At 43.7% G+C, this 72,089-nt stretch overlaps 2 protein-coding genes across 3 annotated transcripts in view; one reads left to right on the forward strand and one right to left on the reverse strand.

Annotated features, from left to right (window-relative positions):
- Window positions 1-14,725: 14,725 nt before the first annotated feature.
- LOC307125193 (neoverrucotoxin subunit alpha-like) lies at window positions 14,726-47,187 on the reverse strand. 2 transcript variants are annotated; one of them, XM_079814876.1, is made up of 8 exons: window positions 47,030-47,054; window positions 45,825-45,981; window positions 33,815-33,927; window positions 33,665-33,707; window positions 19,638-19,730; window positions 17,772-19,472; window positions 17,431-17,472; window positions 14,728-16,627 (listed from the first exon to the last, which is right to left on the reverse strand). In XM_079814876.1, the coding sequence occupies exons 3-8, from the start codon at window positions 33,902-33,904 to the stop codon at window positions 16,101-16,103; spliced, it is 2,496 nt and encodes an 831-aa protein (XP_079671002.1). In that variant the 5' UTR covers window positions 33,905-33,927; window positions 45,825-45,981; window positions 47,030-47,054; the 3' UTR covers window positions 14,728-16,100. The 2 variants fall into 2 exon arrangements, with proteins under 2 accessions (XP_079671001.1, XP_079671002.1); XM_079814875.1 differs by lacking the exon at window positions 45,825-45,981 and having other exon boundaries at window positions 14,726-16,627; window positions 47,030-47,187.
- Window positions 47,188-56,325: 9,138 nt separating this feature from the next.
- Window positions 56,326-72,089, forward strand: part of abl1 (c-abl oncogene 1, non-receptor tyrosine kinase) — a gene marked incomplete at its 5' end in the record, with an annotated part of 90,587 nt that continues 74,823 nt past the window's right edge. The window contains 12 exons of the mRNA XM_079815308.1: window positions 56,326-56,337; window positions 57,933-57,981; window positions 58,705-58,779; window positions 60,766-60,931; window positions 61,052-61,304; window positions 62,179-62,311; window positions 62,420-62,541; window positions 62,753-62,879; window positions 63,351-64,017; window positions 65,283-65,524; window positions 65,712-65,731; window positions 65,829-65,894. Of these exons, the coding sequence (XP_079671434.1) occupies window positions 56,326-56,337; window positions 57,933-57,981; window positions 58,705-58,779; window positions 60,766-60,931; window positions 61,052-61,304; window positions 62,179-62,311; window positions 62,420-62,541; window positions 62,753-62,879; window positions 63,351-64,017; window positions 65,283-65,524; window positions 65,712-65,731; window positions 65,829-65,894 (1,932 nt within the window). The remainder of the gene's footprint in view (window positions 56,338-57,932; window positions 57,982-58,704; window positions 58,780-60,765; window positions 60,932-61,051; window positions 61,305-62,178; window positions 62,312-62,419; window positions 62,542-62,752; window positions 62,880-63,350; window positions 64,018-65,282; window positions 65,525-65,711; window positions 65,732-65,828; window positions 65,895-72,089) is intronic.

Below are 72,089 nucleotides of genomic sequence, written 5' to 3' on the forward strand. Positions count from 1 at the left end.
GTCGAAGAGGCCGGCCTCCGAAGGTGGTTTATACAGTGGACAGGTGGTGATTATGTGCTCAGCGGTCTGTTCTGGCTCCCCACACTCACACACTGCTCTGTCCTCCAGGCCCCACTTCCTCATTGATGCTTTGTAACGTCCCACCCCAGTTCGCAGGCGGTTTAGCAGAGTCCATTGCCGACGTGGCAGATCCTCTCCTTCAAGACCGCCTCCAGGATCAAAGATGTAACGGTGGATTCGTGAGGGTCCTGCTGACTCCCACTCCTGCTTCCAAGCTGCCGTGAGCCATGCCTCTGTAGACAGGTCCTCAGGGATGGACCTGAGCAGGTCTTGTGCCGCCTTGTTGTACGGGTGGCGGGACTTCAGTCTATGAGGAGGTAGTGCTGTTGTGGTGGTATTGTGCAGGATATGCCAGTTGCATCTTTGGGCTTTCCTTGCAAGAGCAAGGATCCTGGGGTAAAAAAAATAAATCTAATCAGGAGTATGATTTGTGTCTAGCCGAATAGAAAGTGTAGTCTTTCCTTGTGGGATTAAGTTCTCTCCAAACATTGACCAGGCCTACATCAGCCGAGGCTAATCTCAGAGTCTTAGAAGCGTTGGGGTTAGACAGTGTGGTTGAAGATTTGTCTAAATTACTATCCATATGACAATTAAAATCTCCAGCAGCTATTCCGAAGTCTGTATTATATTGATTAAATAAGCTGATTATATCCATCATGAATTTAGGGTTATCTTCGTTTGGTGCATATAAGTTCAACAATGTCAATTCTTGTCCATATAGCATCCCCTTGATTAATATTTGCCTGCCATCAAAATCGCTATATTGCTCCTTAAATATAAAAGGTATTTTTTCATGAATAAGTTTTGCGGTTCCCCTTTTATTACTAGTAAAGCTAGAGAAATAAACTTGCCCGACCCAATCTCTCTTGAGTTTTTTTTGCTCTTCATTGGATAAATGGGTTTCCTGAAGGAAAGCTATGTCTACTTTTTCTTTTTTTAAGAATGTAAGAATTCTCTTCCACTTAATTGGGTGGCCAAGGCCTCTGACATTAAACGTTATTACATTAAGTGTTCTAAACATACAGAGTTTTGCCTGCTACATTGGTTTCGTGTGACCATGATAGAGTAAAATTAAAAGAAAAAACAATATAAGACTAACGAACTAATAAAAGCAAAAAATATAACATGGGTAGAGCATGAGGGGCCCCCTCTACCCACTCCCTCCCCGCCTCCCCAAAACCCTAGCCTAGTCCCCAAACGACAAGGCAATCCCATTGAAACACGTAACACCCTCAAGTTGACCGTTAAATAAATAAAAAAGATAAAGCAAGAGTCTGTTTGATGCCTGCTGTGGATTGTTCATATTTCCCACCGATGTAGAGCCTAACGTTACCTGGCCACCATCAGGCCCAGTTGTGAGCCTGACTTCTGCACAAAAATGTATGCACTCAACCCTCTTCAGGTATGGAAAACGATTCAATTCAGTTCAAACCTGGTCATGTTTAGGCTATTTTGCAGAGATTTTGCGGTGGAATTCCTCAGCCTCTTGTGGGGAGGAAAACATCTGGATCTTCCCGTTGTGTAGCACTCTCAGTTTACATGGTTGGAGGTGAAATCCTCGGAAGGTCCCCATGTCCACAAACAGCTTTTTTACAGTGTTGAATTCCCGTCTTCGTCGGATCGTCTCCGCGGAAAAATCCTGGACGAACGCGAGTTTGGATCCGTCGTGTATAATGTTCCGTTGTCTCGTGGAGCGTAAGACGAATTCTTTATCTTGATAGTTGAGAAAGCGAAGGAGGACGGCTCGATTCTGGTTGGGGATAACTGAGGCCAGAGTACGGTGGGCTCTTTCTAGTAAGAACACTCTGTCGGATTCGATGCCCAGCCACTGGGGTAGCATATCGGTTATAAAGTCCAAAAGAGGACGCTTACCCTAAGCTCCCTCCTTAAGACCAAACAGACGGATATTTTTCCTCCTACCTACGGTTTTCTAGGTCCTCTGTCTTTTCTTCCAGGTATGCGAGCCGCCTATTCAGCCGTCCTCTGTAGCAGCTACGCTGGCTTCAGCCTCCTCGATTCGTTTTTCATTAGCTGTCACATCTCGTTTAATTTCACCTAAATTATTTTCCATCACAGAGAAAGAGTTCGTCAGCTCCCCCAATTGGTTGTTTATTCCGTCCAACTTCGAGCTGAACTCAGAGCGGAGTGATTTAAGCTCAGTTAGCACGTCGGTTACACTAGCCATGCTGATGGCTTCGACACTCTCGACCGGATATGATATCTTCGAGCTTCGTGAGCTTGTTTTGCGAGCATTCGAGAAGATTTCGCACTCCTTTGGTACAGGGGGTTTAGGCATTATTTGTATTGTGTAGTTGACCAGGTTTGCAAAGGTCTGGAGTTGTTTAATGTGCGATGTTGTACGGAGCTGTCAAACTATGCTGCCATCTTGTTCGGGCTCTCTAGCGCCCCCCTCTTTTTGTATTTTTTGTATTTTTATTATTATTTTTTTGTTAAGGCTGTCTGGGTGGAATAGGTTGAGAGACGGGGGAGCGATAAATCGAAATCCCTCCAGCGCGAGGACGATCCATTTAAATCTGCTCTGACGGATAGATCTGTATAGCCTTGGTGGTAAGAGGACTAGAGATAGGTCGAACAAAGTAGGGATAGCCCCAGTGTTCCTGTCCAGGAAGATTTGTCTGTAAGGGTAATGTTTAAATGTTAATTACCAAGAGATTGATCACTTCGCATCTGGGGATGGGGACTTTACTGAGCAACTGGAAAACACAAAAACTTTCACCATCACAACATCATAATTGTGTTGTTAACAGACTGAACAGTCCTGTCAGTTATCTCATCACAGATTAGCCCCCAAATATATACTGTACATTCCACATTTCAATTCATTTTATGAGATGTAAGTAGATATGTCAGTGTGTGTCTCTCTGAGATGGACTGGACACGACCCTACTTAGGACAGGTGCTGGATGAATGGTTTTCAATGAGAGTGTTCTGATGTTTAGGAGCCTAAACTTTTTTTCGTGTTTGGAAGTTCATGGAGCAGACATATAACATGTAACATACTGTATGTCATGACGGTACAGCCTCTTTCATTTCAACAGATCAGGTTTACCCCAAAAACTAATGAACCCACACTATTCTGTGGACACCACTGAGACAAGCATCCATGCAGTGTCAGATGTCCAGTTTTATAATTGACCCCAGTTCAACTGGTCCAAGACCACGCCGAGACCTTGGTAGGGTCTAGACAGAGCCCTGACTGATTCAGACAGTGTTCAGATGCTTTCCTTTGGGATGAATGAAGACTGGTTTCACATCAGTGTCAGTGTCACACACACCGTGTGCTCCAGTACAGAGCGGATCATAGAGACTAAAAACGGCATGACCACAACAAGACCATCACCATGTTTTCATGGTCATTTGGCATTTACACTGTGATAGTCTGCTTTGCATCTCATCTTCATGATAAGCAGGCGCTGGGCCAAAGCAGATCACAGGGTCTGATATACATCCATCCGTTCTCAAAATCGTTCTGTGTAGGGCCGCTGGGATGCTGGAGTGGGGAAGACCCTGGAGAGATGGTCAGTCCATCACAGAGTGTTTGATATCATTTTTGTCATTTCACACACCTCTTTAGAATTAAATTTAGGGATCTCCAGCAGGGTTCACAGCAGGTGTGTTTGTGAGTGGGGGAACCTGCTATAGGTCCTAGCAGATAAATGTGAAGAACAGTATATTAGATTGTTTTTATTATTGCAGTGTGTAAGTGTCACGGCAGATTACTTTGGACCTGTAAGAATGGATTTCACCTGAGAATGAACTCAAGAGATCTAAGGTGCAATAAGACAATAAAACTAAACTCATTACGGATTTAGTCAATTATAGACCAATCTCAAATCTACCCTTTCTGTCAAAAATACTTGAAAAGGCAGTGTCTTCACAATTATGTTCCTTTTTAGAAAGAAATGGTATCTGTGAGGATTTCCAGTCAGGATTTAGAGCGTATCATAGCACTGAGACTGCTCTCATCAGAGTTACAAATGATTTGCTCTTATCATCCGATCGTGGCTGTATCTCTCTATTAGTGTTACTCGATCTTAGCGCTGCATTTGATTCATAATACCTATTATGTAGGTATTAGTGGAATTGCTTTATCATGGTTTAAATCATACCTATACGACCGTTATCAGTTTGTAGCAGTAAATGAAGAGATGTCACACCGATCACAAGTTCAGTATGGAGTACCACAAGGCTCAGTGCTAGGACCGCTGCTCTTCACCCTGTACATGCTACCACTGGGAGATATCATTAGGAAGCATGGCGTTAGTTTCCATTGTTATGTTGACGATACTCAGCTCTATATTTCTTCACGCCCTGAAGAAACTTACCAATTCACAAGATTAACGGAATGCATAGCTGATATAAAACATTGGATGACCGGTAATTTCCGGCAACTCAATTCAGAAAAAAATGAATTTTTAATTATTGGACAAAAAAGCTCCACAAGTAGTAACCTAGAATACTGTCTAACACTTGATGGCTGTTCTGTCAAGTCCTCGTCGTCAGTGAGGAACCTGGGTGTGCTCTTTGATACCAATCTTTCGTTTGAAAGCCACGTTTCTAGCATCTGTAAAACTGCATTCTACCATCTTAAAAATATATCTAAATTACGGCACATGCTCTCAATGCAAAATGCTGAACAGTTAGTTCATGCGTTCATGAGCTCAAGGTTAGATTATTGTAATGCTCTACTGGGTGGTTGCCCTGCTCGCTTAATAAATAAACTCCAGCTGGTCCAAAACGCAGCAGCTCGAGTTCTTACTAGAACCAGGAAGTATGACCATATTAGCCCAGTTCTGTCAACACTGCACTGGCTGCCTATTAAACATCGCATACATTTTAAAATCTTGCTTATTACTTACAAAGCACTAAATGGTTTAGCTCCCCAATACTTGAGCGAGCTCTTAACATATTATACTCCATCACGTCTACTGCGCTCTCTAAACTCTGGCCAGTTGATAATACAGAGAATATCCAAATCAACTGCAGGCGCTCGATCCTTTTCCTATTTAGCTCCAAAACTCTGGAACAGTCTTCCTAACATTGTTCGGGAAGCAGACACTCTCTGTCAGTTTAAATCTAGACTAAAAACACATCTCTTTACTGTGGCATACACATAAAACACTTTTTCAATGAAATGATTGTTAGGCTGCATTAACTAGGTCAGCCGGAACCAGGAACACTTCCCATAACACCTGATGTACTCGTGACATCATCAGAAGAATGGCATCTACGGTAATGATAGTCTCTCTGTTTTATCCCGAGGTTCACTGCAGTCAGCCGGATCCGGGCCGTATCCAGATCAGATGGTGGACCTGCGCTCAGAGAAGACCAACACAAGACCAACACATGACCAACACAGGACCCCGAAGTGTCTGCAGAGACCGTGATTAGACGCCCCTGCAACTGCCTCATCGACACGGCATCTCAATAAACCCGTCTCCGGCGTGTTGCCTCCGATAGTTTGAATATTACAATTAAATTATACTTAAATCGATATGTCATCCTCAATAAACCTGTCTCCAGCGTGTTGCCTCCGGTCCCTCGAATATTCCGATCTATTATGACCTCTGAGCTGTAAAACTGCCAGAATAATAATAATCATACGCTGTTTGTTAATTGGCCAGAGGAGAACTGGCACCCCGACTGAGCCTGGTTTCTCCCAAGGTTTATTTTTCTCCATTAGGTCACCTGATGGGGTTTTGGTTTCCTTGCATAGGCGTCGATTTCGGGGGGGGCGGGGGGGACGCGTACCCACCAGATTTCGTCATGAGTCCTTTTGTACCCACCACTTTTTTTTCTTTTTTTTTAAACCTCGAGTTCAATTTTGCGGTGAAGCATTGCTGACACACACATATTATTTTTTCCACTCAATTGTGTCGTAATAACGATATCTTATGTCGTTTTAACTACATCTTTTCTCATAATAACGAGATCTTATGTCGTTTTAACGACATCTTTTGTTGTAAAAACGTTTGAAAAGCAGAAGCAAGCTCCGTAAAATAGGCTCTTCCGCTGCCTGTATCAGTGGCAGTGCCCATAACACGAAATTGTTGTAATGGATTGATGTAACCTATACAGTTCTTAACAGCCATGGGTAGCAGGTGCCATGGACCGCTCATGATTTAGCGTAATGACGGACCCCGGTGCAGCCACAAATATCATAATTATCTATATTAATTAATTTGTTACATTTATATAGCGCTTTTCTAGGCACTCAAAGCGCTTTACATATAGAAGGGGGATTCTCCTCAACCACCACCAATGTGCAGCATCCACCTGGATGATGCGACGGCAGCCATATTGCGCCAGAACGCCCACCACACACACCAGCTGATTGGTGGAGAGGAGACAGAGTGATGAAGCCAATCTGTATATATGGGGATGATTAGGAGGCCATGATGGAGAGGGGCCAATGGGCAAATTTGGCCAGGATGCCGGGGTTACACCCCTACTCTTTATCGAAGGACATCCTGGGATATTTAATGACCACAGAGAGTCAGGGCCTCGGTTTAACGTCTCATCCGAAGGACGGTGCTTGTTACAGTATAGTGTCCCAATCACTATACTGGGGTGTTAGGACCCACACAGACCACAGGGTGAGCACCCCCTGCTGGCCTCACTAACACCTCTACCAGCAGCTACCTGGTTTTCCCAGTTGGTCTCCCATCCAGGTACTAACCAGGCTCAGCCCTGCTTAGCTTCAGTGGGAAACCAGTCTTGGGCGTCAGGGTGATATGGCTGTAAGCTATAGGCTAGGCCTACTGTAATTGAGACATTCAAGAAATGTATTAAAAAGAAAGACACTTTCAGCCTTACTCAAAGTAGAGCTCTACATTTCCGCCGGGCTTCGGGCCAATTTTCCAGTCATAGCCTACCTCAGACGCGGGCCGGGCTTCGGGCTTTTTTAGGCTATAGGACGCCGCTATGCAACACGCATCGCCGCAAATGAGTAAAGCAAGCCAACAGGCAAACTGCCACAAGTGAAACTGAAAATAAGCTAAGTTTTAGATGCTCAAAACAAAAGCACAATCATCTTCATTAAAATTAATGAGACTAAATGCTCTTACCAGTGTTTAGGTCGCTCGTTCTCATAATGCGGTCTTTGATGTTGAAAAGAGCTGATGAATAAAATACTCATATCGGTTGATTTCGTTGACATGAACTCCGTTAAATGTGCATATAGCACGGGAATTGAAGATCGGATATATATTCATTTCGCGGAGAGGTGTAGCCTAAGGTAAGACAAGCAGCATGTTTTTTATTTTTAATTATTTGTTTAGATTGTGTAGCCCGTTTTGTTTGCGCACGCCGTTGCGATCTGCCTGCCTCATCTTGTCAAAAATGCCTTTTTACTGTGATGGTGGTGATAATAGGCTAAACGTTTAAACGATGCTTTAAGTGTTTTTTATGGATTTAATAAGCAAGACAAGTCAAGTGTTGATTTCAGAGGCTAAAGTGTTGGGTTAACTCACTGTCGGCCGCTGGCCGCTTGGTCGTCACTTTAAAAAGCAAAAACTTTAGTTTAACAAACATTAAATGCTTTAAACATTTTTCTAAATTAACTTAATAAAGAAACAAAACGAAATATATCTACTTTGACATTAAAAACAAAACTGAACTATTTTAATGGCTGTAACTAATGTGTAATAGGGAGGATAAAAAAAACACGGGCTCCAGTGGGACTCTGATAATGAAGTGGTAAAAAAATTTGCAAAAATGAAAAATATTAAAGAATTCGCGGGGCGCTTTCGTCGGCATGAGTAAGATAGGCTATAAGACCCGCAATATGTCTCTCATCTGACATTTTTATTTATTTACATTAGTAAGCTACAGGACATAGTCTTTCAAAACATGACCTGCGCGAAAGAGAAAAAAAAATGTACCCAGCACTTCTGAAAATGCACTTCTGAATGCGTCTCTGTCCCCAGCACATTTCAAACCAAACTGACGCCCATGTTTCCTTGCCACTGTTGCCTCTGGCTTGGCGTGCTCAGTTGGGGACACTCAATTTTTCCACTAAACATCGAAATAAATCTAATTAATAAACTAAATTAACCATATAAACTAAATTACTGATCTAATTATTGATCTAAAGCCCACACTGTCACTGTATGATAATTGAAATGAGCTGATGACATCACAGTTTTTTCCAGAATGGCTATACAGCTGAATACAATTATGCTGCATTATTTTCCTGTTTAACACTGTAAAGCTGCTTTGAAACAATCTACATTGTCAAAAGCTCTATATAAAAAAAGTTGACTTGACTTGACTTCTTCTTCAGATGTAAACAGTAAAAGCTTGAGGCTCCATTAATGCTGCTAGTCTTGCTGACTGCCATATCTGTCACCACAGTATGAACAAACAATTTGGACTGAGTTCACCGTTAACTGCTTCATAGATTAAAGGTGTAAAAGGTGTAAAAGAGAGAACCTGTAAAATATAATTTCACACTGTGTATTTAGATATGTTTAACTCTTTTTCGGCATTTGTGCCGAAAGCCACAGAAACGAGGGGACTATGTTCAGGCTCGACAGAACAGCAGCATTTGAAGATGGCCACCACCTCAACTATTTTGTCATGTTTATTTATCTTGGTCTTCTGTGGTGAATTGGTCTCATGCTTTTACTTAGTTTTATCTTGAGAGTCATTGCTCTTAGTGTACATACACCCTCCCGTGTCTTTAGTACGTCTTTGGTCTTGTCCTGTATGCACATTTGTAAGACTTGGTTCCTTGTTCCCCTTCGAGGGAACTCGAACTGCGTCATCGTGACGACACTTTGGGGAACGCCCCTCGCGTTAAGCGTCTGAAGAAACAGTAGAATCAGCCCAATCCGATTGGTGTTGCGTGATGACGTCGTATGTGACGGCATACCCGGAAGATACAAAGAGACGTCTGAACGAAACAGAGATAGCTTTTTTGCTCTTCAGCGTGAGCGCTCTGTTTGTTCAGTCTGAAGGTGTTGTTACAACGTGAAAGCAAGCATTATTATATATTATGGCGAGCGAGCGTTTCAGGCTGTGTGTGCACCCGTGTCCGCGCTACATTACGGGCACGGACACACATCAGCTTTGTGTGCAGTGTCTCGGCGTGCAGCACGCCCAAGCCGCTCTTGAGGGGGCGGCTTGCGGTGATTGTGAACTGCTGCCGCTGAGGGTGCTGCGCTCGCGGCTGGCCGTCTTTGAGGAGACCGGTCAGCCTCGTGAGCCCCGCGGTTCTGGGCCTGCGTCTGTTGAGGCAGCGCGGCGCCGTAGATCGTGGGGCTCACAGCGGGATCTTTCAAGAGGATATGGGACTGCTGAGGCATCCTCCCTATCCTCCTCTGAAGATTCTGATATCCTCCCGCCCCGTGTGGAAGCCCGCGATGCGGCTTCTTCCCGCGGGGCGGAGGATCCGGTTCTCAGGCTGTCTGATTCTGAGGAATCAGACAATTTGAGGATCGAGGTGGATGATGTGGGGCTTTCGCCACCCCACGCATCCGCTGTTGAGGAGCTTGTGGAGGTTTTAACCCGCGCTGTGGCCAAACTGAGTTTGGATTGGCCACAAGAAATAGTGGACATCCAGCCACCATCTAAGCTGGATGAACGCTTTTTCAGGCGTCGGGTTCAACCTCCACGGCGGGGTCTTCCTTTTTCCCCCGATCTGCATAACGAGTTGTGTAGATCGTGGGAAAAACCCTTCTCAGCCCGTGTAGCTAATCCCCCAGTACTCGATTTTGCTAATGTGCTGGGGACGGCTGAGTTGGGTTATGCAGCGTTGCCACAGGTGGAAGAGGCGCTTGCGAGCCACCTCTCACCCGGGGCCGCTGCATCATTGAAGGCTCCGTCGCTGCCCACTAAACCTTGCCGCGACACATCCAAGTTAGTCGGCAGGGCTTTTGGTGCGGCAGGTCGAGCTGCTGGTTGTCTGCACACCATGGCGGTCCTGCAGGCATACCAAGCCGACCTCCTCAAAGAGCTGGATGAGGGCGAGGGACCATCTCCGGATGATTTCACTGAGCTCAGGAAGGCAACGGATTTGTCTCTCCGCATTACCAAGGAGACGGCTCGCGCTGTGGGCCGCTCTATGGCTGGAATGGTATGCGTTGAGAGGCATCTCTGGCTGACGCTGTCGGGAATCAAGGAGAGCGAGAAACATTTTCTCCTTGATGCTCCGATCTCGCCTTCTGGCCTCTTCGGCGGGGCAGTGGATACTGTCGTCGAGAGGTTTCAGGAGGCGAGGAAGCAGTCAGCCGCCTTCCAGAAGTTCTTCCCTCGCCGCTCGGGCTCTGCAGTTAGAGCAGGCCCGGGTGGGCAGCCCGGACCCTCACCCAGCTCATCGCACCGCGATGTGCAGAGGCAGAGTGTCGCCTCCCGCGCCCCTCCCGAGGGAGCTTGGCAAAGGAGGCGGCGCTCTCGCAGGAAGTCTTCTCAGCCTAAGAGCGACCTGAGGGACGTCATCCAGGCTAAGAAGGCTCCCAAGCGGTCCTAGCTTCGGCAGGATCGCTGAGAGTCGTCCCCCACAGGGTGGAGCGATCGAGGTCGTTTCCACTCTGGGACTCTCGGGGAATCGTTGCTGCGCTCCCGCCGTCCAAGACGTTTCGGGCCGCATCGGTTCCCTGCGCGCGCGCACTGAACCAGTCGCCTCCATTAGGACTTGCGACAGTTCAGCAGCCGCGTGCGCCTCACGGACCTCTTCTCCGACGACACCCTGCCGGTCAGCCGCTTCAGGGCGTTGGGGTAGAGGCTCGAATAACACCCGAGGCTGGCCTCGAGAGGCTAGTTCCCTTAGTAGATTATCTCGGCGCATGGACATGCCTTCCGGGTATATCTGCGTGGGCCCTGCGTACTGTGGAACGGGGTTACAGACTGCAGTTCGGTTTCCCTCCCCCGAAATTCAACGGGGTGGTTCGAACTGTGGTCGGTCCCGAGCAGGTGCGGGTGATGGAGCAAGAAGTACGCTCTCTGCTGGTCAAGGAGGCTATAGAGAATATTCCTCCACCAGACAGGGAGTCCGGGTTCTACAGCCGGTACTTCATAGTTCCCAAGAAGGATGGGGGGTTGCGTCCAATTCTAGATCTCAGGCACCTGAACCGGTCTCTGAGGAGATACAGGTTCAGGATGCTCACAATTCCAGCCATCGTGACTCAGATCCAGTTCGAGGACTGGTTCGTCACGATAGATCTGAAGGACGCATACTTCCATATCTCCATCCTTCCAGCTCACAGGAAGTTCCTGCGGTTCGCTTTCGGGGGCGAAGCGTACCAGTATCGGGTTCTTCCGTTCGGCCTAGCTCTCTCCCCTCGCACCTTCACGAAGTGTATGGATGCAGCACTGGCTCCGTTGAGACTCCAGGGCATCCGCATACTCAATTATATCGACGACTGGCTGATTTTGGCTCAGTCGTACGATATGGCGGTTCGACATCGAGATGTCGTTCTAGCCCACATAAGGTGCTTGGGTCTCAGACTCAACACGAAGAAGAGCGTGTTGACGCCCTCCCAGAGGACTACGTTCCTGGGGGTTGTATGGGATTCAACGCTGATGCGGGCACGACTGTCCCCCGCACGCGTGGAGTCCATACTGGCGATGGTCTCGAGAGTGAAGCTGGGCCGCAGCCTCACTGTGAAGCAGTTTCAGAGACTGCTGGGTCTCATGGCAGCAGCAGCCAACGTGATTCCGTTCGGTCTGCTCTACATGAGACCCCTCCAGTGGTGGCTGAGAACCAAGGGGTTTTCCCCCAGGGGGAATCCTTTTCGCATGATCAGGGTAACGCGCAGATGCCTTCGTTCCCTCGTCATGTGGAAGAAACCTTGGTTCCTGTCCCAGGGGCCGGTGTTGGGAGCGTCGTGTTGCCGGAAGTCCGTTTCAACAGACGCTTCCCTCACTGGTTGGGGCGCGGTCATGGAAGGCCGCTTTTCCAGGGGTCTGTGGGGGACCCGGCATTCTTCCTGGCATATCAATTGCCTGGAAATGCTGGCGGTCTACAAGGCTCTGAGGAGCTTTCTCCCGGACCTCCGCGGCCACCATGTCCTGATACGATCCGACAGCATGTCGGCAGTATCGTATCTGAACCACCAGGGGGGCCTGAGGTCGCGCCCTCTTTGCAGACTGGCGCATCAGGTCCTTCTGTGGTCCCAGGGGAAGTTGTCATCCCTCAGGGCGATGTACATTCCCGGGGACCAAAATCAGGGAGCAGACATCCTGTCGAGACAGGGGCTGAGGCCCGGGGAATGGCGACTCCACCCCGAGGTGGTGGAGGCTATGTGCGAGCGGCTGGGCCCGGTGGAAGTGGATCTATTTGCGTCTCGAGAGACGTCCCACTGCCCGCTGTGGTTCTCCCTCACTCATCCGGCCCCTCTGGGGCTGGATGCCATGGCTCAGACGTGGCCGAGGCTGCGTCTGTACGCTTTTCCCCCGATCGCTCTGCTCCCGGGAGTTCTGGAACGTGTCCGCCGGGAAGGCGTCAGCCTTCTCTTAGTAGCACCCCGGTGGCCCACTCGGGTATGGTTCTCCGACATCATCGACCTGCTGGACGGTCCCCCATGGCAGGTCCCTCTGAGGAGGGATCTGCTGTCTCAGGCCAGGGGTACGATTTTCTACCCACGGCCAGAGGTATGGGATCTCTGGGTCTGGCCCCTGAGGGGGCTCAGTTCCTAGCAGAGGGCCTGTCGGCAGGTGTCGTGGAGACCCTACTCAGTTCCAGAGCTCCATCCACCAGGTTGTACAGCCTAAAGTGGAATGTATTTTCCACTTGGTGTAGAGAGCGGCAGGTGAACCCAGTTAACTGCCCAGTGGCTTCAGTGCTGGAGTTCCTTCAAGACCGCTTCTCCGCCGGTCTTTCCCCGTCCACACTTAAGGTGTATGTGGCTGCCATTGGGGCTTTCCACGCACCTTTAGGTGATGCGACGTTGGGAAGGCACCATCTGGTTGTACGTTTCCTCCGTGGGGCTCGGAGGATGAGGCCTGCGGCTCATTCCAGGGTCCCAACCTGGGACCTGGCAGTGGTGCTCGAAGGGCTGGCTGAGGCCCCCTTTGAGCCGCTGGAGTCGGCTGAGGCGAGAATACTGACCTTCAAGGTGGCTTTTCTCCTTGCCATCACTTCTCTGAGGAGAGTGGGGGACCTCCAGGCCTTGGCGGTCACGCCGACTTGCCTGGAGTTTGCCCCTGGCATGGTTAAAGCCATCTTGCATCCCAGCCAGGGCTACGTGCCCAAAGTGCCATCTAACAGGGCAAGGTCAGTGGTTCTCCAGGCATTCCATCCTCCACCTCACGTGACGGCGGAAGAGAGCAGACTTCACCTCCTCTGCCCAGTGCGGGCATTGAGGATTTATCTGGAGAAGTCTGCTCAGTGGAGAAAGTCGGACCAGTTGTTGGTGTGTTTTGGTTCACCCAAGAAAGGGCTGCCTGCGTCAAAACAGACGATTAGTAACTGGATTGTCCAGGCTATAGCCATGGCTTATCGGGTACGCAACCTGCCTTCACCCTTAGCCGTGAGGGCCCATTCTACCAGGAGCATGGCCTCCTCGGTAGCCCTCCTTTCTGGGGCCTCGATGCTAGACATCTGCGAGGCGGCTGGGTGGGCCACTCCTCACACCTTCATTCGTTTTTATAGTCTGCATCTCCCTGAGACGCCTGGCGCGAGAGTGCTCGCCCCCTAGTTGTGCCTGGTTCCAGCTTCACACTGGGGTGGTTATGATTGGTGCGGGATAGTTGGTACTCGTTCCCCAAAGTGTCGTCACGATGACGCAGTTCGAGTTCCCTCGAAGGGGAACGTCTCGGGTTATGACTATAACCCTTGTTCCCCGAGAAGGGGAACGAGACACTGCGTCTCGTGTCCACCCAATCATCAGAGCGCTCGCTTCATCGCAAAGAACGCTATCTCTGTTTCGTTCAGACGTCTCTTTGTATCTTCCGGGTATGCCGTCACATACGACGTCATCACGCAACACCAATCGGATTGGGCTGATTCTACTGTTTCTTCAGACGCTTAACGCGAGGGGCGTTCCCCAAAGTGTCGTCACGATGACGCAGTGTCTCGTTCCCCTTCTCGGGGAACAAGGGTTATAGTCATAACCCGAGACGTTTTCTTACACATTGCTTTAAAATAAAGCTGCACTTGGATCCTTACAACCTCTACTTCTAAAGCTATCCTTGCAAAACCTGTGCAGACTTTATTCTTTGTGAAAACACTTACTCAAGACAAGCCATACTGTATAGTACAAGAAAAACTATTTCATTAGAATTTCGTCAATTCTAGGAAAATTATTATAATTTTTTTTAAAGTCAAGTCACCTCTAATCAGATTGTTTCAAAGCTGCTTCACAGTGTTAAACAGGAAAATAATGCACCAGAATGTGATTCGGCCGTACAGCTACTAGCCCAGCTAACAAAAAGTTGTTGTCAGAACGTTTTTGCTCAACATTATGAGAACGTCAGTCAAGCACAAATAACATGATAAAGACGTTGCAAGAACGTTGTAGTGAGAACGTTTTGCCTCCTTTTTTTGCAGCCCCCCCAACTGCATCCCCCTGACCACATTCTTATGGACATGGCCTAAACTTCCGAACACCAGAGTTATTACAGTTTTTTACAATCGCTATGACAATTTTTTCAATACTTTTAACAAATTTCCTAAACTCTTAACGCAGTTAGCACAACATCTGTCTGTGTAGGCTATACAATTAACACATTTATTGTTGCTTTTACACAAAATGCATACAGTTAACACAAATTTAAAATGCTTGAACTTCTTATACACACAAGCTCAACCAATACCAAAACAATGGATTTTCACTGCCAAATTTACCAATGCTTTAACACTGTACGTCAGAACAGATAACACCTTGTTCTAAACCCTAACCTTATAGATTAAAGTAAAAGTGAACAGCTGTTTATATTGAAAATGGAAACACAAATATATCCCCTGTATTTGATTCCATTGTTACTGAGAAACAGCTGAGTGAAGTTATGCAAATATATAAATCCCAGCTGATTCCCATCTAGGAATTGTTCAGGTGTTGATGTTCTTTCAATCTCATGACCATATGGTATACAGTAAAAGAGGACATCATTCGGCTGATCTTGTGTGGAAAAGGAATATAGAGCAACACAAAGAAAGTAAGAAAAATGTCTTTATGAGGGAGAGGAAGATGAGTAACAGGACAAGGGAGAGGAGTGGGACAAGAGCAAGGGAGAGGAATGCCTGGACAAGGGCAAGGTAGAGATTGAGGAGGGTGAATGCATGGGGACATTCAAAGAAGGGCCAGAATTAGGGTAACTGATGAAATAAGATGTCCATCATAGACAATGTCATAAACCACAGGCTATCAGAGGGGCTGGTGAACGAGTACAGCCAAATCTCAGCCGGGACACAGTGGCATCCATTTTCCAGATTTTTTTCCAGAAACCAACAGGTAGGATATTGTATAAGGGCTTCTCCTACTGCAAAGTGTAAATACTTTTACCATGTATTTCAGTGACTATACCTCTGGTCTCTAATATGTAACTGTATTTTGTACAGACACACACACACACACACTGATCTTGTTGTCTGTATGAGGGTTTATCACACACACACACACACACACACACACACACACACACACACACACACACACACACACACACACACACACACACACACTGATCTTGTTGTCTGTATGAGGGTTTATCACACACACACACACACACACACACACACACACACACACACACACACACACACACACACACACACACACACACTGATCTTGTTGTCTGTATGAGGGTTTATCACACACACACACACACACACACACACACACACACACACACACACACACACACACACACACACACACACACACACACACACACACACACACACACACACACACTGATCTTGTTGTCTGTATGAGGGTTTATTACACACACATGTTGTTTCAGTGACAGAAGTTCAGCTGTAGTATTAATGTAATGAAGAGACTCTATAACACTCACTGTCACTGATTTATCATGAGCTCAAAGCATTATGGGTAGAATCCCTCATCTGTCCCTCATCAACACAGTTTCACTAATCCATTAACATAAAACCCAGGATAGAGCGGCTGAGTGAATGTGGTCTGGACTGTGTGGATGAGGCTCATTGTGTCTCCAGTGACGCTGTAGAAGGACAGAGTTCCCACACTGTGATCCACATACACTCCTACTCTATTATAGCCAGAGCTGAGGATGGGCTTTACAGGGAGAGGAGTCAGTATGTTATTGTGTGTGTATGAGTATCTGTCACGTCTGCAGTCCAAAGTCCAGGACTGATCATTACCTCCAAACCCACACTCCTTACCCTCTCCCTTCCTGCAGATGCTCTGATATGACACTGATATATCCACATCATTTTTCCACTCAACCTCCCAGTAAGAGCGTCCACTCACACTCTCTCTACACAACACCTGATACCAATACTCAAATCTGTCAGGATGATCAGGATAGGGCTGATCTGTGCCAGTGTTAATAATCTCTCTGTTGTCCTCAGACAGAAGGAGGCGTTTATACACTGTGTTCGGGTCTAGAGTCAGCCGAAGAGAGTCTGGTGGAGAGAAACACATCAGAATGAGGGATTATGAATATGATCTTATATTGAACATGAAGAGTTCAGCTACATTAAATCATCAGTGTCTCAGTTCAGTTTAATCATCATTCACATGATCAACTCTATAACTCTTCTGTCATGTTTTCTTTCCTCTTCTCCAGGAAGAACATGAACACACACATGAACACACACATGAACACACTCATGAACACACTCATGAACACACTCATGAACACACACATGAACACACTCATGAACACACTCATGAACACACTCATGAACACACTCATGAACACACTCATGAAGAACATGAACACACTCATGAACACACTCATGAAGAACATGAACACACTCATGAACACACTCATGAACACACTCATGAAGAACATGAACACACTCATGAACACACTCATGAAGAACATGAACACACTCATGAACACACACATGAACACACTCATGAAGAACATGAACACACTCATGAACACACTCATGAACACACTCATGAACACACACATGAACACACTCATGAAGAACATGAACACACTCATGAACACACTCATGAACACACTCATGAACACACACATGAACACACACTCATGAACACACACTCATGAACACACACTCATGAACACACACTCATGAACACACTCATGAAGAACATGAACACATTCCTGAACACACTCATGAACACACTCATGAACACACACATGAACACACTCATGAAGAACATGAACACACTCATGAACACACTCATGAACACACACTCATGAGTTTCTCTGCTTGGGTTCTCAGTGACTTACAGTGCAGGAAGTCATCTCTGGTCTTGGGATCGGGATCAGTGACTGTGGAAATCAACAGACATGAAGAGTGTGATTATCATCAAACTGATCCTGCATCCATTGCTAAGACATGCAGAAATCCTCCAACACAGAAGATATTTAGAGAAATGTTCCTGCTGTTTCCAGAGCTCTAATCCTGACACGAGCACTACTGAGGGTTTGACACTATTGACATATAATTATTAATAGCCCGACTGTTAGGAAATATGATTGTCAATACAAACATTGAGTGAGTGAAGCAAATTATGATCATTTTTTTAAAGATAAAGATTAATGCAAATAAATGAACATATGGCACTCACCTGGAGTCGTTATGGGGCCGATAGTGTCACTGGCTTCACTCACTCCCACTTTACCCACTATCCTGTAGCGGATCAAGTACTGCTGTCCAAACTCCAATCCAGTCAGAGTAAAGTCTTCATCAGATGTGTCTTTGACATGCTGTTCCCCGTTCACCTTCTGGTACTCCACTCTGTACTGCACAGTTTCTCCAGTCGGGGACTTCTGCAGTTTCAGGGACACACTGCTCCTCAGGACCTTCTTCACTTCTGGTGGGGGAGGCTTTGACACGGGCTGGAACTGTGTGTCTGTCAGCTGCCCTTTTTCATACAGACGGATGGACGAGCCTGGACTGGATGGATCGGAGATGGCAGACATAATGAATCGGTATCTATTTTCATCTTTATTAGCCTCTGAAAAACTTCTGAAAAGAGCTACGGTCTCTCTCATCTTTGTGATGACAGCATGATTGTTGAACCACTGTCTGTCAGATTCCACAGAAACCATGTTTTGTTCCCCATCTAGCTCTTTAAACTTGTCAGATTTCAGAAACTCCTTCAGGGTTGAAATATACGGGTCTTCATACTTCAGAGACGTGAAGGTCAAGCACACCACAACATCAATATCAGGATCAAAGAGGATGGAGTTGAGACGGTTTGAGTCTTCAGTTGTGATTCTCTTCAGTATCTTGATGTGAGAACTCAAGAGGTCAAGTTCAGACTTTACATGACCTAGCCACAGGTTAAGCCTGTCAGCTGTAAAAGGGGAGCTGTAGTGGGTCTTCTGGACGTCTTCCAGTGAATTCTCCTCTATCTCTCCTCCTCGTATACCGGGCAAGACCCTGCTGACAGCTTTCATGAGCATTGTCTTGTAAATGCTAAATGAGCTCTGAAATGAATGCAGCCTCTCTTTGATATCATTGAAAGCATTCACCGGTAATTTTCTGGACAGGTCGTTGTATGTCCTCTCTACTTCTCCCAGCTCCTCCATTAAATCTTCAATGTTGGAAACCAGATATGTGGTGATTTCTCTCTCCAGCTTAGCAGCTTTTGAATCCAGTAGAGAAAGAGGATAGAGCCAGACTTTGATTGGAACTGCATTCTGTGGTTTCTCCTTCAGGATAGTGGGGAGCTTCTTGTACACCTCTACGGCCTCTGTGTAAGTGGTGGGGCTCTGCTCAAGACGGAAGTCACCATAAAATCTGCAAGCAATGTTCTCAGCCTTTTGCTTATCACCATCTGTCATTTCTAAAGCTCCTTCTCCTTCAATAGAAAATCCAGGGATCTTCTTGACCATGACATTCAGGTGTCCCTCAATCTCCTGCTTTTTTTCCTCTTCTGAAAATGTCTGATCAAACACCATGAAGGCCTGAGCTCCGTACAGTACAGCCGTGACCACATGAGTTGCAGTTTTCTGGTCAAACACCTGAGGGTAGGTGATGTGGCCCAGATGAGTCATAGTGAGCTGTTCGAATCTGGTGGTTTCACTGTAAGACATTGTTACTCTGGACTGTTGGTTTGAGGATTTGGTGTCACGCAGATACTTGGCAGATCCTCCCACCTCCACTAGCCCTCCTAAGAAGCTGGCCTTCAGGGAAGCACTTACATCCAGGAGACTGGACTTACTAGAGAGAGAGTCGGAGCTACTGAACTTCAATTCTGTCTTGGGCTGTTGATGGGTGGCCAAATCTTCATTCAGGGACTTCGTATCCCACAGAGTAACACCTGAAATGAGAAATCACTTTAACAGTCACGTATGAGGATGCAATGCACTGTTGAAAAAACATGCAGGTTTTATTGTGTGGTTACACAAGTACTAGTGATACATCATTTGGTGAAGAGGGGAAAATAAACTTTTATTTATTTATTTATTTTAGGTTGGTAAAGCACCTGGAATGAAGGTATCCTTGCGGAGGTCATACAGCATACCAGGAGACAGAGGTCTTCCTAGAGCTGCCACTTCAATGGGCTCTGATGCCAAGGCTGCAGTAAATAACAAAGGTCATATTTATATATATATATTTATGATATATATGAACAAAATTACATCTGGTGATAATGAATAATGTTAAACTCTTTCCCTGCCAGAATTTTTAAAAAGTTGCCAGCCACCACCAGCATTTTTGATCATTTACACAAAGGTTTCTGACCCCCAGAATATTTTGTTGTATGAATATTTGAACATGCAATATATCAAAAGAAAGAACAGACCCAATGCTTATAAAAGGTTTTCTAGTATCATGCATTCCTTTTTTATCAACACTTTAATATGGGTAAGATTTTGAGCAAAAAGCTGAGAAAAACTTGTTTTTAGATGGAGTCCATCACCAGAGTTTCACAGTCCTATTGTCACATAACTGTTCTGTCTCGTGGTGTTTTGTTATTTTGGGCCATGTGCTCCTGTCTCTGTCTAGATCCCACCCCCCTTTTTATCTCTTTATTGGTTTCATTTGCCCCACCTCTGTTCCCTCATTCCCTGCCTGATTTGTCCCATTTATAAGTTCCTTTGTGTTGTCAGTCGTCAGATCGTTGTTTTGTCTCACGTCTTCCTTCTCCCATTGATTCCATGGTATGTTTTTGAGTTGTTGTTTTTATTGTTTATATGTTTTCCCCCTCGTGGGTTTTGTTTTGTGTTTATGTTTGTTTTTGTAAATAAATTCACTTCTCCTGCTAATGAGTCCTCACCTCAGTTTTCATTTATTGTACGTGACATAATGATCCGACCCCTATGAGGACTCAGCGGACAAAGAGGTCACCGCAATCACCTCCCTCTATTGTCTCCTGTCCCCTCTGGGACCGCATAGTCCAGTTTAGCTCCCTGAGCACTATGCGGCAAGAGGGGACTGATACGATGGAGTTTGCACTGGAGTTTAAAAGGGCTGCAAAGGGACTTGAATACAGAGATAAGACTCTTAAGGAGCTCTTCAATTATGCCCTCAACGAACCGTTCGATTGGGTAGTAATGAAAGCGCTGGAGGGGACAACATTCGAGGCGGTGGTGGATTATTTCACTCGCCAGAGGAAGAGGGCCCTTCCCCTGAGTCCGGTGGCTCCACTTCCGGTGGACCCAGTTCCGGTGGACCCAGTTCCGGTGGACCCAGTTCCGGTAGACCCAGTTCCGGTAGACCCAGTTCCGGTGGTCCCAGTTCCGGTGGTCCCAGTTCCGGTGGTCCCTGTTCCGGTGAACCCAGTTCCGGTGGACCCAGTTCCGCTGGTCCCAGTTCCGGTGGTCCCAGTTCCGGTGGTCCCAGTTCCGGTGGTCCCTGTTCCGGTGGTCCCTGTTCCGGTGGTCCGTGTTCCGGTGGACCCTGTTCCGGTGGACCCTGTTCTGGTGGTCTCTAAGCAGAGGAGGAGAAGGAAGGCACCATCCGTGACTGCTACAGTGGCCTCTCGAGCTCTGCGGGCCGCCCTGGCCCTGTTCCGGTGGACCGTGACACCTATAGCTCATCCTGGGGTGACAATTTCATTCAGTAATTCATTATGTCACATCTGTTCTGTGTCTGGCACTCTGTGGGACTTTTATGTTGAAGTTTATTAAATTCAATTCACATGTATTGAAGTCTGGTCGAGACGGTGCGCAGAACATCGCCTGAACCAACGATCATCGTGTCTGGACACCTTCCCACGTACCGACTAGGACATGAAAAGTACAGTATATTACTTGCTCTAAATGAATGGTTAATGTCATGGTATAATGAACAGAAGCTGCTCTTTGTAAATAATTGGAATCTTTTCTGGGAGCGACCTAAGCTCTTCCGTCCTGATGGCCTTCACCCCAGCAGAATCGGAGCAGCTCTTCTGTCGGTCAACATCTCGAGGGCGTTACAAACCATATGACTAGTAAGCTAGTAGGCTTTCCTGTAGCTCAAACAGTAGAGCGTGGCACTAGCAATGCCAAGGTCATGGGTTCGATTCCCAGGGAAAGCAAGAACTGACAAAAATGTAAAAAAATGTGTACCTTGATTGCAATGTAAGTCGCTTTGGATAAAAGCGTCTGCCAAATGCATAAATGTAAATGTAAATGTAATGTAAATGTAAGTCAAAGTCCAAATCACAGTCTTTGCTGTCCTAACTTAATTGACATAAGTACCAATGTAGAATATTATATAGAAACTGTGTCTATTCCTCGTTTAGTGAGGTCAAACATTAAATCTACTGTAGGATCTTGGAAAAATCTAATTATGATTAAACCAGAAAATCTCAATATTAGTGAACAAAAACAATTTCTAAAACTAAGCCTTCTAAACATTAGATCGCTCACACCTAAGGCGGTTATTGTAAATGAAATGGTCACAGATAATAGTTTCGATGTACTTTGCCTTACTGAAACCTGGCTTAAGCCAAATGATTATTTCGGTCTTAATGAGTCTACTCCACCAGGATACTGTTATAAGCATGAGCCCCGTCTGATTGGTCGTGGCGGCAGTGTTGCAACAATCTATAGAGATTTTTTAATGTTACTCAGAAAACAGGTCACAGGTTTAATTCATTTGAAGTACTAGTGCTAAATGTTACGCTCTTAGATGTAAGAAAGAAATCCGTATTATCTCTAGCCTTGGCTACTGTATATAGACCTCCAGGGCCCTATGCTGACTTCCTAAAAGAGTTTGCAGACTTTCTCTTTCTCTCTTATGATTCAACCTCAATTATTGCCCCTCAAGAAAAACTACACACGCTTTACAACTATAGGACAGGAAGAGCTAAATAAACGTTGCCATCATTGCATCTAAAGCAACAACATGTTTATTAGATCCAATACACACTAAACTACTGAAAGAGTTGTTACCTGTAGTGGAAGAGTGTCACAGTGTCGGGTTTGTGTTTCCCTGGGTGACCACTAGAGGTCCTCCTCCCCCACGGTGTCATTCACTCCTAAACTACATTTCCCATCATCCCGTTCTGTCACTCATTGATTATTGTACACAGCTGTTTCCCGTCACCTTGTTAGTATCTGTGTGTGTATATATACCCTGTTTGTTTCAGTGTTGTCATGGAGTCCTTGTTATATGTTATATGTAACTGCATTTCGTTGCCTTGTACTTGTACTTGTGTAATGACAATAAAGTTGAATCTAATCTAATCTATATGTCACGTCACTGCCGAAGTCTGGGTCACTGTCTTCTTGTGTTTTTTCTTGTGTTTGGATTGACTATTTGGAGTTTCACCCTTGCCTGGACTGGTTTTGTGAGTACGGATTACCCTAATAAAGATACTGCAAATGGATCTTACTGTTTCCTGTGTGTGTGTGTCGTGACAGAAGGACTCCGTCATGCATAGGTCCAGCAGTGTGGGTTTTCATGTCTCTTCCCCAGCCACCGAGAGGGAGAGGAGGAGGCATGCTCAGTCTGGAGAAGTTCCGGCTTGTATGAACATTTTCAAGTGTTTTGCGCTGTGGGCTCGAATCACTGAGGAGTCCACTAGGCTCCCTGTGAATTCCGAAGAGACAGCAGCGTCGACTCGCTCTCGAAGACAGCAGGGGAGAAGGAGGACTCCCTCCGTGACTGTTCCGGTGGTCCCAGTTCGGGTGGACCCAGTTCCGGTGGTCCCTGTTCCGGTGGTCCCGAGTCCTGACACGGCTTGGAGGGCTGTGATGGGGTTTCCTCTGGAGTGGTCCCAGTTCCGGTGGTCTCAGTTCCAGTGGTCCCAGTGCCGGTGGTCCCAGTTCCAGTGGTGCCAGTGGTCCCAGTTCCGGTGGTCCCGAGTCCTGACACGGCCTGGAGGGCTGTGATGGGGTTCTTCGTGGCGGCAGTCCTGAGCTGCATCATCTGAAGTCCTCGCAGGAGTTGAGTCGTGTCTTCATGGGTGATGGTCATCTGAAGTCCTGCAGGAGTTGAGTCATCTCTTCACAGGTGATGGTCATCGGAAGTCCTCGCAGGAGTTGAGTCGTCTCTTCACAGGTGATGGTCATCGGAAGTCCTCGCAGGAGTTGGAGTAGTCTTTTCATGAGTCGTCTCTTCATTGGAATAATTTTTGGGGCAGACCTGACCTGTTGAAGAAGGATGGCATCCATCCCCCCTGGGGTGGTTCCGCTCTTCTCTCTAGTAATTTGGCACATTTTGGCACATCTAGTAATCAGAGCTAAACCATGACTCACTAGGGCCCAGGGGCCTCATTTATAAACGTTGCGTACGCACAAAAGAAGGCGTACGCCGCTCTCTACGCAATAATTGATATTTATAAAAAGCAAACTTGATGGGAAAATGTGCGGTCCTTCACGCAAGCTCTGACCCAGGCATATGCACAAAAACGGGTGAAATGAGAAATGGCGACACCGTCGACAGATGGAAGAAACACGTGAAAGTGTGTGAAACTGTAGACCGTGTAAAAGAAATGGCTATGCCTCTCATAAATAACATTAAGACTTCACAAAGCAAGTCTTACAATGAACAGCCTACACGAACACCCGTTTGATTGATCTGCAGTGTAAAACAAACAAAATCAAACGAAAATTACAACAGAAATGCAAATTAACACATATTTGCAAAATGAAAAGTGAAATATGTTCTGCAATAATATTGGCATGTTATGCATCGCAATTCATCCTCATAAATATGGTAAACAGAACGAAATAGCTAATGTACAAAACTGATATTCTCGTCAATGTGTCCGTCTGGCAGAGCAGATATAGGCCTAGATGCAATTAGACAGATATATAGATAATTAGGGAGATAGATAGATAGATAGATAGATAGATAGATAGATAGATAGATAGATAGATAGATAGATAGATAGATAGATAGATAGATAGATAGATAGATAGATAGATAGATAGATAGATAGATAGATAGATAGATAGATAGATAGATAGATAGATAGATAGATAGATAGATAGATAGATAGATAGATAGATAGATAGATAGATAGATAGATAGATAGATAGATAGATAGATAGATAGATAGATAGATAGATAGATAGATAGATAGATAGATAGATAGATAGATAGATGTATTAATTGTCCACTGGGGAAAGTTGTTTTCATAGTAAAATTTCTTCATCAGCTACGGAATCATGGTATTCATGCATATGCCTTTAGTTTTATTTTTTATAAAATAACGTATGACGTATGTCTCAACCATTCAGAAAGCTGCAAGACATTACATTTGCACTGAACTATTTCCCATTTCCACGTAGATTATAACCGACATCTGTAGCTTGTCAGATTCAATTAAATGGATGGAAATAAAATGCCCATCTCAATGCGTAATGACGCACAATGGTAAATGGTAAATGGACTGCATTTATATAGCGCTTTTAACAGACCTACGGCCATCCAAAGCGCTTTACATTTTGCCTCACATTCACCCATTCACACACTCATTCATACACCGACGGCGGTGTCAGCCATGCAAGGCGCCATCCAGCTCGTCGGGAGCAGCTGGGGTTAGGTGTCTTGCTCATGGACACCTCGACACTTGGTCAGGTGGAACCGGGGATCGAACCACCAACCTTCCGGTTTGTAGACAACCTACATGAACCACTGAGCCACTGCCGCCCACAATGGCTGAACTTGCGCTCTAGAAGATGTGGCGAATGGAAGGATTCGGAGTGAACGCATCTTCAGAAAGCAAGAGGACACACTCAGGCGATGGAGCGCTAGACGCTTTTTTGCCTCGACTTTGATGTCCGACCATTTCTTTTTTATTTCGCCGATGGTCCGAGGTTGTGAGGCTACAGCATTTACAGCGTCTGCAACCTTTTGCCACTCAAGTGTCTTTTTGGCATTAGTAATGCCCACACTGTGCCCTCCAAACAACACTTTTCTTCTCTTTTCAACCTCGCTAACGATAACTTCTACCTTACATTGAGTGAAGTTACATTTTTTTTTCTCTTTGTGTTTGCCATGATTTCGCAATCTATGAATATTAACTTGTGGGCGTTTCACGGACTATTTATGGGCAACTATGGGCGTGACATGAAGCCGCAAAAGCTGCGCTACATTTAGAATTGATTGTGATTTATTAAGGGAAAACTGCGTAGGATGTGCGTGCGCACTGAAGGGTCAAGGGTCAAGCCAAACATCACTTGTCTCTTCATCAGACACATATCCTTCAAGAATGATTTTATGATCTAATATCAAAATAAGAATGAATGATAATCAATTTATAACCATTTCCTACATTTACTAAATCAATTCACATATAACCTATTTATATTTAATCCTCTCTGTATTCAATGAGTGATTTTGATGATTGAAGTGTTTTTGCTGTGCTTTTGAATTCCTATTGTTGAGGTGCTGCTCTGATGTCTGTGTCAAGACGTGCTGGCAGGCAGATGCCCTTGGTGTAGTAATAACACTCCAGGGAGTCAAACGAGATCAGCATGTGTTAACTATATGTCTTCCTGAGGTGACCCCCCCCGGGGTCATCCCTGTAACATCTGTGGGATTCTTTGGGGACTCAGGGAAAAATGTACCTCTTTGATATATCTTCTTTCTTTATAGAATAGAATAAAGTCACTTCTGAAGTAGAGTTAGTATCAGCATGTTTTGAAGAAGGACTTTGTTGATAGTTAGTTAAGATGTCCCGACCTTGATGAAAACTGGTATTCTCTGGAGTATTGTGTGTGTGCGTTGTATGATTTGTGCAGATTCAGTATTGGATATGGGCCTTCCTGCAGGCGATGCCAGACCTTTAGACGCTTTTCTGTGACCTCCGAGGTCACTGGAGACTAATCTGGGCCTGGGCGACATCAAGTCTACGCATTTTTAGAGATATATGCTCCTATCTGTCTACGTGTGGAAAGTTGCTTACGTTGCATGTTGTTAGAACCAATCAGAATCATTCCACATGGCAGTAATGACGTGTCTAGACCTTGAAAACAGTATAACTGTTCAGAAAATTGTATGTACGTTAGACGGAGGCGGGGAGACTGTTGGCAGTGCGGCCTACGAACTCCTCTTGAGCTGGCTTCTGCTGATGAAACTGCAAACTATTCTTCAGTAAAATTTTCTTTAATTAATCTGACTCCTGACTCCTGGTCTTCATTTTTCACTACTGGTCCTGGGTCCTAAGCTGTTACCCCAACAGCACGGTTTTATAAATCCGAATATTTCTGTGCGTACGCACGTCCTATGTTTCATCCGTACGCCACTTCTGACGCAAATCCTACGCAAAGTTTTATAAATGAGGCCCCAGGTCAGGAAGCAGACAAACTGGCTAAACCAACCGTCTGCTAGCTGTCTCTGGAGTCATATAAATCCCAACACAGAGACTCTTTCACCTAGATATTATCATATAGAGACTGTGTCTGTTCCCTGAATTAGTAAATACAAAAAAACATCAAAACCATTCAACAGAAAAAATTTAATTGATGTCCAACAAATCAACAACAGATATAATACAGATGAACAATTGATAAAGTTTGGGCTGCTGAATATTCGATCCCTTTCCCCAAAGCGCTTATTGTTAATGATATGATTACAGATAATAATCTAGATGTGCTGTGTTTGAAAGAAACCCGGCTAAAACCTGACAACTACATTTCTTTAAATGAGTGCACTCCCCAAAATTATTGTTATATACACAAGCCGCGACTGAAAGGTAAAGGGGGAGGGGTTGCTGTAATTTATAATAATATCTTCAGTATTACTCAGAAGTCTAGTTTCAAATATAATTCCTTTGAAGTCCTTGTGCTTTATGTAACGTTATGTAGTGTAAATGATAAAACCCGTTTAACATTTGTGTTAGCTACTGTATACAGGGCGTTTCACTGGGCGTGGCCTTAAGCCAGCGTGGTATAAGAGCGTGCACTGTTTACATTATTGAATTAGTGAGAAGCAATCGACCTTCAGGGAGAACAACTAGTGTGTGAGTACTGTATTCATTTTCTCAGTTGATCTGTAGCTCAGCTGTTATTAAGAACATTGTCTGTGTGGTGTAGTAGGCTGTTTGTTTGTAGTCTCGTTTGTTAACACGCTGATAACGTGACCTTGTGCGAGCTAACACGTTTCACTGGGAGTAGCCAGCTGTATTCAATAGCGACACTTAACGTGAGTATAAATTGAGTGGTACTCCGCGGCAGCCCTCGTGTGAAGCCCTCATTGTGTGAAGACCGAAGAGTGTAAAGACCATTCGACTCTACTCTGTGCAACTCCACTCAAGCAAGGACACCGACAAGTCACTTGAGTATAGCTTTCCTTCTACTTTGTCCACTTTTGTGTTTTTGCTTGTTTTCATCTGTTTATTTCTCTGACCCATATTCACTATGTGCTTCCAAATCTCTACTATTACCACATAAACCCGTAAATCACGCTCTGTACATTCTAGACGCTGTAATCCTAATAATCTGCGGATTTCCAGTCAGGATTTAGACCGTATCATAGCACTGAGACTGCTCTCATCAGAGTTAAAAAATAATTTACTCTTATCATCCGATCGTGGCTGTATCTCTCTATTAGTGTTACTTGATCTTAGCGCTGCATTCAATACTTTCGACCACAACATTCTTTTGAATAGACTCGAAAATGATGTAGGCATTAGTAGAATTGCATTGGCATGGTTTAAATCATACCTATCTGACCGTCATCAGTTTGTAGCAGTAAATGAAGAGATGTCATACCAATCACAAGTTCAGTATGGAGTACCACAAGGCTCAGTGCTAGGACCACTGCTCTTCACCCTGTACATGCTACCACTGGGAGATATCATTAGGAAGCATGGCGTTAGTTTTCATTGTTATGCTGATGATACTCAGCTCTATATTTCTTCACGCCCTGAAGAAACCAATTCACAAGATTAACGGAATGCAGAGCTGATATAAAATATTGGATGACTAGTAATTTCCTGCAACTCAATTCAGATTTTTTTTTAATTATTGGACAAAAAAGCTCCACAACTAGTAACCTAGAATACTGTCTAACACTTGATGGCTGCTCTGTCAAGTCCTCTTCGTCAGTGAGGAACCTGGGTGTGCTCTTTGTTACCAATCTCTCATTTGAAAGCCACATTTCTAGCATCTGTAAAACTGCATTCTACCATCTTAAAAATATATCTAAATTACGGCCCATGCTCTCAATGACAGTGAGTTGATTCGTTCATGAGCTGTAGATTATTGTAATGCTCTACTGGGTGGTTGCCCTGCTCGCCTAATAAACAAACTTGAGCTGGTCCAAAACGCAGCAGCTCCAGTTCTTACTAGAACCAGGAAGTGTGACAATTTTAGCCGGTTCTGTCAACACTGCACTGGCTGCCTATTAAACATTGCATACATTTTAAATTCTTTCTTATTACTTACAAAGCACTAAATGGTTTAGCTCCAGTACTTGAGCGAGCTCTTAACACATTATACTCCATACCGTCTACTGCGCTCTCTAAACTCTGGCCAGTTGATAATACCCAGAATATTGAAATCAACGGCAGGCAGTCAATATTTTTCCTATTAGCACCTAATTTCTGGAACAGTCTTCCTAGCATTGTACGGGAAGCACACACACGCTGTCAGTTTATATCTAGACTAAAAACTGCTCGGGTTATGTATATAACCCTTGTTCCCTGAGATATGGAACGAGCACTGCATCGGAACGACACTTTGGGGATACTCCCTTAGCATAAGCGAATCTGAAGTAAGAATGACAACTAGGCCAATCCGATTGGCGTGCGTGATGACGTAACTGTGATGGCATACCCGGAAGTATAAAAGGAGGAGATCCTGGAGATCTCCCACTCTCCTGAGAGAGGTAATGGCGAGGAGAAAAGCCACCTTAAGGGTCAGGTTCTTTGGTTCAGCTGACTCCAATGGCTCGAAGGGGGCCTCAGCCAAGGCTTCGAGAACCACTGCCAGGTCCCAGGTTGGGACTCTGGAACGAGCCGCAGGCCTCATCCTCCGAGCCCCACGGAGGAATTGTACAACCAGCTGGTGCCTATCCAGAGGCCCATCACCCATAGGAGTGTGGAAAGCCGCAATGGCAGCCACGTACACCTTGAGTGTGGACGGGGTTAGACCCGCCGAGAAGCTATCTTTGAGGAACTCCAGCACTGCAGCCACTGGGCAGTTAACTGGGTCCACCTCACGCTCCCTGCACCAAGTGGAAAATACATTACACTTGAGGCTGTACAGTCTCCTTGTAGACGGAGCCCTGGAACTGAGTAAGGTCTCTATCACCTCTGCCGATAGGCCAGCCTCTTGGTACCTGGCCCCCTCAGGGGCCAGACCCAGAGGTTCCAAATCTCCTGGCGGGGGTAAAATATCGTACCCGCCGCCTGAGATAGGAGATCCCTCCTTAGAGGAATCTCCCACGGCTGACCTGCTAGCAGAGCTATGATATCCGAGAACCAAACTTGAGTCGGCCAACGGGGTGCTACCAGAAGTAGGCTGACCCCTTGTCGACGGACCCTCTCCAGGACTCCTGGGAGCAGAGCAATTAGGGGGAATGCGTACAGACGCAGCCTCGGGCACGTCTGAACCATGGCATTGTAATGGCAAAAATTAATTCGTCGACATCACTAATAAGAGACAAACCAAGATCCAATTGTCTTTATAAAGATTTATTTTCCTTGCAAGGAAGAGCCACGGTCAAACGCAGCCGCTCGAGGCTACCTTGAGTGTGAACTGCCAAAACAAAAGAAAGCACAAACTTTTATACCCTCAATGATTTAACAACCCCCTCAGTAATTTTCCATACATCTGGCGAAACCCACTGAAGGTTTCGCCTTGAGCAAGAGGTGAGACAATACACAAATGGTCCCCCTCCTGTCTTGGATCTCATTTGAATTAAAAGCAAGAAACACAATGGTCCTCCATCTTCATCTAACAAAGCATGTTAGCCAGGAACTCAGATTCCAAGAGCAATAAAAGATAAAAGGGACAATGTATGGCTTCCACAGGTGGGCCTCTTTGATCTGACTCATTTAAAACACAATAGAGAAAACAGGTCTGGAAGATTAAATCTTCTGTGATTAAATTTTTCCCCAACAGCATCCAACCCCAGCGGGGATGGAATGCGTGAGGGAAAACCACAGTGGGCAGTGGGACGTCTCTCGAGACGCAAACAGATCCACTTCCACTGGGCCAAACCTCTTGCATATGGCCTCCACCACCTCCGGGTGGAGTCACCACTCCCCGGGCCTCAGCGCCTGCCTTGACAGGATGTCCACTCCCTGATTTTAGACCCCCGGGACATATTTCCCTTGGGACCACAGGAGGATGTGATGCTCTAGTCTCTCAGGTCTAAAGTTGGACGCAACTCGCCATCCCTCTTAGGAACTATGAAGTACCGGCTGTAGAACCCGGACTCTCTGTCTGGCGGATGAGCACATTCTGTGGCCTCCCTACCAACAGGGAGTGAACTTCCTGTTCCATTGCCCGAACCTGCCCAGGGACCACTGCCGTCCAGACCACCCCACTGAACTTCGGGGGAAGGTAACCGGACTGCAGTCTGCTTTTCTACAGTCGCAGGCCCCAAGCTGATATATTCGGAGGCATAACCATGCGCCGAGATAATCTGTGAAGGGAACCAGCCTCTCGAGGCCGGCCTCGGGTGTCAACCGAGCCTCCTCCCCGACCCCCTGAAGCGGCTAACCGGCAGGGCGAAATCGAGGAATATTTTCGGTGTGCGTACACGTTTGCTGGACCGCCGCAAGTCTTGCTAGAGGCGGCTGGTGCAGCGTGCGTGCGCGGGGAAACGATGTGGCCCGAAGCGTACTAAACGGCGGGAGCAGAGCATCGATTCCTGAAGACTCCACAGGGGAGGCGACCTCGATCACTCCTACCCGGGAGAAGGGGCTGGCCAGCAGGGGCCTCATCTAAGGGAGCAGCTCGACAGGGCCGCAACACTAGGGCTAATTGCCTGAAACTGATGTGTCCCACAGGCCACAAGGCGACGAGAACGACATCAACTTCAGGAGGGCTCCATCTTAGATGAATATCCAGTTTACAAGTTAAACACGCTTGGGTGACAGAATTAAAGTATCCAACTTATCAAAGTCGGATAACATGACACTCAATTCCTCGGGATTAAATGCCATCATAATCACCAAACCCGTGCAACCTGATCTGAATGACAGGCTGAATAAAAAATACATCTAACTCCTCAAAGTCAGATAATATTTTAATTTAATTCCTCAGAATTAAATGCAGCCACAAAAGGTGAAACAGTCTGAATGATAGGCTGAATATCTAACTCCTCAAAGTCAGATTATATTTAATTTAATTCCTTAGAATTAAATGTAGCCGTAATCATCAGACGACACTGTTTTATTTGTATTTATACGGACTCATAAACCCCGCGTTGCCTCAGCAACGTGGTTCAAGCCGTCATAATACAATTGGCTGTCATCCCTTGAGAAAAAAGCCAACAGTATCACACAATACGGTGAAACATGGTCTGAATGACAGGCTGAATATCTAACTCCTCAGAGTCAGATCATATTTCATTTAAATCCTCAGACTTAAATGCAGCCATAATCATCAGACGATACTGTTTTATTGTACTATATGGACTCGAAACCGTTGACTCGAAACGTTGCCTCAACAACGAGGCTCAAGCCGTTAAGCCAACCATTATCTCATGCACACCGATCGCGTGTGTTCACTTTAATTGCAGACCCATAACCTGCGCGCTGCCTCGGCAATCGTGAGCTTGAATCTTGCATATATATAGAAGTGCTTATAACTTTGACTGCCTCGATGCTGAGCACGTCTAATTCCCACGAGAGCCGCCCGAGCATGCTGAACACCCAGACACTGCACACACAGCAGGTGTGCATCCGAGCCCGACATGTAACGGGGACACAGATGCACACACTGCTTAAACTCTCTTATCTTCATCATTTACACACTTTTGCTTTCACTCTGACAGAACAACAGTAAATAGACAGACCATTGTTTTCAACAGAGAGCGCTATGCTGAAGAGCATTAACTGCCGACATTACGTTCCAGATCCCCTTTTATACTTCCGGGTTTGCCGTCACAGTTACGTCATCACGCACGCCAATCGGATTGGCCTAGTTGTCATTCTGACTTCAGATTCGCTGATGCTAAGGGAGTATCCCCAAAGTGTCGTTCCGATGCAGTGCGAGTTCCCTCAAAAGGGAACACATCTCTTTACTATGGCATACACATAAAACACTTTTTCAATGAAATGATTGTTAGGCTGCATTAACTAGGTCAGCCGGAACCGGGAACACTTCCCATAACAACTGATGTACTCGTGACATCATCAGAAGAACGGCATCTACGCTAATGATAGTCTCTCTGTTTATTCCGAGGTTTACTGCAGTCAGCCAGATCCGGGCCGTATCCAGATCAGATGGTGGACCTGCGCCCAGACATGACCAACACATGACCCTGAAGTGTCTGCAGAGACCGTGTCAATTAGACTCCCCCTGAAATTACCTCACTGCAGCTGCAGACGCGCAAGTATTCACATTGGATGTGTTTGTACGGCATCACAGCAGCGGCTCCAAAGCTTAGTGAGCATTTCTGTACAAAGACAACTTTTTCTTTTTAGAAGTTGGTCATTTATAAACTTGATAGTCTTGGAACATGGGGTGTGTACAACATTCACATCTAAATGGTAAACAACACACACAACAAAGAAAACAGCTCAGATCACGTCATTTCAGTCATACTTCGATATGTTTACAAGACAGCAAATGGATAAAAAAAAAACCACACAGTCAGGTTTGATTTGAGCAGTGCTAGAACATATATACACTATATTGCCAAAAGTGGTGGGACACCCCTCCAAATCATTGAATTCAGGTCAGAATTGGTGTGTTTTTTGGCACACATGCTTCAGACACAGGTTCCGCAGCAGGCATTCCCATAGCATCAATACCATGACGCAGTGTCTCATTCCCCTCTAAGGGAACCGGGTTACATACGTAACCTGAGACAATCCGTCCTTCTAATGATTTTGAATCATTCCCTGTGATATTGTTGATAGCACATTCACATTTTGTAACATTTCAATCTTACCTGGGTATTTTGTGCTTCCTTTGGTGTCTTCATTTAAAACTTCCTATTTTTGGAAGAATGGTTCATAAAATCATATACAAATATTTTTTATCCATCTCATGAAATATATATGTTTACACTTTCAAAATTTTTCTGAGGGAGTGCACTTACCTGTGCATTCACCACAGCTAGAGTTGCCAACCATAAACATGTACAGTAGATCCAGCTGGGCTGCTTCAGGGACATCATAAGTGCCGCCATCTTGGAATCGTCAACAAGGAGACCTGTGTGAATATCAGTGAAGGTCAGTGAAGGAGATGCACATCACACCCTTGTCTTGTTTAGGTTCCTTGTCATATTCTGCATTGTTTTCCCTGTGACCATTTGCCTCAGTTCTTATTGTTTGTTGTTTCTGATTGTGCACACCTGTTCGGTTGATTATCATTCCATGTGTATTTAAGCACTCAGTTTTCCTCAGTTCAATTGTTATTTTGCATTGTTAAAAAATTATACTCCATCATTTCTATTGCTCAAAATTCTGGCCAGTTGATAATACCTATAAGATCAAAATCAACTGCATGCGGTCAAACCTTTTCCTATTTAGCACCTAAACTCTGGAACAGTCTTCCTATCATTGTTTGGGAAGCAGACACACTCTGTCAGTTTAAATCTAGACTAAAGACACATCTCTTTACTATAGCATACACATAAAACACTAGGTCAGCCGGAACCGGGAACACTTCCCATAACAAAAAAATAATGTTTTAAAATTAAGGCCTCAAAACACACAATAGATATCTGTTCCCAAGACTTTTGACTCCTGTCTGTATTTGCATAGAGTTTTTTCTTTATACTGATATGAGAATCATTGAGCCTACTCATTCACATAAAACAATACACTGATTTAAAATTTGTAAGACAGTTTCTCTTCACAAAGCCAATATGCGAGGAGGCGTGGTATCTAATGAATAATGATGAGATAGCACCTGAGATAACAAAGGACTCGCATTAATGAGCTGCATAATGAATGAGCTGCAGGTGCACTTGTAGTCCATGTAGTCCATGGCTGCATTCGAAACCGCATACTTCCCTACTATATAGTATGTAAAAAGCAGTACGCGAGCGAATAGTATGTCCGAAACCATAGTATTCATAAAAGAGTAGGCGAGAACTACCAGGGTTTTGGAGTATTTCTCGTGAGATTTGGACATGCGTATACTGATGTTGCTTTCGAATATGCCTACTTACCTACTATATAGTAGGCGAAAACAGCACGTGAAAGGAGTAGTATGTTCGAAACCTCAGTAATCATAAAAGAGTAGACGAGAAGTTCCCGGATGGCCTACTGATTCTGCCCAGATTGTGAAGCACTCATCGTCGAATACTTTTCTATCCCTGCCTTCCCATGAGGCCACAGGAAAGGATACGTCAGGCGGAGAAAAGCTAATCAAATGTGAGTATTACAAACCAAAATCACGGTTCCTTGTGTTAAAATCGCATTTGTTGAACTACTGTAGAGTAAACAATTGAATTGTTGAAGGTGCAAAGACGACAGTCAGTTTAGTATAGTTGTGATTGGGCTGTAAAAACACGTTTTATTATGTATGAGCTCCAGTAATACACACACGTCTCCAAAGTGGATTTACATAAACCATATAAAAAGGCTTACTAAATGTTTATTTAACATCTGACAGGAACATTTTCGTTAATTTCGTTATTGCAGATGACATCACAGCATGAAATAGACATCTGATCAGTGATGTGTGTGTGCTACAATGTAGAGTTCACTGTGGTCAACACTGTTAACTTTACATGAACGTCAGGAATGTTAATAGATCTACATAAAGTAACTAAACATAAGTTATCTTTTTTATTTGTCCATTAATACTGTTGAAGAATTGAGGAACATTAAAACATCAGCAACTACCTCAACATTTAAATGTAGTATTGAGCACATAAACTTTTATGCTTTTATCAAGGTGTTGTTTAAGGTCCAGGTAACGTGAATGTTGTCTGATGTTACAGGGGCAGAAGAGCACGTGTGTGTGTGTGTGTGTGTGTGTGTGTGTGTGTGTGTGTGTGTGTGTGTGTGTGTGTGTGTGTGTGTGTGTGTGTGTGTGTGTGTGTGTGTGTGTGTGTGTGTGTGTTTATCTGGTGGAGACTGGAGAGAGGGTGATGAAGGAAGCCTGTCATCAAAGGCTTTGAGTATACTACAGAAATGATAAAACATCAATTTAAATATTAAGTTGTATTTTATTTTAATTTCAAACAGAGTTATTTAAGCACTTTTCTGATTCTTGATGTCTGTGCGTTTGCTGCAGAGCTTCTGTGGTTGAGCCTTGCTCAAGGAAACCTTCTGCCTATCAGTTCAGTGTTTAGCCCACTACACCACAAAAGTCATAAAGCTACAATACAAATAGCATGTAATTGTAAAAATATTAAATTAAATATGGCAAGAAATGGGATGCTGACAACATGAATTGTAAAGCGTTTTAAGTAGTCATGCTGATGGAGAGCAGACACACGGATGTTTGGAGCAGACACATCAGCAGTCAGAGATTGTCCCGCACATGTTCTCACTCTTGCTTCAGGGTTGTGGGGTTCAGGAGGGACATGATGGAGTCTAGGACAGGTGAAGGTGTTCACGGTGGTCAACTGCTTCATCAACATAAAGCCACAGAATTGGCAAAGCTGTGTTGAGATGGCAGCAGATGTGGGCTTCACCGCCTGTAAATGCGTGATGGTTTGTTAGAACAATACGTTTGAATAAAGCTTTGTTTCATGTGTTGGTGACTTATTCATTTGTGATGTTTACTTTTATTCATTCTTTTACTCATTAATTAATGTTTCCTATTGTTGTCAGTAAATAAAATATTTTATTAACTCATGCATTTATTCATTGCTTGACTGAAAATTGGTATTCATTTGTCTAGTGTATATTCATGCATCGCTATGTCATACGACAAGTTGCATTTTGCTTGTTTTACTAAAACAATATACTTTTCAGTAAAAAGTAATATAATTAAGTATTGGTCAGCATTTGTTATTATTATTGTAAGTGTTTAAGTGGGCTAGCAATGCAATTCATTCTGGGGTAATCTTAATTTTAATAGGGATACTTACATTTTTCGAGTATAAAATAAACAGTTTTCTCCAAAGGTGAGATCTTTGAGCAGCTGAAAGAGTCTCTGTGCAGACACTGAGGGAAACCGCACAGGCTGTGGAGTTACTGATGCTTTGAGCTCTCACTGCACCTGTCACTCATATCTTTTATTTTATAATTACATGGTTGTATCTTTAACGATCATAATGATAAAACAAAACAAATATCATGGGTTTGCATACATTATATACAAAGAAAAAAAACAATAACAAGGTTAGATATCTTTGAATAATTCATCGTAATGCAATAAAAATGTTATTTCATAAGCTTGAGGGATGAAACAGGAGTTACATTTAACAAGAAAAAGGAAAATATTAAGGAGATTTAGGCCAATTTCGCTTGTGGATGAATTTTTTTGCATATCAAATAAAGAAATTAACAACATATTCAAGAGATCACGATTTTGGGTTTTGGTAAGGATAAAACTGGGTCAGATTAGAAGGGTTAATATCACAAAATAAATGGGCAGCTGTTTCTTCAACAAGACCACAAAATTAGCAAGTTTAATCAATATTAAGATATTTATAGATCGATTAATTAAACCTGTCACTCCTCTTTCAAGTCGTTGCGCTTGATATAACGTTGTAGGTCAAATGATAACGTCAACATGGCGCATAAAGTGCGGCTCGCATTCATACTTAACGAGATCAGGCAATAGAGTACCTACTCTTTTAGACCTCGTTAAGTAAGTACTTATTGAAAATGAGTACCTACTCAATGAGTATGCGGTTTCGAACGCAGCCCCTATATAGCACGCATGAAGATATCTTCTTCATACGTGCTATATATGGACTACATGTGCACGGAGCCCTCCGGCTGCCAGTATGAAGTATGAAGAGTTTTTTATGAATGAGAGCAGCTGACGCTCGTATTACAATCTTTAGAAGGTACCGACGGTTTTCATATTCATAACTCCTGACACATGTTAACAAATTACGGTCCCTATATGTCTTTGAGAATAAAACAGAGGTCAAAAATGGAAGCTTGAGTCTTAGATCTGTTAAATGATGTGTAGTTTGTCAAGGTAATTACTTACATCTGACAGTAATTTTGAGCTAATTTAAACAAAGAAAGCTTCAGTGCGCCACGTGCACGATGTGTTTGTTTGAGCTGATGTGTGTGTGGGCGTCGTCTCCGGAGCCTCAGTATTTGAATCTCAATAGAGCGCTTAGTCTATAATGAGCCGCTCAGGAACGACTTACATCCATCTGCTTTCAAAAAACGGATAACATAAACACAGAATATTTGTTTTTGATTTGGTTTAAAGTGTTTAAAACCTGACATTTCAGCATTTCTTTAGACTTATGGCTCATGTTTGTCAGACAAGTATTCAATAAGCTAGAGGTCATTTTCTGAAGACTATCTGAATGAACGCCTTTGACAGAGAGGCTGCAGATTGCGCATCATGTTTGATTTCTTAATTTTGTAAAAAGCTCAACCATTTGTTTTTATTGTGACTGTACTAAAAAAATAGAAACTTAACAGATTATAATGATGTATAACACTTGCCTGAATGATACAAAACGACAGAGTTATTTGAGTCTCTTTGGCACTGATAAGAAAAAAAGCAAGCCAATCACGCCGGCGTGATTGCTGACTCGAGAGGGTTAAACAATTATTAAATAGGAATATTCGAAAGATCAGAGTCATCACGGCAGAAACGTATTTATTGAGGATGTCGTGTCGATTAAACAATTATTAAATAAGAATATTCGAAAGATCCGAGTCATCACGCCAGAGACGGGTTTATTGAGGATGACCTGTTGATTAAACAATTATTTTATTTAACAATTCAAATTATTATTATTATTATTATTATTATTATTATTATTATTATTATTATTATTATTATAAATTTTCTTTCTTTCCATTTTTTTATTTATTTTTATTTATTTATTTAAATTTGTATTTAATTTATTTATTATTTAATTCATGTATTTTTCAAATTATTATTATTATTATTATTATTATTATTATTATTGTTATTATTATTTTAATTTATTTTAATTTATTTATTTGTCAAATTATTGTTATTTGATTTATTTTCTTTCCTTTTTATTAATTAATTAATTAATTTTTTAATAATTATTATTTTATTTATTTATTTTCTTTTTTTTTTCAAATTGTTATTACTTATTTTCTTTTTTCCCATTTTTATTTATTTATTTATCGTTTTATTTATTTAGTTATCATTTTATTTATTTATTTTCTTCTCACAATTTATTAATAATAATAATAATAATAATAATAATAATTTATTTATTTTCTTTCTTTTAATTATTTTCTTTATTTATTTTTCAAATTATTATTATTATAATTTTTTTTTTTTAATTATTATTATTTTATTTATTTATTTATTTTCTCTTTCCAAATTATTATAATTTTTTGTGGGATACTTGTTGATTGAGCTGTTATCAATTGATTAACCCCTAGGAGTCTGAGCTGTTTTGGGGCCCTTTAGAAGTTTTGACATGCTCTGACATTTGTGTTTTTTTTTCAGTTGGTTATAAACACATTAATGGCAAAAGTGTCATTACACTGTATTCAGCACAAACTGGGCTACCATAATATGTGAGAAACATGTACATGCTTGTATTTTTGAGAGAATAATGTTTATGCATGATTTTTGGAGAAAAAAAAATTTATTTAAGGCCTCAAAACACACAATAGATATGTGTTCACAAGACTTTTGACCAATGGGTGTTGTTGCCTAGAGTTTTTGCTTCAAACTGATGTGAGAATCATTGAGCCTACTGATTCACATAAAACAATACACTGATTTTAAATTTGTAAGACACTTTTTCTTTACAAAGGCTGTATGCGAGGAGGCGTGAACGATAATAAATAATGCAGGGTCTCACACCTGAGAGAACAAAATAACATAATAGTCCGCATAATGAGCTGCATAATGAATGAGCTTCATAATGAATGAGCTTCAGGTATGTGACTGAGGGAGCTAAGCAACAGGAGCAAAGGAAATATATTTTGTTGTAGTTTATTTATAATGTAGTCAACAAAGGCCTATTATATTTTAAATTATCAAAATATTTGACTACACTGTTAAAGATGCTCTTCTTATTTAGTATTTTTTCTTGTTTCCAGTCCAAATATTTAATTCTTAAATCAAGATTCATTTACTAGATAAGTAACATTTTCTGGGGGAAAAATCTAAATGAAGCGAGTTTTTGCTTAAAACAAGCTAAATTATCTGCCACAACAATTTATGATTTATTAAACAATAATTTATTATTTATTAAAGCAATTTATTAAAACAACAATTTATGAGATTAAAACCATGTTTTTTCTCCAAACTTAATTTATATCACAAGTCGAATGTTTTAAATAACCTTCTGTGATCTCATTTGGCTTCAGATCAAAAATCTGACAGAAAATATATCATTTTACAATATTCTGCATAATAATAAAAGCTATGTCGAATAGCATTGCATTTTAAATATAATCTATTATGAATACACCCAACATGGCATAAAGCAGTGGTTCTCAACCTTTTTTTAGTGATGTAGCCCCTGTGAAATATTTTTTCAGCCAAGTACCCCCTAACCAGCGCAAAGCATTTTTGGTTGAAAAAAAAAGACTTAAAACAGAGCACTGTGCCCTCAGTGTCTGATTTATTAAACTTTGGAACAGATAAACACATACAAAATTCAAACATTTGAAAAAAATTAACTATTTCGAACATTTTAAAGGATAATAATCCATGACTAAATTTATTGCAAATATTTCTCATCCCTAAAATGTAGTGATTCAAACTAATGTAGTGAAAACAGAGACCATATTTCTGAAATGGAAACCAGGGACATTTCCTATTTGAGTGGTCAAAATATAATTTATCAAAACAAATCTCAACATCAAATCAAATCTCTCGTTATTATATTTTAATTTAAAAAGGCTCAATACATTTTTGAATGTTTTTGTTGTTGTTGTGGAGTCCTATTATATTATTATTAACATTAATAAGTATTATGATTTAGTTTGATTATTAGGATTTTTGGTCTGGATTTAATACAATAAAAAAAAACACATTACAAAAATGAAACAAACATGATAAATAAAACTATTCAACAAATATTGTAACATTTTATAATTGTATTTAAGTTATACTATATAAATTACTTTTTTTACTTCAAAAGTTGTTACGTTATGCTTGAAAATAATTCTTACTGTCCATTATTGGTCTTGTTATTTAGCATTTTAGGAATATTTTAACATTTACATTTACATTTAGTCATTTAGCAGACGCTTTTATCCAAAGCGACTTACAAATGAGAGCAATAGAAGCAACTACAACAGTCAGAGGCTACAGTATGCAAGTGCTGTAACAAGTCTCAGTTAATCTAACACAGAACACACAGGAATTTTTTTTTTTTTTTTTTTTTTTTTTTTAAATAAATTAGACAGACAGAAAGTATATGTATTCAAGCAGATATATTTAAGCAGAAAGTATATGTATTCTGCTCATGTATTGGTTGCAAGTGTAATTGTTTGGGGTTAGGGTTAGGGTTTTTATATGTAAGTTATAGTTCAGATGTGTGGTAATCACTGCGTTGTGACTGCGGAACTTTTGGGGACAAAACAATCCCGCACCTTGTTGAGGCTCTGTTATAAAGCACATACAATATTACTTTAAATTAAAAACGAATAGTTGGTATGTTACTACCTTGAAAGCGACAACAAGGTTTCTTTTGATATTTGACGATAACGGCGCTCTGTCTGCTCTTGACTGGGTGCGTTCTTCATGAAGTAGTAGCGGCGCGGCGCTCGCGCGACCAAGTACAGTCAGCGTAGCAGCTGTATGTTGGCTGGGCACTTTTTTCCAATATGTCTGTGGGTTGTTTGGAACGAGCTGTAAAACAGGGACATTTCCGGGGACAACTCCTGTCGGGGACAGAACATAAAAAACCGGGACTGTCACCGGGAAACGGGGACGTCTGGTCACCCTATCGTTGATTCAAGTGATTGACAGGTGATGCCAGGCGGCATATGACAGGTTGGGTCAAACCATCGTGGTATGGGGTAGACTCTGGGTTTTTAGGATAATGAAATTGAATAGCCTACTGAATATAAAATTCATTTTATGGACTTATACTTATATTCTCCTGAAATATATATTAAATACAATTTTTTTTCCCCAGAGGTTCGAGTAGTGGAACCTCGGATTCAGGAGGAACAGTGTGGTTTTCGTCCCGGTCGTGGAACACTGGACCAGCTCTATACCCTTTCCGGGGTGCTGGGGGGTTCATGGGAGTTTGCCCAACCAGTTCACATGTGTTTTGTGGATTTGGAGAAGGCATTTGACTGTGTTCCTCGTGGCATCCTGTGGAGGGTGCTCTGGGAGTATGGGGTCGACGGCCCCCTGCTTAGGGCTGTTCGGTCCCTGTACGACCAGAGCAGGAGCTTGGTCCGCATTGCCGGCAGTAAGTCAGACTTGTTCCCGGTGCATGTTGGACTCCGGCAGGGCTGCCCTTTGTCACTGGTTCTGTTCATAATTTTTATGGACAGAATTTCTAGGCACAGCCAAGGGCCGGAGAGTGTCCGGTTTGGGGACCACGCGATTTCGTCACTGCTTTTTGCGGATGATGTTGTCGTGTTGGCCTCCTCGAGCCAGGACCTTCAGGACCTTCTTGCACTGGGACGGTTTGCGGCCGAGTGTGAAGCGGCTGGGATGAGAATCAGCACCTCCAAGTCCGAGGCCATGGTTCTCAGTCAGAAAAGGGTTCAGGTATCTTGGGGTCTTGTTCACGAGTGAGGGAAGGATGGAACGGGAGATTGACAGACAGAGCGGTGCAGCTTCTGCAGTATTGCGGTCGATGTACCGGTCAATCTACATTCCTACTCTCACCTATGGTCATGAGCTGTGGGTCATGACCGAAAGGACAAGATCCCGGATACAGGCGGCCGAAATGAGCTTTCTCCGTAGGGTGGCTGGGCGCTCCCTTAGAGATAGGGTGAGGAGCTCAGTCACTCGGGAGGAACTCGGAGTAGAGCCGCTGCTCCTCCACATCGAGAGGGGTCAGCTGAGGTGGCTCGGGCATCTATTTCGGATGCCTCCTGGACGCCTTCCCAGGGAGGTGTTCCAGGCACGTCCCACCGGGAGGAGACCCCGGGGAAGACCTAGGACACGCTGTAGGGACTATGTCTCCCGGCTGGCCTGGGAACGCCTCGGGGTTCCCCCGGAAGAGCTGGAGGAAGTGGCTAGGGAGAGTGAAGTCTGGTAAACTCTGCTTAGACTGTTGCCCCCGCGACCCGGCCCCGGATAAGCGGAAGATGATGGATGGATGGATGGGAATTTTTTTTTTTTGCATGGATGCTACTTTTTAAATATATGTAGGCTATATTTTAAAATCTCACGTACCCCCTGGAGTGCCTTCACGTACCCCCAGGGGTCCGTGTACCCCCATTTGAGAACCACTGGTATAAAGAAAACAGATAAACCATACATCGTCGCGATTGTGTGTTTATAGTCTTCAAACTTGTCTATCTGCATGTTATAGCGATCTCTGGAAGCTTTGTTTATGTCAGAGTTCCTGGAATATCACATGGTATATATCTTCTTTGTTTGTATCATATATGGACTACATGTCAAGTCAAGTCAAACTTTATTTACATAGCGCTTTTCACAATGCCGATTGTTTCAAAGCAGCTTCACAGAGTTAAACAGGAAAATAATGCAACAGAATTTTATTCGGCCGTACAGCCGCTCCGGAGAATTAGATCGAAATATTCAAAAGATCGGAGGCAACACGCCGGAGACGGGTTCATTGAGGATGCCGTATTGACTAAACAATTATTAAATTGCAATATTCAAAAAATCGCAGCTGTCAGGCCGTAGACAGGTTGATTGACGATGACATATTGATTAAACAATTATTAAATAGGAATATTCAAACAATCGGAGTCATCACTGCGGAGAGACGCTTTTATTGAGGATGCTGTGTCGATGATTCAATTTCAGGGGAGTCTAATTGACACAGTCTCTCAGACACTTCAGGGTCCTGCGTTTGCCTTGTCTGGGCGCAGGTCCACCATCTGATCTGGATACGGCCCGGATCCGGCTGACTGCAGTAAACCCCGGGATAAAACAGAGAGTCTAACATTAGAATAGATGCCGTACTTCTGATGATGGCACGAGTACATCAGGTGTTATGGGAAGTGTTCCCGGTTCCGGCTGACCTAGTTAATGCAGCCTAACAATCATTTAATTGAAAAAGTGTTTTATGTGTATGCCATAGTAAAGAGATGTGTTTTTAGTCTAGATTTAAACTGACAGAGTGTGTCTGCTTCCTGAACAATGATAGGAAGACTGTTCCAGAGTTTAGGTGCTAAACAGTAGACGTGATGGAGTATAATATGTTAAGAGCTCGCTCAAGTACTGGAGCTAAATCATTTAGTGCTTTGTAAGTAATAAGCAAGATTTTAAAATGTATGCAATGCTTAATAGGCAGCCAGTGCAGTGTTGACAGAACTGGGCTAATATGGTCATACTTCCTGGTTCTAGTAAGAACTGGAGCTGCTGTGTTTTGGACCAGCTTGAGTTTATTTATTAAGCGAGCAGGGCAACCACCCAGTAGAGCATTACAATAATCTAACCTTGAGGTCATGAATGCATTAACTAACTGTTCAGTTGCATTGAGAGCATGTGCTGTAATTTAGATATATTTTTAAGATGGTAGAATGCAGTTTTACAGATGCTAGAAACGTGGCTTTCTAACGAGAGATTGGTATCAAAGAGCACACCCAGGTTCCTCACTGACCACGAGGACTGAACAGAGCAGCCATCAAGTGTTAGACAGTATTCTAGGTTACTACTTGTGGAGCTTTTTTGTCCAGTAATTAAAAATTAATTTTTTTCTGAATTGAGTTGCTGCAAATTAATGGTCATCCAATGTTTTATATCAGCTATGCATTCCGTTAATCTTGTGAATTGGTAAGTTTCGTCATGTGCACGGAGCGCCCTCTGGTTGTTAGTATGAACTGAAAACACAACACATCAGAGTATCCAGCGCTCAAAATGATTACATCTGCGCATTTTGGGTAAAGATTGAATAATAACACTTCTCTGTATAGAAATTTGACACAGACATATGAGAATCTATCAATATTTCTTCTCATCTGCACTCTTTTGAACTAAAAGCCCTGAGGGATGTTGTTTTGTTGCGATTCATGACGAGCATAGAGGAGTTTATGAATGAGATCAGCTGACGCTCATATTACAATAAAAAAATACAGATGCGACACATTAACAAATTACGGTCACTAGAACCCCTTGAGAATAAAACAAAGGTAAAAAATTTAAGCTTGAGTCTTAGATCTTTTAAATGATGTATAGTTTGTCAAGGTAATTACTTACATCTGACAGTAATTTTGAGCTAATTTAAACAAAAAAAGCTTCAGTGCGTCCTCGCACAGGTTTTTGTGTTTGATATTCACAGATGCTAACAGAATCAATTTACCCTACCACAATCAGCTGCTGAATCCATTGCTCTAAACAGAACATGAACAGCTTTCCATGAGGAGAATTATTCCTCAACATGTCCCAAAACAATGTAGCTGAAGTATAGCGCTTCACTTGATGCGTTTGTTTGAGTTGATGTGTGGCCGTTGGCGCATGGATCGTCAGTATTTGAATATCAAAGAATGCGCGCTCCGTGGGTGTGGTCGCATTACCGGATAATGAAGTCGCTCACGAATTACTGACATCTCTCTGTTTTCAAACAGATGACATAAACACAGAATATTTGTTTCATTATTGGTTTACATTATTTAAGACCTGACATTTCAACGTTTCTTTAGACATATGTCTCATGTTTGTGTGATAAGTTTTCACTAAGCTACAGGTCATTTTCTGAAGACAATCAGAGTAGACCTCATTTACAGAGGCTGCAGATCGCGCATCATGTTTGTTTTCTTTATTTTGCAAAAAGCACAACAATTAGTTTTTATTGTGACTTTACACAAAAAAAAGAAACTTAACAGATTATAATGATGTATAACACTTGCCTGAGTGATAAAAAACGACAGTTATTTGAGTCTCTTTGGCACTGATAAGAAAAAAAGCAAGTCGACCGCACGACCGCCGACTCCAGGGGGCTAATGTGATCAGCTGTTGTCTATAAGGAGCTGTACCTTTATTCACTAGTTTGTGCCTGACCAAGACCTGTTGGTAGAAACGTTGCAATAAATTGGAGCAGTTAAAGCAGTGTACGGACATCAAATTTGTTTTTAGCTTCAATAACTAAATTTTCTACAAACCAAGTCAAAACTCATATGTACAGGTAAAATATATATTCAACTTTTTTCCCATGATACCGCATTTGTTTGATTAACATTGAGACAGACAGTCTGCTTATTAAGACCCACTGTAACGCTCAGATATAATGCTACACATCAGATATTTTTCTTTCCTAAAGGTTACCCAAACATTAATTTAAGACTTAACAGATAATGTTTGGGTGAACACATGCCAAGACAGATATTTTGAAAGACCATCTGTGTATCTATGTATATCAGGATCACAAGCTCTCTGGTCTTTGTGTGACACTTCAGATGTGTCACTCAATTAAGATCGCTTTGTTTACATCAGCAAGAGTTTGAAAATCACATTTCATTGGTTCAGACTCATGTCATCAGAATTTGCTATGAATATTCACAAATCTTGGAATACTGCTCTTTACAACGATACCAAACTTGTGCTGAGGGGAAGCGGCAGTCATTGAGAAACTATCAGAGAAAAACTACAATGTTTCATGGATTATTAAAACAAAGGAAATATTTAGGAAGGTAGACCTCTCAGAAAAAACACTAATACAGAGACTTAAATTACTATTTGGAGTATTGGGATCACTAGACAAGGGTTTAATTAATAAATTTTTGTGAAAACCTCAAATTCGACCAAAATTGAAAATGTTCCACTTGTTTTGCCTGTAGCTCATAATTAGCATTACAACTCATTCTGCCAGCCCAGGTCACACACACTGATATAATAGTTAAAATATAATATAATAATTGAACATAACCTTGCATTTTCTAGTCTCGCCAGTTTCAACTTCATGGTTTCACAACTTCTTACGTCTATACTCTGAAAAACTTAACTTTTCCTTTCAGTGAACATGTAGATTGATTTGCTGTGAAGCTTTGCTCAACCTTTACTCCAACACAATAACACTGACACTGCTTGTTCATATTGTTCTAAAATCACATCTTACCTGGAGTCTCTGTTCTTGATATGGTGAGTCTGAAGCTGATCAGAAATCTGTAGTGATATTTATAGTCCTGCTACTGAGGAAATGCCTCATGAAAACATGCAATGTCTGTAAATGTTGTGAAAGATTGTGTGTGTGTGTGTGTGTGTGTGTGTGTGTGTGTGTGTGTGGGGGGGGGGGGGGTCAAAGGCCCCTCAAAGGCCCCTTTGACCTTGAAATGCTTTCTGGCAGTACACAATCATTTTGTGTGAGGTACGGAGTAGAAATTATTAAAGATGTTAATTGAAACAAGTTGAATAAGCTAGATGAAAGGCAGTTGCTGTGAATGAAACATTTATATAGATGAAACACTTATTTTGTGTAGTGAAAAGGATACTTTGTGATTTTGTGTATTGTTCTAACACAACTGAAATTATGCTGAAATGTTTGAAAAAAATGCACTTTTGATGATCAGTTGTGATTTTAGTGCTAAGGTGCGCTTGCATGCACTTCCGTATTTATCCCTGCGCTGCGGGGCGGAGAGCGACATTTAAATCTTGCACACCAAATGTTCATTGGCTCGTTTAGTACACACTCGAAAGCGATAGGACTCTCATGCGATATCCCAATTCATCGGTTCACTTCTGACGTACGTCAAACGTGACCGACTGAAAGGGAACTGTATAAAAGGACTGTAGATTCAGTCATCCCAGGTGAAAAAGTCGTACTATTAAATATATTAAAAATATACTTGACATTCAAGTAGCATGCTTATAATACATTTGTATTCCCAACATGCTTATTTGAAGTGCATTAAAAATATATTGATTTTAATTATTTTAATATATTTCTAAAAAGTATACTAGAAGTACTTTGGTAATAAATATATGCTTAATTATACTTTTAAGAAATATGCTAAACACAAGTGTACTTTTAATATATTTCTAAAAAGTATACTATAAATACTTTGGTTATAAATATATGCTTAATTATACTTTTAAGAAACATATCTTTAGTGTATTTATATATGCAATATATAATACATATATAATGCAAAATATATATAATATATTTATGCATTTATATTTTTAATATTTTCAAAAGAATTTAAAAAAACATTTAACATTTAAAATGTACCAAATTATAATGTATTATAAATATTAACAAACTATTATTAAGCATTTCAATATGCATACTTATTCATATCAGATTCACAGTGGCGCTCACACGGACATTGACTCATACACTTCTTCTGTATTGGATCATATCAATACCACCATTGACAGTGTTACAACCCAGAAACAGATCACCACATACCCAAATCAGAAGCCTTGGATGAACAGGGAAGTTCGACTCCTGCTGAAGTCACGCAATACTGCCTTCAGATCAGGAGATGCACAAGCCTACAGTACATCCAGAGCTAACCTGAAGAGGGGCATCAAAAAGGCCAAGCACTGCTACAAGCTAAAGATAGAGGGTCACTTTTCCAACTCTGACCCTCGACGCATGTGGCAGGGCATTCAGGCCATCAGTGATTACAAACCCCCCCACTCCACCCCCGCAGCCACTGATGTCAACTTCCTGAACGAGCTAAATTACTTTTATGCTCGTTTTGAAAGAGACAACAGAGAAACTGCCACCAAGCTCAAACCCTCAGCTGACCCACCAATCACACTCTCCACCACAGATGTCTGCAAGTCACTGAGCCGGATCAGCGCGCACAAGGCTGCTGGACCAGACAACATCCCTGGACGTGTGCTCAGGGCATGTGCGCAGCAGCTCGCTGGGGTTTTTACGGACATTTTCAACCTGTCTCTTGCCCAAGCAGCTGTACCGACATGCTTCAAACGCACTTCCATTGTGCCAGTGGCGAAACACTCTAGCCCGAGGTGCCCTAATGACTACCGCCCTGTAGCACTCACACCCATCGTTATGAAGTGCTTTGAGCGGCTGGTCCTAGAACACCTAAAAGACTCTCTACCATCCACATTGGACTCACACCAGTTTGCCTACCGCAGCAATAGGAGCACAGAGGATGCAGTTTCCATGGCACTGCACTCTGTGCTCACTCACCTGGACAATAAAAACACTTATGCACGCATGCTGTTTGTTGACTTCAGCTCAGCATTCAACACTGTCATCCCAACCAAGTTAATAGCCAAACTTGGAGACCTGGGCATCAACACTTCAATGTGTAACTGGATTTTGGACTTCCTAACTGACAGACCCCAGAATGTTCGATCAGGATCCACCTGCTCCACATCCATCACACTCAACACTGGCGTACCACAGGGCTGTGTGCTAAGTCCGTTTCTCTACTCCCTCTTCACCGCCGACTGCAAGCCTGTGTATGGATCTAATTCCATCGTCAAGTTTGCGGACGACACTACGGTGATTGGGCTCATCAGCAACAACGATGAGACTGCCTATAGGGAGGAGATCCAGCACCTGGCCACATGGTGCGCTGATAATAACCTGCTCCTCAACACCACCAAAACAAAGGAGCTCATCGTGGACTTCAGGAAGGAGTCAAGAGGCACACACGACACCATCCACATCAATGGAATGGCTGTTGAGCGTGTCTCCAGTTTCAAGTTCCTGGGGATCCACATCTCGGCGGACATGTCGTGGACGACCAACACCTCCAGCCTGGTCAAGAAGGCTCACCAGCGCCTCTTCTTCCTGAGGACACTGAGGAAGAATCAGCTCTCCTCGGCTATCCTGGTGAACTTCTACCGCTGCGCAATAGAAAGCATCCTGACCAACTGTGTGGCAGTGTGGTATGGGAGCTGCTCTGTTGCGGAGCGCAAGGCACTGCAGCGGGTGGTGAAAACTGCCCAGCGCATCACAGGGACTCCACTGCCTCTCATCGAGCACATCCAGAGGAAACGCTGCCTGCATCGAGCTCGCAGCATCCTCAAGGACTCCTCTCACCCAGCCCACAGACTGTTTTCTCTCCTGCCCTCCGGTAGGCGTTTCAGGATCCACCGGACCAGGACCAGCAGACTAAAGAACAGTTTTTTCCCCAGAGCTGTCTCTTTACTGAACTCAAACCCCCTTTGATCCACTTCCCTCATAAACTGCTAACTCTCCTACCTCACATCTGCCTTCACTTTGTTATTTGCACTACCGACTCTTTATTACAGTAACAACTGTTTACTTATGCATTCTGCACTACCATATCTTAACTGGATTATGCTCATTTGCACTGCCGACTGTATTTATAGTACCAATGTTTACATTTGCATTTTGCACCGTACTTCTAACTGTAATATGCAACCACTTTCCACTGCACTTTTACACTTTTTTTCGGATAGCTCTGTCCATAATTTATTGCACTACCTTAATCCACTGCTATATTCCTCATCTTGCCGAACATATTATTGTATACCTCTAACTGTAAAAATTCTGTTTAAAGTACTAGCCATCTGTATATTATATTCATAGTACATATTCACCTGTAAATTCTGTTTATAGTAATAGCCATCTGTATATTAATTCACTGTACATACTCACCTGTAAATTAAGTTCTGTTTATAGTAATAACCATCTCTCTATTTATATATATTTATATATATTCAGTGTATTTCCACGTCCTGCACTTATGCAACCATTGTATATCCTGCACTTGCTGCTATTGCACTTCTGGTTAGACCTAAACTGCATTTCGTTGCCTTGTACTTGTACTTGTGTAATGACAATAAAGTTGAATCTAATCTAATCTAAACATGTTGTTCATTACATGATCCGTTTGTAATAGGCTACTACTGAAATTGGATTTCAACATCATATTATTTGAAATGCATCATAAACACTGATCTATATAGAGAACCGTGATCATAAATCATAAATCTTTAATAAAAAAATCCCTGTTTTTACTTGTGTTTAAATTCAAACCACACATGATTAAACTCCTGATTGGTTCCAGAGCCATTGAGCGGCTCTGATTGGTTCTCATGATAATAATGAGCTCAGCCTCTGACTCATACCTCAGATTCCGTTTATCTGATGCTGTGCGTGTATATGTTGCTTGTGTCACGTACAGGAGATGAGGACCCAAAAGCAGAAGGTGATTTAAACAAAGTTTTAATTCAGTTCAGGGCAAAATAACTCAGGAGGCCACAAGGCATATAAATTCAACAGAAAGTCTCTGGCGTTTAGCTTCAGCAAAACGTAAGGGAACAGAACTGTCCGGTCAGGAACGGCAATGGGAAATCCCCGGAGGTAGAGAGATAGGGTGGGTCCGAAGAGAGCAAGGAACGCCAAACCGTAGACCACTCACGTAGCTGGAGACTTTGAATAGAGCAGATACGAGGTGATAATAAATCAGTCAGGAATCTACACGCATCAGACAGGACTTAGACAGGGCAGTGATCAAACGAACAGGCACGTAACATCTAGGCAATAATCTGACGAAGAACAAGAGAAAGGAAGGACAAGAAATAGAGAAACCAATCAGAGAAAGTGGGCAACAGATGAGAACGATAGAGATAATGAACAAGAATGTGAGTACGTAAGGAATGAGGTGATGAGAGACAGCTGAAAACGATTGAGTAAATTAATGCAAATGTGTGTGCGTAACAGAATGTAATAATGAGTGTGACCAGAAGAGGGAGAAAAGAGAAAGGAGATAAAGGAAAGAGCCAGGATCATGACAGTACACTCTCCTCAAGAAGCGCCTCCTGGCGCAACAGAGGAGGACTGGCGGGAGCGGTAGAAGTCCTCGATCAGCGAGCGGTCCAGGACGTCCCGGGACGGAATCCAACTCCTCTCCTCCGGACCATAACCCTCCCAATCGACCAGGAATTGATGACCACGACCCCGAGGGCGAACATCGAGAAGTTTACGAACCCTATAGGTGGGAGCGCCCTCAACACGAACCGGAGAAGAAAGCGAACGAGGCAGAATACGAGTAACGGGCTTTATACATGACACGTGAAAGACAGGGTGAATGCGTCGGAGATTGGCAGATAATTTGAGTCTGACTGAGACAGGACTGAGGATCTTTAGGACCCGAAATGGTCCAATAAATTTAGGAGCCAGCTTACGCGAAGCGGATTGAAGAGGTAGATTAAGAGTGGACAACCAAACCCTCTGCCCAACAGAATACCGAGGACTCTTAACTCGACGCCTATTAGCGGCCCGCCGTGTACGAGAACGAGACTCTCCAAGTACGCTTAGCACGTCGAATAAAGACCTCGACGGACGGCATCCTAGCGTCAGTCTCTTGTGAGGAAAAAAGCGGAGGTTGGTAACCAAGACAACACTGAAAAGGCGATAGACCCGTCGCAGAGGACGGAGCGGAATTATGAGCGTACTCTGCCCAGGGAAGCTGTTCTGACCAGGAAGCCGGATTGCGAAAAGCTAGACTACGAAGGATGCGCCCGATTATCTGATTGGCTCGTTCGGCCTGGCCATTGGTTTGAGGATGAAAACCGGAGGAGAGACTAGCCGAAGCCCCAATAAGACGACAAAACTCCTTCCAAAACAAAGAAGAGAATTGGGGACCTCTATCGGACACGATGTCGGAGGGGAGACCATGTATCTTAAAAATCTTGTCGACGACTATCTGGGCGGTCTCTCTGGCGGACGGGAGTTTAGGCAAGGGGACAAAGCGAGCAGCCTTAGAAAAACGGTCCACGACGGTGAGTATCACTGTGTTCCCCTCAGAGGCAGGAAGACCCGTGATAAAATCCATGGCGATGTGCGACCACGGACGAGACGGTAACGGGAGAGGACGAAGCAAACCCGCCGGGGGCGCATTACCAGACTTAGTCTGAGCGCAGACAGTACACGAAGCGACGTAACGCCGTATGTCGCGCTCTCGAGAGGGCCACCAGAACCTCTGGCGGATGGCAGCGACGGTACCCCTAACACCAGGATGAGCGAATAACTTGGAAGAGTGACCCCATTGAAGAACTGCGAGACGAGTAGAGGGAGGAACGAACAGAAGACCTCTAGGGCAGAGACGAGGAGTAATGGCATGAGCCAAAGATCGCTTGACCAAACGTTCTATTCCCCAGACACAACCTCAGTGGGAACAACCTCTGGAGAAGCGAACTGTCGCGAGAGAGCATCTGGTTTAAGGTTCTTAGAGCCAGGACGGTAGGAGATGGAAAAGTCAAAACGTGTAAAAAAAAGTGCCCACCGAGCCTGACGGGCATTGAGTCTCTTAGCAGAATGAATGTACTCTAAATTTCTATGATCAGTCCAGACAATGAACGGAACCGAAGCACCCTCAAGCCAGTGACGCCACTCTCCGAGAGCTAGACGGATTGCCAATAATTCGCGATTACCAACATCATAATTGCGTTCGGCGGGAGAGAGGCGATGTGAAAAGTAAGCGCAAGGGTGAACCTTCTCGTTAGAGGATGAGCGCTGGGAAAGGACGGCTCCCACGCCCACCTCTGACGCATTAACCTCAACTATGAATTGTCTGGAGACGTCTGGAGTTCTTAAAATAGGCACAGTCGTAAAAAGGGATTTGAGGCGATCGAAAGCAACCTGAGCCTCATCAGTCCAGGAGAAACGGACCTTGACGGATGTGAGCGCCGAGAGAGGAGCGGCGATCTGACTAAAATTACGGATAAACCGACGGTAAAAATTTGCAAAACCCAAAAAACGTTGAAGAGCGACACGCGAGTCGGGTACCGGCCAATCGGTGACAGCACGAACCTTGGAAGGGTCCATGCTAACCCCCTCTGAGGAAATCACAGAACCGAGAAAAGAAATAGACTGAGCGTGGAAAGTACACTTCTCTGCTTTAACAAACAATCGATTCTCAAGGAGACGTTGAAGAACTTGATGAACATGCTGAGTATGTACTTGAAGAGAGGGAGAGAAAATCAAAATATCGTCAAGATAAACGAAAACAAAAATGTTAAGCATGTCTCTAAGAACGTCGTTAATTAACGCTTGGAACACGGCAGGGGCGTTAACCAACCCGAACGGAAGGACGCGATATTCGAAATGCCCTAAAGGAGTATTAAACGCAGTCTTCCATTCGTCCCCCTCCCTTATGCGTACAAGGTGGTAAGCATTGCGGAGATCTAGCTTAGAAAAAATCTTGGCCCCCTGCAGGATCTCGAAAGCAGATGACATCAGCGGCAAGGGATAGCGATTCTTGACCGTGATGTTATTCAACCCTCGATAGTCAATGCAGGGGCGCAATGAACCATCCTTCTTTTTAACAAAGAAAAAACCCGCACCGGCAGGGGAGGAGGAAGGTGCAATGGTACCGGCGTTAAGCGAGTCCGATAAATATTTCTCAAGTGCTTCGCGCTCGGGAGCGGACAGAGAATAAAGTCTCCCACGAGGAGGAGTGGTACCCAGAAGAAGGTCGATACTACAGTCATAAGGTCGATGCGGAGGAAGAGAAGTGGCCCTGGAACGACTGAAAACCGCCCGAAGATCATGGTACTCCTCCGGAACCCCAGACAAATCACCCGGCTCCTCCTGGAAAACAGAAATAGAAGAGACAGGGGAAACAGCAGACGTCAAACAGTTAACATGACAAGACAAATTCCATGAAAGAATGGAGTCTCTGGACCAGTCTATCTGAGGGTTATGCATTACTAACCAGGGATGTCCTAAAACAACAGGGTAATAAGGGGAATGAAAAACAAGAAAAGAAATTGTCTCTTGATGATTTCCAGATATGGTGAGACTCACCGGAACTGTGGCAAAGCGCACTCTAGAGAGGATACTACCGTCGAGAGTGTGTACAGGGGTGGAGTCTTTAAGTTCAATGAGGGGAATCCCCTGTTCACGAGCCCAAGTCTCATCAACAAAACTTCCCTCGGCTCCCGAATCGATCAATACCGGGCAGGAAACGGAATCTCCCAACCAGCGGATGAGAGCGGAGAAGGTAGTGCGTGTGCGTGGCGGAGGGTCTAAAGTTGAAGCGCTCACCAGTAACCCTCTCTCTACGGGTGAGCTCTGGCTTTTACCGGGCAGGCGGCGACTCGATGAGATGCAGACCCACAGTACATACATAGGCGTCCCAAGATGCGGCGCTGGCGCTCAGCAGCGGAGATTCGCAGGCCACCCAGGTGCATTGGCTCGGAGTTATCCGCCGAAGGATATGGTGGAGATGAGAGCACCGGAGAGGAAAAAAGCGATCCATCCAGAGTGCGACTGCGGCGACGAATCTCAAAACGCTTCTCAATGCGAATGGCTGAGTCAATAAGAAGATCCAGTCGAGTCGGTGGCTCACGAGCAAGGATCTCGTCCCTAATCTCGCCATTAAGCCCCTCGAGAAAACGAGCTACCAGGGCTGACTCGTTCCAGTCACAGGAGGCGGATAAGGTACGGAACTCAATTGAGAAATCGGCTGCTGATCCTCTCCCCTGGCGAAGCGTAGACAGGAGCCGGGAAGCCTCTGCTCCGAACGCGGAGCGGTCAAAGACCCGCAGCATCTCATCCTTGAAGCTGATATAACGACTAAGGCAGTTGGCCTCAGAATTCCATACCGCTGTTCCCCACTCCCGGGCGCGGCCAGTCAGCAGTGAGATGACAAAGGCGATGCGAGAGCCCTCGGACGCGTACGTGGAAGGCTGCAGAGAAAAGACCACCTCACATTGGGTCAAAAACGATCGGCATTCCTTTGGCTCACCGGAATAACACGGCGGGTTGTTGACTCTGGGCTCTGGAACACCCTGACCACTGGAAGATAAAGACTCAACACGGAGGAGATGAAGCTGCTGCGCCATCTCGGTCATGCGAGCGGCAAAGGAATCCATGGCCTCACGAGCTGCAGCCAGCTCCTCCTCATGACGGCCCAGTAGAGCTCCCTGAAGTTTGAGTGCGGACTGAAGAGGACTCTCCTTCGCTGGGTCCATTCCTTCTGGTCAGATTATTCTGTCACGTACAGGAGATGAGGACCCAAAAGCAGAAGGTGATTTAAACAAAGTTTTAATTCAGTTCAGGGCAAAATAACTCAGGAGGCCACAAGGCATATAAATTCAACAGAAAGTCTCTGGCGTTTAGCTTCAGCAAAACGTAAGGGAACAGAACTGTCCGGTCAGGAACGGCAATGGGAAATCCCCGGAGGTAGAGAGATAGGCTGGGTCCGAAGAGAGCAAGGAACGCCAAATCGTAGACCACTCACGTAGCTGGAGACTTTGAATAGAGCAGATACGAGGTGATAATAAATCAGTCAGGAATCTACACGCATCAGACAGGACTTAGACAGGGCAGTGATCAAACGAACAGGCACGTAACATCTAGGCAATAATCTGACGAAGAACAAGAGAAAGGAAGGACAAGAAATAGAGAAACCAATCAGAGAAAGTGGGCAACAGATGAGAACGATAGAGATAATGAACAAGAATGTGAGTACGTAAGGAATGAGGTGATGAGAGACAGCTGAAAACGATTGAGTAAATTAATGCAAATGTGTGTGCGTAACAGAATGTAATAATGAGTGTGACCAGAAGAGGGAGAAAAGAGAAAGGAGAAAAAGGAAAGAGCCAGGATCATGACAGCTTGATGAGATTATAAATCAAAATTTAAACTGTAAATCATATAGAGCGATCGTGTCTCTTCAGAGGACTTTGAGGAAAACATGTGATTCACATGGATTACTTGGGCGATGTTTTTTTGTTGTTATTTTTTGCGATGAGCATTTTGAAACGTGATCCGTTTTGGCGACTTGTCTTTCATCGGAGGGTTATAAATCTCTCATTATTTTGTGACTCCAGGTAAGATTTGTATTTAATAAACGTTATTTTCTATGCCAGTTGTATTTTTGACACAAAATGTAACTTATTTGACACTTTTTCGTTTTCAGTTAATGTACATTCAATTTGACCAATCAGAGCCAAAGCTACATTTAATTGAAGCAAACGCAAAGAGCTGAAGATACTGCCCACAGAAGTTTCTGGTAAGTTTTAAAAGCTGTTTGCATAAATAAATAGCGCACTGTTTAGTTTTTTCCTTGGTGGATAGGGCTGCTATACATTTGCTAGCTAACAGTGGAATACCTGTAACACTGACACCAGCTAATATTAGAAATTTAGAAACTTCAGCACTATAGTCATATATAAAGTCCCTTTCTAAAGACTTTGATGAATCTGTTTAAAATGGACCTGGTGACATTTATCTGTCTTAAAACAACTATAAAACATTGTCAAATGCATCGGCAGAAAACATAATTAGTAATTTTAACATGTACAACATTACATTAACATTATTTTTATTTGCAAAATGTAGTTGTGTATTTATTTCTGATATCCTGATACATTTGGCTTCATGGTAATGAGGTAAATGATCTTTGAAAAGTTTGAGGTAACACTTTACAATACGGTTGTATTAGCTAACATTAGTTCATGCATTAGTTAACATGAACTAACCATGAACAACACCTCTGTTCAGCATTAGTTAATCTCTGTTAACGTTAGTTCATAAAAATCCAGCTGTTCATGTTTTGTTAATGATAGTTCATAGTGCATTAACTAATGTTAACAAGATTTTAATAATGCATTAGTAAATGTTGAAATAAACATTAACAAAGATAAATAAATGCTTTATAAGTGCAGTTCATTATTAGTTCATGTTAACTAATAATGTTAACTAATGAACCTTATTGTAAAGTGTTACCAAGTTTGAAATAACCATGTTATATGACCAGCCAACTATGGCAACGTTGATTGGTGTTTATATTTGTTCAAGATTGACAACCTGCCTTTTTGTTTATTTTCTAAAATATATTTTTAATTACAGATACGTACAAAGATTAAATTGTAAAAAGGAATTCTTATAAGAGAGTGTACATCTGAAACTGCTGAGGCTGTGAAGGGTTTTGGTTATATTACCCACCAGGTACATTCATTTTACTCACGTCATTCTTAAAAAGAAAATAAATCATTCATCATCATTTGTCTGCCTGTTTTTTGTGAAATATAATTTAATTTGTTCTTCCCTTCAGATCAGCTGCTATAGAAGACAGAGTGCAGAGACAAGCAAAGAAGAGAGAAGTATGATTTAATCTTGAATCACCTCTGTTGTACAGATTTTGAATTGATAGGAAAATATTATCACAACCGGCTACAAATGGCTAATTTCTGTGCTTCCTTTGAGTCATTCATGTAAAAATCTGTTATTTAATTGTTTTTGTTTTTTGGTAAAGCCGCAGGTCACTTGTCATAGTCGTCCTGGCATGACATTTTGCACTACTTCTAATTTCTTTAAATATCTGCAACAGAGGTGAAGAGTGCATGTTATCATGACCACAATAGACACATTCATGGGAAATATAGGTTAAAATAAACCACAATAAAGTGGCGCAGGGGTAATACTGATGTGTTTTATGTCGTAGAATAAAACGTGAAAGTGTTTTGAGCTTGTGTTCACCACAGACCTTATTTCAGCCATTTAAACAAAATCGCATTCAAAAAACACATTGACTTCGGTACGAGAGAACTGGAAGTGCCAAATGCTAACTCGCTTCCGTGTTTTGGCCTACAAAGTGATGTAAATGGTATTTGGACTGCATTTATATATGTTGAAATATCCAAACATGTTATATAACCTGAAATACACAGGTTGCATTATTACTTCAAATAACAATATCAGTGAGTAGAGATTCATCACTCACTGATATTGTTATTTGAAGCAATAATGCAACCTGTGTATTTCAGGTTATATACCAGGTTCAGGTATTTCTCTTCTTCTAATCTTATGTTCATTGTAACTCATAGAGTGCTGTATAGTGACGACAGACAAGAGGATACAAATGGACAAGCTTGATGAAGATATAGTCAAAGATTTGAAAGGTAAACTGAGAAGTCACGAAATTGTAATGCATATCTATGTAAATTATATATTAAATATTATATTCAAACATGGATGCAAAACTGTTAATCATTGATTCATTTTATATAAATATTTTTTTCACTTTCACAGATCCTGTGATAAAGAAGTCTTCAAACATTACGGTGTCTGAATCGCAAGCCCTTAGTTGCTGAAAATGCCAGTTGTACTCTGAAGTGAGTGTCCACTTGAAGATGATGTGTCATTTAAACTCTTCTGTTTCTTTGTTTGGTTCAGCCTTTTGCGGGCTTGTTTGTTAAATTTAAAAAAAAGTCCCAGGTGCAAAAGACACTATTACATGTATTAAAAATGTACTTGTATGTTTTTAGTACAATTCAAATATAACATAAACACACTCCTTGAATTTCAATTGTATTTCTAATACATTTAATAGCATGTCTTTCACCTGGGCTTTGTTTCAGACTTTTATTCAATGTCATATTCATAGTGTGCTTTTCAGTAATATAGGTATAACTTAAATGTTCTACAAGTGGATGAAAATAGCTCTGCCATAGCATTTCACTGATCTTTCATTTATTATATTGTATTTGTCAAGAGATTATGTATGCTGCTGTACTTTTTTAATGTACTCAAGGAATTTATTTTGTAATGTATATAATGATATAGTTCATTAAAGTGTTCTAGATTTCAAAGTGTGTTCGTGTCTTAACATTTATATTTAATAATTTAAATCTTTTTATACCATTTTGAATACTGAAAAAAACAGCTTTATAATATACTAGTAGTGTAATACTAATGCATTTCTAATGTACTAAAAATGCTATTAAAATGTTCTTGAAGTGCATTAAAATGAATTAAAAATATATTTTAAATTCATTTTAAAGAAATACATTTAAATTGCACTAAATGTACTTAAAGTTGTTCCATTTTAGCACAGTTTAATATATTAAAATATATTGCAAATAGCTTAAAATTGATCTTAAGCATATCTTAAAATGCACTTAATATACTTAAAGTTCAAAATAATACATTTAATATGCATTTAGTATAGTATAATTTAAATATAATAAATATGTCCAAAAAAGCACAATTTAAATATTTACATTTACATTTACATTTATGCATTTGGCAGACGCTTTTATCCAAAGCGACTTACAGTGCCCTTATTACAGGGACAATCCCCCTGGAGCAACATGGAGTAAAGTGCCTTGCTCAAGGACACACTGGTGGTGACCGCTGGGATTGAACCAGCAACCTTCTGCATATCAGTTCCATGGTTTAACCCACTGGACCTGTCAGGATTCCGGTGTGATGGATTGCTCTTTTTGTTTGTTTACCTTTTGTGTTCCATGTGTGCACTCTGTCTCCTCCCTCCTCGTTATCCCTGATTGTTTTCCACAGCTGTTGTGTGTTTGTTTCTCTCCATTTTAGGTCCGGGTGTGCTGTGTTCTGTGCGCGTTCGTTGTGTTTCTCCTGGGTGTTCGCTGCCATGCCGTGCGTGACTTTTGTTGGTCTTTGATCGTGTTTTCTTGTTTTACACTATGTTTTGTCTCCAGGACTCAGTGGGGAATTATGTACACCTCGGCTTCAGCTCTCTCTCCCGGCATTATTGTGAGTACACGGTGTGACGCTTCCTTGTGGATTATTTCCTTACGGACTAATCGGATTCATCTTCTGTCAGCGAGTCTTGTTTTTAGACTGGGGCTGACAACTCCTGGAACTCGGTACTGTACACATCAGTGAACAATTAATGTTTTTTCCTGCTCTTCGGTGTGTCTCGTTTTTTAGACTAGATCCGTTTTGGGCGTGAGCGGTACTCCTCACTGTTCTGAGTTCGTGAGATACATTCTGGATTGTGCATCAACATCTGAGTTCCTGAAATCCATTCTGGATTATGCATCAACATCTGAGTTCCTGAGACCGTTCTGGATTGTGCATCAACATCTGAGTTCCTGAAATCCATTCTGGATTATGCATCAACATCTGAGTTCCTGAGACCGTTCTGGATTGTGCATCAACACCTGAGTTCCTGAGACCCATTCTGGATTGTGCATCAACACCTGAGTTCCTGAGACCCATTCTGGATTGTGCATCAACACCTGAGTTCCTGAGACCCATTCTGGAGTATGCATCAACATCTGAGTTCCTGAGACCGTTCTGGATTGTGCCTCAACTTCTGAGTTTTCTGAGATTGGAATTAGATTCTATCTTTCTCGCTGTTGATTTTAAATAAACTTTTACTTGCATAAGATTCCTCTGTCTCTGTCCTCACAGGACGAACACGCCAAGAATGGAGTCTGCAAGTCAGGCGAGCGGAGACTCTTTCCAAGCGGCCTTGGTCCAGCAGGGGGCGAGATTAGACCAGCATTCTTCTCTATTCAACTCCGCTTCACATGACTTTCAGTTACTTTTGGGCCGTCTCACCGACATCCACAATAGGTTAGAACAGGTGGCACAGGCAGTCGGAGAAAGAGAAGTCCATATACCACCTGCTGAGATTCCGAGTAGCTCCGGGCCAGAACCCCAAGTGATTAACCCACCCACTTACGATGGGAATATTAAGTCTTGCAAAGCTTTTCTTGACCAATGCTCCCTAGTTTTTGCGCTCCAGCCTCGGAGGTTCACGTCTGAGATATCAAAGGTTGCCTATGTCCTTACACTTTTAACAGGCAGAGCGCGAGACTGGGGAATGGCGGTCTGGGGAGCCAAGGACCCTTGCTGTGTTACGTTTGAGACCTTGCGCTCCAAGATGACCCAGCTTTTTGATCGCAGTGTTCAAGTCAAGTCAAGTCAAGTCAAGTCAAGTCAACTTTATTTATATAGCGCTTTTAACAATGTAGATTGTTTCAAAGCAGCTTTACAGTGTTAAACAGGAAAATAATGCAGCATAATTTTATTCAGCTGTATAGCCATTCTGGAAAAATTTCAAGTATCATACAGTGACAGTGTGGGCTTTAGATCAATAATTTGATCAGTAATTTAGTTTAAATGGTTAATTTAGTTTATTATTTAGATGTATTTCGATGTTTAGTTGAAAAATAGTGTCCCCAACTGAGCACGCCAAGCCAGAGGCAACAAGGCGACCTAGCGGCTGCCGCATTGATCCTTATCACTCAGGATAAGTCTACTGTTACTGATTATGCGATTAAGTTCAGGACCCTCGTTGTATCCAGCGGGTGGAACGATACAGCACAGAAAGCGCAGTTTTTAAGAGGTCTCAATGAAAGCATTCAAGATGAGATCGCATCACATGATCTTCCCACATCTCTAGAAGGAGTTATCGATTTGGCTCTCTTAGTCGAGGCTCAGACAGCGGAGGGTTCGCCGTTCGTTTCACCACCTTTTCTCTGATCCTTCACTGCGTGTGAGCCATGATACTTCTCCATCTTCCTCTTCGGTAGAGCCAATGCAACTGGGTCGCCTCCGGCTTACCGCAGAGGAGAAACAACATCGTTTTGTCAATGGTGTCTGTCTGTACTGTGGGAAGCCGGGGCATAAGGTTCTCAACTGCCCAGCAAAAGGTTCCGCCCGCTGGTAATCCCGGGAGTATCGGTGGGCGTTTCTCATCTCGACTTTTCTTCCGGGTCTCGTACCATGTTGACGGTTTCCATCAGCTATAATAACTCTGTGTTCCACTCTCAGGTTTTATGGACGCTTCTCTTGCTGAGTCATGGGGTATTCCTGCGGTAACTCTAACTGACTGTCTGTCTGCTTTAACTTTAAAAGGGCAACACATGGCAGAGATCACTCATTGCACCCCCTCTGTAAGTCTTTTTGTTTCTGGCAATCATCGTGAGGATTTCAAAAAAATTGTTACATTCTTCCCAGTCACCCATCATTTTAGGGCATGACTGGTTGATTAAACACAATCCTCACGTTGATTGGCAGAATAGTCTTGTCTTGTTTTGGTCACCGTCTTGTCATGTAAATGGTCTTGGTCCTGCTCCTTCTGATTCCGTTTGTCCTGTTTTACAGATTCCTGCGGTCGATCTTGCGGGGGTCCTGGCGGAGTATTCTGATCTGGATCGGGTGTTCAGTGAGGCTCGAGCTACGTCCCTGCCTCCTCACCGGTCGTATGATACTGCTATCGATCTCCTCCCAGGTACTTTTCCGCCGAAGGGTCGCGTTTTTTCCCTTTCGGGTCCAGAAAGAGAGGCCATGGACAAATACATTAATGAAGCCCTTGCTGCCGGTCTCATTCGCCGCTCCCCCTCCCCTGCCGGGGCAGGTTTTTTCTTTGTTAAGAAAAAAGACGGCTCCCTTCGTCCGTGTATTGATTATAGAGGTTTAAATGACATTACTGTTAAGAATAAATACCCCTTACCATTAATGTCGACCGCGTTCGAATTATTACAGGGAGCTTGTGTCTTCACCAAGTTAGATCTGCGCAACGCTTATCACTTGGTTCGCATAAGAGAGGGCGATGAGTGGAAGACAGCATTTAATACACCCTCGGGCCACTGGGAATACTCAGTTCTACCGTTCGGACTTGCGAACGCACCTGCTGTCTTCCAGACTATGGTTAATGAAGTGTTGGGAGACATGATTAACAAATTTGTCTTTGTGTATCTAGATGACATTCTCATCTTCTCCCCTTCTATGCAGATACACACCCAGCATGTTCGCCTAGTCTTACAACGGCTATTAGAGAATCAGTTATTTGTCAAGGCGGAGAAGTGCGATTTCCACAAGCAGTCGGTTACGTTCTTGGGTTTTGTTATCACCGCTGGGAAAATTCGCCCCGATTCTGCTAAGATTAAAGCGGTCGCTGATTGGCCAGTACCCGACACACGTAAGGAGTTACAGTGTTTTCTGGGATTCGCCAATTTTTACCGGCGTTTTATCAGAAATTTTGGTCAAATAGCTAAACCCCTTACTGCTCTTACCTCCACTAAAGTAGGTTTCCGTTGGAATAATGAAGCTCAGAAAGCCTTTGATGAATTAAGGTCCCGGTTCATCTCTGCACCTGTACTTTCTATTCCTGATCCGGCTCACCAGTTTATAGTTGAGGTAGATGCTTCTGATGTCGGTGTAGGCGCCGTTTTGTCTCAGCAATCACCTATTGACGGGAAAGTGCATCCATGTGCTTTTTTTTCTCACCGGTTAAACCCAGCAGAACGTAATTACGACATAGGTAATCGGGAGCTGCTGGCGGTTAGATTGGCTTTGGGTGAGTGGCGTCACTGGTTGGAGGGAGCCTCGGAGCCCTTCCTGGTCTGGACGGATCACAAGAACTTAGAGTACATCCGTTCGGCCAGGAGATTAACATCCAGACAGGCTCGCTGGGCGCTCTTTTTTTGACCGTTTTAACTTCACCCTCTCGTACCGGCCGGGTTCTAAGAACGTTAAGCCTAACGCTCTCTCCCGTCTGTTCGGTGGTTCGGAACCCGATCGGCCCGAGACCATTCTCCTGGAGAGGAGGGTGGTCGGCGCGGTCGTCTGGGGCATCGAGCGGCGGGTGAAGGAGGCCGGACGAGGGGTGGAAGTTCCAGAGGGGTGCCCGGTGGGTCGTCTGTGGGTTCCCGAGGCGTTGCATTCTGATGTCATCCGGTGGTGTCATGAATCCAAGTTTTTCGGCCATCCTGGTGTTCGGAGAACGTTGGCAGCCGTCCGTCAACGTTTTTGGTGGCCCGTTATGGGACATGACGTCAGACAGTTTGTATTAGCCTGTCAGGTTTGTGCTTGTAATAAGGCCTCTCATCAACCACCCGTTGGTCTGCTTAAACCTTTGCCCGTGCCTTCCCGCCCCTGGTCACACATAGCCCTTGATTTTGTCACTGGCTTACCGGCGTCCGATGGTAACACTGTCATATTGACTGTGGTGGATCGCTTTTCTAAAGCGGTCCATTTCATTCCCCTTCCCAAACTCCCTTCTGCCAAAGAGATGGCTCAGGTTCTGATTAACCACGTTTTTAGGTTACATGGTCTTCCGACTGACGTGGTTTCAGATAGGGATCCTCAGTTCATCTCACGTTTCTGGCAGGAGTTTTGTAGACAGATCGGCGCCACCGCCAGTTTGTCTTCTGGTTATCATTGGCAGACCAACGGTCAATGTGAACGGGCTAATCAGGATCTTGGTCGTACACTCTGCTGTCTGTCGTCTCGCTATCCGAACTCCTGGTGCCAACAGCTTCCCTGGGTCGAGTATTCCCATAATTCTCTCCCCGTTTCCTCGACCAATCTGTCTCCGTTTGAAGCCTCTACCGGTTTTCAACCTCCCCTATTTCCATCACAGGAGCCCAATGCAGCGGTTCCGTCTGCTTTAGCTTTTGTCCGAAGGTGCAAACGCACTTGGAAGAGAGCTAGAATCCTATTATTACAAAGCTCCAGACGAACCAAAGGTTTGGCTTTCTTCCAGGGATATGCCTCTTCGTGAGTCATCTCGTAAGCTGGCTCCGAGATTCCTTGGGCCATTCAGTATTGTTAAGGTCGTCAGCCCAGTGGCAGTTAAGCTTAAGTTACCTCTTTCTCTTGGTCGGGTTCACCCTGTTTTTCATGTATCCAGGGTTAAACCAGTGATTTTTGCCTCCATTAATTCCCCTGTCTCTACCCCCAAACCCCCCGCCCCTCAACTAGTGGATGGTTCTCCTGCCTACTCGGTCAGGAGATTACTAGATGTTCGCCGCAGGGGTAGAGGTTTTCAGTATCTTGTGGACTGGGAGGGGTACGGTCCGGAGGAGAGGTGCTGGGTACCGGCTCGGGACATTCTGGACCCCGGTCTGATCGAGGATCTCCGTCGACGACAAGGTGAGTCCCTCCCTGGTCCGTCCAGTGCCGGTCGTGGGGGGAGGGGTACTGTCAGGATTCCGGTGTGATGGATTGCTCTTTTTGTTTGTTTACCTTTTGTGTTCCATGTGTGCACTCTGTCTCCTCCCTCCTCGTTATCCCTGATTGTTTTCCACAGCTGTTGTGTGTTTGTTTCTCTCTATTTTAGGTCCGGGTGTGCTGTGTTATGTGCGTGTTCGTTGTGTTTCTCCCGGGTGTTCGCTGCCATGCCGTGCGTGACTTTTGTTGGTCTTTGATCTTGTTTTCCACTATGTTTTGTCTCCAGGACTCAGTGGGGAATTATGTACACCTCGGCTTCAGCTCTCTCTCCCGGCATTATTGTGAGTACACGGTGTGACGCTTCCTCTTGGATTATTTCCTTACGGACTAGTCGGATTCATCTTCTGTCAGCGAGTCTTGTTTTTAGACTGGGGCTGACAACTCCTGGAACTCGGTACTGTACACATCAGTGAACAATTAATGTTTTTTCCTGCTCTTCGGTGTGTCTCGTTTTTTAGACTGGATCCGTTTTGGGCGTGAGCGGTACTCCTCACTGTTTTGAGTTCGTGAGATACATTCTGGATTGTGCATCAACATCTAAGTTCTTGAGACCGTTCTGGATTGTGCATCAACTTCTGAGTTTTCTGAGATTGGAATTAGACTCTATCTTTCTCGCTGTTGATTCTAAATAAACTTTTACTTGCATAAGATTCCTCTGTCTCTGTCCTCACAGGACCACCATCTCACTTGGGATATGATCCACTGAATAGATACCATTAGAAACTGTATGGATTTACGTTATGTAAGTTAGTTAATGTAAGTGTATTTTCTAATGTGGCAACTGTAGCCTGTTACTGTAGATAATTCAGCAACAAGGGTGATTTGAAACATGTATCTTGCATTGTTTTCTATTAAATGAACTGAGTGTTAAAAGTACTAAATTGAAAGATCATACAGTTGTGTTTCAGTGATTACACCAAATGCTCTCATTACATATTACAATACTCTTATGATCATGTAGAATGAAAATATGACTAAAATGAAAGCATGAGATCAGGTTTTGAAAGAATGACTAGCTGTGTTACAAGTGTGATCAGTTTGGATTTTTGTTGTAAGAGTTTAAAAAATGTACACCTAACTAACGTCTGCCCCCTTCCCCTTTCATCCCCTGTCTGAGGTCAGGTGGGGCTCTGATGCGCTTTTACATCTGGCCCTGAAGCCATTCTTTATTTAGAATGTAGTCAACAAAGGCACATTATGTTTTAAATGATCAAAAGATTTGACTACACTGCTAAAAATGCTCTTCTTATTTAGTATTTTTCCTTGTTTCCAGTCCAAATATCTAAAAATTCTTAAATCAAGATTAATTTACTAGATAAGTACAATTTTCTTTTGTTTTTGCTTAAGAGTTTTTGCTTAAAACAAGCCAAATTATCTGCCACAAAAAAAAGGTTTCAATCAGAAATCTCATGCTAAAAAACAGTAATATTGTGACTCTGAACCCAATTCAGTATTTAGTAAATACAAATAACTGAAAAATTGGTGATGATGTTACGGGTTGGTGTAGGAACTAGGGATGGCAGACGCGAAACAGACGTTTCGGGGCTTTGCCGAGATCCCGAAGCGCAGATGTATCGAAACACTGCTCCGAACTGTGATTCGAAACACCCATGTCACGTGACTATGGCTAAATGAAGCTTCAAAGTGTTTCATCAGGTGGCGCCTTCCGAAACTGCGCTGATTAAAGGGGGCGGGAACAAACCACACAGTCACACATCTGTATAAACCTAATTCACCACAGTTTAAAAGTGAAGTAGGCTTTCCTGTAGCTCAAACAGTAGAGTGTGGCGCTAGCAACGCCAAGGTCGTGGGTTCGATTCCCAGGGAAAGCAAGAACTGACAAAATGTAAAAAGTGTACCTTGAATGCAATGTAAGTCGCTTTGGATAAAAGCGTCTGCCAAATGCATAAATGTAAGTAAATCCATCTTCACCTCGTGGGTTTTTGTGAGAGGAGAGAGATTTTGATAGCAGTGATTTTGTGATAGCAGTGAGATTTATAGTGCGCTTTGGTTAGTTATATTTAGGCTAGATTTAAATTAGATATATTGACTGATAGGTATAGACAGTGACATATAACTAGGATAGATATAGTGACACATTCATATAGGCTAAGTTAGATAGTGACAGATAGATAGCACAGCATAAGTTAGATATATAGAATTATATAGATATAGATTCATAGGTGATATATAGATAGATATATTAATAGAATATATAAAAATGGAGGCTGCACGCAAGAGATGCCGTACATCTGTGGTGTGGGAGCATTTCCATTTGGAAGCACCAAATAAAGTGAGATGTGTGTATTGTGATAGGCAGCTAGCCTTCTGCAACAATACATCATCCATGTATTTACATCATCCAAAAATATTTGTGCATGCCAGCAACAAGTGTCCCTTGTGAGAGGATTTTTTCAAAGGCTGGAGAAATTATATGTAAAAAAAGAAGTCAGCTAACTCCTTCAACAGCAGAGCAAATCATATTTTTGAATAAAAATGTTTTGTGACAAATGTGACACATTGTGGCTTTATTTATTTTATTAATGTTCATTTTGTATAACAAACAAAATATTTATAGTTCTTTACAATGACGAGGCTACAGGTTACAAAACCAAGATCATGTAGTTGTCAGACAGATGTTAAAAACATTTTTTTTACATGGATAATTGTCAAGGTATTTCAGATCAACACATGGAAATGACCACTAGATGGCGCCGTAGAGACGGGTGTCAGATTGATTCGAAGCTTCGAAACAATATGACACATTTGCTTCAACTGCTTCAGTGCTTCACGAAGCCTCGGTCTGCCCATCACTAGTAGGAACAGCCAGAGGACACAGGAGATGCAGATTCAGACGTATTTGAATTCACATTAAACTCAAGGCAGGCAAAACACACAACTTAACAAAGTACAGGTACTTAACATAACATTGACCAGACAAGGAGTGAATGAACAGGGAGGAACTTAAATAGAGATCAGGAACTAGATAATTAACAAGACACAGCTGAACAGAACTAGACTAACGAGGGTAACTGTGGCGAGCAGCGAGGCCGAGGGACCGTGAGGGCGGGACGAGGCGGCGCTCATCAGAGAGGATGAGCGCCAGCTGCGAGCCGCAGCGATCTCGGCCCTTGCGGAGGAGTGAGGGAGTATAAAGGAGGAGTGACGACAGTGAGGGACGAGAGAGGACCAGGCCTGGAGTTTGTGTTGTAGTTTGTGTTATGTTTTATTTTTTGTTCGCTGCAGTCGTCCGTGAGGGGCTGCAGCTTTTTATTTTCATTTTGTGTTTGTTTGTATGTAGGCGGCAGTCGACCGTGAGGGGCTGTCGCCGCCATTTTATTTTGATTAAAACTTGTTGAATGTTCGCCGGTTCCCGCCTCCTTCTTCCCGTACAAACAACTTTTACTACAGTGGTGCCGAAACCCGGGAGGAAGGAGGGACACGCTGTCGAAGAGCCCTCGCAGCTGAGAGGGATCGCGGTGCCGCGGAGTTCGGGCAGCGCGGAGGAGAGAAGTCCGCGAGCGGCTGCCCGAAGCGGTGGTGCTGGAGCGGATGAAGATCGGTGGGACGGAGAGCTCGCTGCCGCGCCCCTGGGTCGAGGTGGGGTGGCTGCCGTCCGCGAGGGGGCGAAGGAGTCCCCAACGCTTGCCCGGAGCCGAAGCCTGCTGCCGTCCGCCATATTGGGGAGGAGCCGGAGCGCTGCCGTCCGCCAGGTTGGGGAGGAGCAGGGAGCGCGGGACGGGGACTCGCTTCCGGCCGCCCTCAGAAGGAGGAGCCACCGCCGGCCGCCAGGGGGCGGAGGAGTGTCGAGCCGTCCACCGGCCGTCCAGTACCACCGCATGGCACCGCGAGGAAGAGCCTCTCGGCTGGCTGAGGACCGAGCGGCAGTGTGTCTGGGAACCGGACCAGAAATTTTTTTTTTATTTTTTTTTTATTTTTTTTTCTCCTCTCTCCACTCTCTCGTCTCTGTCGCTCCTCATGCTCCCCGCTCCGTTCTCTCACCTCGCTGTTCTTACCCCCAGGTCCCGCGGCCGCCGTGATCGGCCCCCCCGGGGAGGGGGGGGGGAGTAGAGCGCAGACTCGGGAGTGCCCCCCGGCCTGCGAAGGGCGTTGGGGGTATGTGGCGAGCAGCGAGGCCGAGGGACCGTGAGGGCGGGACGAGGCGGCGCTCATCAGAGAGGATGAGCGCCAGCTGCGAGCCGCAGCGATCTCGGCCCTTGCGGAGGAGTGAGGGAGTATAAAGGAGGAGTGACGACAGTGAGGGACGAGAGAGGACCAGGCCTGGAGTTTGTGTTGTAGTTTGTGTTATGTTTTATTTTGTGTTCGCTGCAGTCGTCCGTGAGGGGCTGCAGCTTTTTATTTTCATTTTGTGTTTGTTTGTATGTAGGCGGCAGTCGACCGTGAGGGGCTGTCGCCGCCATTTTATTTTGATTAAAACTTGTTGAATGTTCGCCGGTTCCCGCCTCCTTCTTCCCGGGTTTCGGCACCACTGTAGTAAAAGTTGTTTGTACGGGAAGAAGGAGGCGGGAACCAAATTTTGTCCGACTTGAGGCAGCGCCGACGCCATGTGACAGTGACGTATGTCAACAAAGTGCCGCGAGAGCGATTCGAGAGCAGCCGCTAATACAGCCGGTGCAGTTTCTCCAGAGCAGCTGCTCGAGGCTGCAGGGGCTCTGATGATGACACAGCTGTTCCACGATTGGCCAGATTCACCGCATGACAGCGATCACGTGTGTTTCGTGTTTATTCTAAAACCTTCAGCTCCACTAATGCGCACAAATCTGTTTTTTATAACAGTAAAACCTCCTTTCATGTAGTCGCGATGTTATATTGTCATGTTTATCAAAATATAACTGATTAAAAACATAGACCCCACTTCATTGATAGTGTAGGCTTATATGTTGAACTTTATTCTTGTACAAACACACCCTGTATTAAGCAGTACATGAAGTATTACATGACAATAATGTCTCTGAAACATCTGTGTATTGCCAAATATTGCATTTATTTCAATTCAGCTGATAAAGTATGCAAACCTGATGCAAACACAGCGCGAGCGTCACTACGGGAAGCAGAAAGTGTCCGACTTCACGTCTCCGTTTGCAGCTCCTCCCCGCGGCTACTCTCGCCGATCAGTTGCATCCAGCCGCAGCCGATGTCGAACACAGCTTAAGATAAAGGAACATGTGACAGAATAAAAAACACAACCAAAACAGAACAGACATGTGACATTACTCCCCCCTCCCGGTAGGCGTGACCTCACGCCGTCGAAAGACCAACGGGAGGGGAGGGCGGGTACCCTGGAGTCCTGGAGTGGGAACCAGGCACTTCCCACTGTACTCCTCCTCCAGCAACACCAGAATATTTGAGATGTTAGATGTTAGATCCAAAATGATTGACTTGGTCTCATGAGACCAGAGTATGGATTCCCAGAAGTCTATATTTTGTAAATATGGTCCTTGGAAAAGGCTAATTGAATTTGTAACGGCCTTCATTGTTATAGGAAGAAGGAGAAATGAACAAAATGAAAGTAAGTACACATAATAATAAAAAGTAAAAAAAACACAACATAAAGTCCAGGCCTGGTCCTCTCTTGCCCTTCACTGCAGTCGCTCCTCCCATGTCTCTCGCTCACCAACCTCGCCACATACCCCTATCGCCCCTTGCAGTAGTCCCTCCTAGTCCCCCCCCGGGGCAATCTCCGTGTCCCCGCATCTAGGTGTATGGACAGACGAGATGAGAGAAACAGGAGACGGAGACACAGACAGCAATAGGACGAGAGAGTGGAGAGAGGAAGGAAAAAAAAAATTGGTCTGGTTCCCTGACACACTGCCGCTCGGTCGTCAGCCTCAGAGGCTCTTCCTTACGGTGCCATGCGATGGTACTGGACGCTTGGTGGACGGCTCGATCCTCCTCCGCCCCCTGGTGGCCAGCGGTGGCTCCTCGTGTTTAGGGGAGCCGGCAGCGAGTCCTGAGCTCCCTGCTCCTCCCCAACATGGCGGACGGTAGCAGGCTCTGGCCCACGGCGAACGCCGGCAACTCCTCCACTCCCTCTAGGATGGCACCCACCACACTTCAACCCAGGGGCACGACAACGAGCTCTCCATCCCACCGGACCTTCACTTGTTCCAGCACCACCACCTCGGGCAGCCTCGCGGTCTTCATTCATCCGCGCTGTGCGACCTCCACAGCACCGCTATCCCCCTCAGCAGCAAGGGCTCTCTGACAGCACGTCTCTCCTTCCTATCGGGTCTCCTCTCACACGCTCCTCCCATGTCTCTCGCTCGCCAACCTCGCCACAGACTTTATTGTGCTGTGGCTAGAGTAGGTAGTTCCAGTGTGGACAAAAACCATGCATGTCACTTCTGCAGGCTGCATCTTACTCTCTGAGATTAACACTCACTCTTTTCATAGCTTTTACTGGCTCTAGGACACTCACTTGGAATTTCTCTTACTTTTACTTACTTAATCACTCATCAAGAAACTC

This window comes from Gobio gobio (genome assembly GCF_949357685.1).
Source record: "Gobio gobio genome assembly, chromosome: 4".
Taxonomy (NCBI): Eukaryota; Metazoa; Chordata; class Actinopteri; order Cypriniformes; family Gobionidae; genus Gobio; species Gobio gobio.

Excerpts from the sequence above, each read along its gene's own strand:
- LOC307125193 (XM_079814875.1), bottom strand. The coding sequence starts at position 33,904 with ATGGCGGCACTTATGATGTCCCTGAAGCAGCCCAGCTGGATCTACTGT. Across the intron at positions 33,708-33,814 it reads TAGCTGTGGTGAATGCACAG|GAAGTTTTAAATGAAGACAC; the intron begins GTAAGTGCACTC and ends TTCCAAAAATAG. Across the intron at positions 19,731-33,664 it reads AGGAAGCACAAAATACCCAG|CCTTGGCATCAGAGCCCATT; the intron begins GTAAGATTGAAA and ends TATTTACTGCAG.